This window comes from Odocoileus virginianus, chromosome 30 (genome assembly GCF_023699985.2).
Source record: "Odocoileus virginianus isolate 20LAN1187 ecotype Illinois chromosome 30, Ovbor_1.2, whole genome shotgun sequence".
Lineage (NCBI taxonomy): Eukaryota > Metazoa > Chordata > Mammalia > Artiodactyla > Cervidae > Odocoileus > Odocoileus virginianus.
In genome coordinates, this window is record NC_069703.1 from 41,034,635 (window position 1) to 41,105,190 (window position 70,556).

Sequence of the window (70,556 nt, forward strand, 5' to 3'; positions counted from 1 at the left end):
CTCCAGCACCATCTTCAGAAGCAGTTTCTCAACTCTCCCTGCAAGTTAAGTGTTTGAACCAGCGTGGGTCTCACTGCATCACCCCGAGAGGCAGGTCAGCTGCCTGCACCCGCCCCAGCTCGGGGATGCGACATGGATGTCTGGTCCATGCCCATCCAAGCTGAGGCCTCTTCACAGCCCACCTCACACTCCATCTGAGGGTTTGTAAGAGAAACAGGAGTCCTACTGACAACTGGGAAATCTGGTCCCTTCACCTCCTTGCTTAAAACCCTTCCATGCCTTTGCATCCCACCTCAGATGGAGCCCTTGCCCAGTCTGGTCCTGGGCTCCATCCCTGCTCCTGACTGTCCCCCCACCCCCAGGCAGAGGTGCATCCAGACCCTTGGAGGACCACATGCCTTTCTGCCTCAGGGCCCTTGCACGTGCTGCTCCCTCTTCTCGACATGCTGTTCTCCACCACTCCTTTCACCTTCCTCTTAAACCACCTTCAGATCCATGCTCAAGTCCACGTCATCCAGGACACTTCCCCACCCTTGCATGACTTGACTGGACCCTCCGTTATGAACCCCTACGGCACACCCTTGATCAAAGAAACTTTCACATATCGAGGTCTGGGGAAGTCATTCTGGCTTATCAAACAAGCATTATACATCTGCTTTAATTATTAAAGAAAAGGGTCTGTTGACCAGAAGTAAAGAAAGAAGGTGTTAGTCGCTCAGGCGTGTCAGACTCTTTGCAACCCCATGGACTGTAACCTGCCAGGTTCCTCTGTCCATAGGAGTCTCGAGGCAAGAATACTAGAGTGGGTTGCCATTTCCTCCTCCAGGGGATCTTCCTGACCCAGGGATCAAACCCATGTCTCCTGTGTCTCCTTGCATCGGCAGGTGGATTCCTTTCCACTGAGCCATCTGGGAAGCCCTTTGGCCTCTGGGGATGCTGAGTAAATGTCGAAGGAAGGAGGGAGCAATCAGACCGGAACTGTCCCTGCAACCCCACAACCTGACTCACGGCTCCCTTCCTCCCTCAGCCCTCCACGCCTCCCCCGCAACAAGTCGCTTTTCAGCTCCTCTCTCCCGCCCTACACATCTCACTTTCCAGATTTCCCCTGCAGGGCTTTCCCCTGCAGGTCCAGCCCTCCTACTCCCCTCAAATCCCCCTCTGCTTCCTCCTCCAGGGATCCCTGCAGGGCTGGCCACACCCATACCAAGCCCTCTGTCTGCCTAAGTGATGACCACTGGGAGACGCCTGCTGTTGCCCTGCTTACTGTTGAGGAAGCCAACATCAGAGAAAGTAGGAGTTTGTTCAAGGCAAAGGGGTTGCAGGGGACTCACACCAGGGATGTGTGACTCCAAAGACAACCACCTGCCATCACCTCCCTGTGGGACATTTCCTGGAACCTCGGGGCCCAATGCTTGGTCTCTGTCAGGCCAGAGAGGTACCCCCTGGCTGCTTTGCTATCTTCGTTTCTTTGATTTCATCAAGGAAGTGTTGGCAGCTTTTGGTCTTTAAGTGCACACCACCCACTTCTTTGGTGATTTCTCTTCATTTATTTCATGTTTCTGGATCATCTCTCCATCTAACAGATGAAGAAATAAGGCCCACAGGGAGACAGGGTGACTTGTGCAGGTTCACATAGGCAGAAATAAGTGTGACTGGAATGTCACCCATGAACACAGGGACCTCGGTCTATTTTGTTCTCTCTCTAGTACCCAGACAAGGGCCTGGCATTGGTGTAGTACAAGCATTTGCAACTGACTGTGTGATGGAGTGGCCACTGTTCCCAGAGGCCCCCAGGCTGGCACCCCTCCCTGCCTGGCCTCCTGAGCCTTGGCGCTCAGGCTGTCGCTCACAGCAGAGGGAAGGCTGTCCTCTCCTTGGCTTCCTGCTTGGGCCAGGGTATGGACACCTGCTAACATAACACAGAGGGGCCAAGCTCCCTGCTGAGGAGCAGAACGCTTGCAGGGAGCCACGGTGCACCCTCCGGGGTGGCCTCCCAGCGAGTGGCACAGCCTCTGGAGGCCAAGTGGCCACAGCATCTCAAGGGACAGCAATGCCAGATGGGAGCAAGGGAGGTGTTGAGGAGCTGACAGGTGTGGGTGTGTTCCTGAGGCCAGGAAACCACCCCCAGATGGCATCAGTGGTGCCAGCTCCACTCTGGATGCAAAGTGTGGGTGGGCACCATACTGCATGCCTCCTATTTTTTCCTTAGTCACATCCTGCAACCCCACCATGAGGCAAAGCGAGTAGTTTTCTTCCATGCTTGTAGCCTGTGGGACTCAGGTGAAAGGCTCCGCCAAGTTGGCAGGCCACTGAGGAACTAGAAGCCAGGATGCTCCAGTCACTTCCCAGAATTGAAAGCTGAGAACCAGAAGACCAAGGCCTCACATGGGTTGAGGGGGAGATACAGGTGAGGAGACAGCCAAGTCAGGGCTTTTGTGTTGCATGAAACAGACCCTGCAACCATGTTTATCTTTGCTGAGGTTGACTGGGTGTCTCATGCATGACCAGACAGGGAATGTAGCCAGGCCCAAGGAGGGGGCCAGTGAATGACCCTAGGTGGTAGATTAAAGATAGCCACAAATTCCTTGTCACTCTCCCCCCACATAGAGGAGAGGTGAAGCTTATCTCTCCACCTTTGAACTTGAGCTAGCCTATAACTACTTTGACCAACAAAATGTGGTAGAAATCAGACAGGGCCACTTTGGGCCTCAGAAACTTCTGGAAGCCCTGAGCCGCCATGTAAGAACTCCAGTTTCCCTGCTGAAGAGCCCACATGGAGAAAGTAAGGCCCTGAGACTACATGGAGAGAGAGACAAAGTCAAAGACAGGGACCCAGTCTGACAACTGTCTCCACCAAGGCAGCAGTCAAGTGAGCAGGCCTCACTATATGTTCCAGCCTGGTGGGGACTCATCACTGCAGCTGCTGCCCACACCTGGTGGGGCAGAAGAACCACCCAACTGAGCCTGGTCAATCACAGAATCACACAATAACAGGTGGTTGTTTCAAGCCACTAAGGTGGCTTGCTGACTTTGGGGTGGTCTGTTTTACGGCAACAGGTCACTGAAACAGCCTTAGACTAGAAGGCCATCAGCAACCCAGCAAATGTTACTTTTCTCCCTCCTGAGGATGGCGACCACCAATCTCAGCCATTCAGCACACCTGGAAGAAGAGAGACCTCCCAGCTCCGGCAGCAGCTGCCAGGTAACTAGGGTCCACACTTCCAAATTCCCGGAAGAGAGGCAGCAATTGGCCCAACTTGAGCCATGTGATCCCCTTTGACCAGTTAGCTGAGCCCAGGAGGCAAGGTTATCCTGTATCCCCATGACCCTGCTGCCCCGCCACCGTGGACATGCTGGAGGCGGGTTGTGGGGATAATCTCAGAAGGCAGGAAGTGTGGACTGAGCAATTGCCACAGAGGTTAAGACAAGGAGCCTTTTCAGACAGCAGAAAAAAATCCTTGTCCAGAGACTGGCACAAAAAAGGGGCTGGGTGAAAGCTGTGCAAGATTGGGTGACTTTTACATTGCTCTTAGGAGGTTGTGCTGTTTTACCAACACACAGGTTAGTTCTTGGGTGTTGCTGGTAGTGTTAGTTCTACCTCCTTGATCTTCCTTCTAAGGAAGATCTTTCAGGATGGTCTGAGCTTCTTATAAAAGCCTTTTACAAGCTCTCAAGTATGAATCTAGTACTTATGCTAAAGGTGCTCCATTAAACAAGAATGGGTTCCAAGTTCCCCCAGGGGAGGCGCAGGATTGAGACTCCTGAGGCACCTGTGCCAGGGTCGGGGGGACATGGTGGTCAAAGACCCTCTTGGTACTGTCCCTGAGGTGGAGGCTGCAACTGTCTGTGTTGAGCATGGAGCTGAGGCTGCTGACCAGGAAGCAAGAGAGAGAACTCCTAGTGAGGGTGTGGTGCCGGGCAGAGGGTCAGCCCAGGCTCATCACCTGCTCCTCAGCAACCTCACACACATGCACTCACTCACTCATCCCAGGGTCTCCTGGTACAATCTAAACCTCTCAGCTGGGTAACAGGGCACCCTGTCCAATGGAAGAGACAAGACTGTGTCTTTCCCACAGGCCACCATCTCCCCACTGCCCCACCACCTCCCCACCGCCCCACCACCTCCCCACCGCCCCACCACCTCCCCACCGCCCCACCATCTCCCCACCGCCCCACCACCTCCCCACCGCCCCACCACCTCCCCACCGCCCCACCACCTCCCCACCGCCCCACCATCTCCCCACCGCCCCACCATCTCCCCACCGCCCCACCACCTCCCCACCGCCCCACCACCTCCCCACCGCCCCACCATCTCCCCACCGCCCCACCACCTCCCCACCGCCCCACCATCTCCCCACCGCCCCACCACCTCTCCCACCGCCCCACCATCTCCCCACCGCCCCACCATCTCCCCACCGCCCCACCATCTCCCCACCGCCCCACCATCTCCCCACCGCCGACACAGGACACAGGCTCTTTGTGTGTTGCCTGAATGAATGATGGACGGATGAATGAATGCATGCATGGATGATGGTCCTCTCTGGTGCCACTGCCCTTCTTCTCTGATGCCTTTTTCTCTTGATGTCTCAAAGTCCCAGATTCAAGAGCCTTGTCTCTCCAATGAGCAAGTCATCTCATCACTCAGACACTCAGGTTTCCCATCTGTAAAATGGGGATGACTCAAGTCTGTTCTGGGTAAGGTTGCCGGGAGGATGAGCAGAGATCTCATCATTGAATCAGTAATTGAAACGTCAGGACAGACATGCGTGGGTTTGGGAGCAGTGGCCATCTTCCCTGCTACCACCACTGCTGAGCTCCTGCGAGCAAACTCATCACCTGCCACCCCCACAGTCCTTCCTCCTGCCCCCCAGATGACCACACGGCCGCCAGCCTCATTCAGTGCTTACGTTAAATCACATTTAATGGTTTTTCAAAAGGGAATAGAGAAACCAGAAAAGAAATTCACAGCACTCACAGTCAAGAAAGAGTGAACTGAAAAAAAACAGGAATATATTAAGCTTTTGATTAAAAAAAAATGCAAACGCAGTTCCTCCCACACTCACCCCGTGTTCCTAGTCATGTTCCTCACTCATGTTCCTAGTCACATGCCTACCCTTGGGCGTACACACAGACACACACACACACACACACACTCCCAGACAGGCGCACTCTCCCAGCACACACACTCAAACGCACATTCCCCCCAGGCTCGAAGGGTGAAAGAGGAAGAAGCCCAGTCCCGTCCTGGGCCCCCATCCCTCCCGAACCCCCCTCGCTGAACTGGCAAAGCTAGACTAAACTCGGGCTCCAGGGGACACATGCAGGGCTCCATGCGCTGCGCTGGGGACAGGCGGCCTTAGACGATTCTGTTCTCCAGGATGGCCAGCCGCTTACTCACAGCTTCCAGTGGACTGGGAGTTAAGGAGAGGTGAGGGCTGACCAGAGCAGGGCAGGGACAGGGTGCACCTGCCCTCAGGGCCCTGCTTCCAAGACTTTCTCTCATCCCTCCCCATAGTGGGCGCTCTCACCAGTGTCAAAACTTACCCATCAACGGCCCTCAGGATGGCGCTTTCCAAAAACAAGCCGGCAGTTACGGTGGGTCTGGAAAGCCCAGCCCTGCCCAGGTGCAGGTTTATGCCTGCTGGGTACCCGCCGAGTCCTGCCTGAGCCCGGGGAGCTGTGCGGGGTGCAGCCCCATTTGAGAGGAGTCTGGTGGGTAGGCAGGTCACCCAGCGCCTGAGAAAGCGGAGTCCGCAGGCACCATGTTTTCCTGACTGTGTCCAGGACTCTGTGTGTGCCCAGGTTCTAGCTCTTGGTTTCTGCCTCTCCTCTGTCAGTACCAAAGCCAGGGCCAGCCTCCTGGGCCAGGATCCAGCCCGTCTTCAGCAGGAGCCTGCCCAACCACACCACACAAGGGGCAGGGCTTTCCTCCCCCTGCCCCACAGGGCCCACCTGACTTCTCCCCCTCCTCGCAGAGGCTTCTGGGAAAGGATATGCTTCCGGGTCAGGGCCTGCAGCAGCCCCTCCACTTTGGTCTGGAATTTCATGATGGACTCACAGGCACACGGGTCTTCCTCTGGGGTGGGCAGAAAGTGGGGAAAGGGAAAGGAGATGGTGAGTGACTGCTTGCCGGGGAGACGGGTAGTCACTGCTCAGGGCCAGAACTGGAGTGCCTTGGGGAGTGTGGGACCTGGGATATGCAAGAAGGCAGAGAGACAGGTAGAGGTCTTGAGACAGAGCTCCCAGGAGTGACGGAGGGGGCGATCCCTGCATGTCTTCCTGACCCCTCAAAACCCTGATAAAGAACTCCAAAACAGCCTCCCCAACCCCGGTCACCTACGATGTGCAGGACGCTGTAGTCAGGGGCGCCAAGGTCATCTTGGTGACTCCTCACCCCAACTCTTTGGGTCTGAAGTCATTAATCCCATTTTACAAATGAAGAGCTCGAGAAGGAAAACAACTTGCCCAGAGCCAGCAGCTAGTTAGTGTCAAAGCAAACATGCAAACCCAGGCCTGTCTGACTGGGGAATCTACACTCTTTACCACTGGGAACAAGGAGAGGAAGCAGGGTTCAGATCCTGGCTCCTCCAGTTACTGAGTTGTTCCACCCCTCTGGCCTTGGTTTTCCTGTCTCTAAAATGGGAATAACAATATTCCTACCAAGTAGGGTTAAATGATTTCACATCTGGAGAGCACTGAGAACAGTGCCACTTGTGGAAGAGCAGTCGGTACACGTTTGCTGGTTGTAAAAAATCAGACAGAGGAGAAAAGGAGAGTGAAAAAGCTGGCTTAAAACTCGACATTCAAAAAACGAAGATCATGGCCTCCATTCCCATCACTTCATGGCAAATAGATGGGGAAACAATTGAAACAGTGACAGACTTTATTTTCTTGGGCTCCAAAATCCCTGCAGATGGTGACTGCAGCCATGAAATTAAAAGACACTTGCTCCTTGGAAGAAAAGCTATGACAAACCTAGACAGCATATTAAAAAGCAGACACATTATTTTACTGACAAAGATCCATCTAGTCAAAACTATGGTTTTTCCAGCCATGTATTCATTCCAGTCATATATGGAAGTGAGAGTTGGACTATAAAGAAAGCTGAGCACCGAAGAATTGATGCTTTTGAACTGTGGTGTTAGAGAAAACTCTTGAGAGTCCCTTGGACTGCAAGGAGATCAAACCAGTCAACCTTAAAGGAAATCAGTCCTGAATATTCATTGAAAGGACTGATGCTGAAGCTGAAGCTGCAATATTTTGTCCACTTGATGTGAAGAACTGGCTCACTGGAAAAGACTCTGATGCTGGGAAAGATTGAAGGCAGGAGGAGAAGGGGATGACAGAGGATGAGATGGTTGGATGGCATCACCGACTCAACAGACATGAGTTTGAGCAAACTCCAGGAGATGGTGAAGGACAGGGAAGTCTGGCATGCAGTCCATGGGGTCGCAGAGTCGGACATGACTGAGTGACTAAACTGAAAAGTCAGATTGGTCAGCCCTCCTCCCAGTTCTGCCAGCTCGTGATGCTATCCCAGCTCCTGTTTTCCCCACCCATATCTAGTCCAGGATGGTTACACACACACACGTATCGTCAGAGCCCCACCTGCTCCTCCCAGCAGTGCCCTTTCTGGTCTCACTCACCCACACAGATCCTCTTCTGCAACTTCTTGCCAATCTGGTTGATGGTCTTGAAGTCAGCTGTGTAGAAATAGTGCTCTGCCACGGGCTCTGAGGCGATTTCCCTCAGCTCATCCTCCACGGCATTGCCCACACCCACAGCAAACATTTTAAAGCCTACCAAGAGGAACAAAGTAAGTAATGGTGGCCATGGGGACAGGCAGCTTTCTTGATAGCCCAGTTGGGAAGGAATCTGCCTGCAATGCAGGGAACCCCGGTTAAATTCCTAGGTCAGGAAGATCCTCTGGAGAAGGGATAGGCTACCCACTCCAGTATTGTTGGGCTTCCTTTGTGGCTCAGCTGGTAAAGAATCTGCCTGCAATGCAGGAGACCTGGGTTCGATCCCTGGGTTGGGAAGATCCCCTGGAGAAGGGAAAAGCTACCCTCTCCAGCATTCTGGCCTGTATAGTCTATAGGGTTACAAAGAGACGAAAACAACTGAGTGACTTTCACTTCACTTCACTTTCACATGGGGACAGGCAACCATGGCTAAATCTGGGGAATGCCCAGGCACTCAAAACCAGTCACCTTCTGGTGGCAGATGCTGGCATTTCAGGCACAATGCCTGGGACAAAGACAATGAAGAAATCAACATTTACTGAGATGCTACCATACATCAGACTTGTACTGACTCCTTGTACTGAGAACTTTGTAATCTCATGTAACCCTTATAATATGCATCTACTGGTTGCTATTATTTTCCTTTAATAGGTGATAAAGTTGAGACTCAGGCTTGTCCCAAAGTGGGGTTGCCTGCCAACAGATGGGAATATTGCTCTTGGGAATATTTGACTGGAAAAGTTCCAAGCCTCACTTACCAAAAGACCATCAGAACAAGCCACTTACTCTTCTGGGGCTTCAGTTTTCTCATCAGTATAAGAAAGAGTTGGACAAATCTCATTTATATGGAACCTGGGTTTAGGGCACTCATCAGAACAGACACTAAGCTAAACTGAAACTGAGCTATTCCGTGTGTACCCCTGGCCAGTGGTGGTGTTCAGGGTCCCAGCAGCACCTACCAAGGTCCTTGGCTTTCTTGGCAGCATCATTAATGTAGTCCTGGCTCCGGCCATCAGTGAAGACAATGCCCACCTTCTGGGCACCAGGCCTAGCCCCGCTGGACACAGTGAAGGAATTGTCGATGAGGTACTTGAGGGCCGCCCCAGTCATGGTGCCCTTCTCCATGTAGGACATGTTCCGCACGGCTGCCTTGATGTCCTTCTTGGTGTGGAAGCGGCCCAGCGGGAACTCCTGGCGTACAGAGCTTGAGTACTGTACCAGCCCCACCTGGGCCAACTTGTCCGATACATCCAGTGTGTCCACAATCTGGTTGATGAACTTCTTCACCAGCTCAAAGTTCTCCGGCCGTACACTCTTGGACCCATCAATGAGGAAGACCAGGTCAGTGGCCGAACTGCCCCCGCCACCGTTGCAGACTGGAGAGGGGAGGAAGGCAGGGAGGTGAAGCTTAAGGATACGGTCATTCATCCCAGCCACTGGCTGGGTACCCACCACACCCAAGAGCTGTTCAGAAGATCATCCCATTTGGGCCTCAAAACTCCCTCTGGGGAGCCTAAGCTCCTGGTCCCCTTTGACAGCATTGAAACTTGAATCTCTAAACGCTGTTAAATCACACAGCTCAGAAGTAGTGGCATCAAGATGTGAGCTCAAAACTATATAACTCTATCCACCACACTAAACCCAACATCCACGGTGGCAGAAAGAGGGACAGTGGGAAGAGAACTGCAAACACCAAGCTCTAGACGGCATCTGTTTCTTTTAAACTGGAGGATAATTGCTTTACAACGTCGTGTTAGTTTCTGCTGCACAACAGCATGAATCATGTATACACAAGCCTCTTTAGTCTCCCTCCCACCCACCATCCCACCCCTCGAGGCATCACAGGGCACTGAGCTGACCTCCCTGCGCTCCACGGCAGCTTCCCCTGCCTGCCTGCTAAGTCACTCGGTCGTGTCCAACCTTTTATGACCCCAGGGACTGTGCAGTCCACCAGGCTCCTCTGTCCATGTGATTATCCTGGATAGAATACTAAAGAGGGTTGCCATTTCCCCCTCCAGGGGATCTTCCCCACCCAGGGATCCGAGCTGTATCTCCTGCAGTGCCTGTATTGGCAGGCAGATTCTTTACCACTGAGCCACCTGGGAAGCCACAGAAGCTCCCCACTAGCTATCTGCTTTACACACTGGAGTGCCTATTCGTCCATACTACTCTCTCAGTTCATCCCACGCTCTCCTTCCCTCTCTGCGTCCACAAGTCCATAGAAGAGGTCTATTGCAGATTGGTCCAGAAGTAAGAAGCAGGGAGGCTCGGGTGGGCTTCCTGGGGACTGGCCAAGGCCCCATCCCCTCCCCGCCACCCTCCCCGGGCTGCCTGTGTCGGGCCCACTGACCATTGCATGTCTTGCCGTCACTGTTCAGGGTGAAGCCCTCGCGGCAGGCACAGGTGTAGGAGCCTGGGGAGCTGATACACACCTGCTCACAGTCATGATCGCCCGTGGCACACAGGTCTGACACCACTGCAGGGATGAGAGGAGACAGAATCACAGTCGCTGGGCCTTGGATGTCTCAGCCAGGATGACCCCTCACACGCTCAGGGACACTCAAGTCCTCACCCGGGTGGGGTTCCAGACCCTCAACCCAGGCCAGAATCACTGCAGCTGGGCTGACATCCCTGGAGACGGTGACATTGCTGATAATAAATTAAAGCTTCCTGCTGAAATGGTATAGGCCACAAGGGCAGGGCCTAAATCCCTTTTGTTCACTGTTCTATTCCAAATGACTAGAACAAAACATGCAGCAGTGAACACAGCACACAGAAGACGCTCAACAAATGTTTGTGAAATACCAGATTTGTGGTACTGCGCATTATGGCCTAGAATTCTCACAGTTAGATTCAGGCTCTTCTGAGACTTGTTTTACACGTGGAGAAGAATCCTTGCACTGCCCGCCTCCACTCCACAAAAGGTTCTAAACTTTCTCCACCCCAATGCCCAGGCCCCCTCAGACCTTCCCACATCACAAAAGACTCTGGCACCCCAACGACCACCCCCGCATCACCACCACACACACACATACACACCCCGCAGCCAAATAGCACAGGATTTTTTAGGCCTGTGTTCCCGGCCAGGACTCTCCAAAAAAAAAAAGGAAAAAAAGCTCTTTTGAGAGTCACCTCCTCCCCAAGTCCCTCAACCTCTGACTGGGCGGGGATCAGCCCAGATAAGGCCCTGGCCCCGACCCCAGTGTGGTCTCAGTCTCAGTCCCCGCCCCGTATAGGCCACCGCCTTCCCAGGCTCCGCCCCAAGTGTCCATTCTCAGCCCCGCCCCTACCCTGGCCCCGCCCAGGCACCCGACCGCCTCTCTGCCATCTCTGGTCCCCCAGCACCACCCCCAGCCTGGTCCATCGCCTGCCCCCCGCCGCCCCGCGCACAGCAGAAGGCCTCCTGGAACTTCTTGGACAGCTTCTCGATGACGCTGTAGCTCTCCACGTAGTCGACGTGCTCATCCTGCGGCTCGCTGGCGATCTGCTGCAGCGTGGCCTTGTCCACGCGGCCCACGCCGATGGCGAACAGCTCGATGCCGCTGGCCCGGGCCCGCGCAGACACATCCCGCACGCTGTCCTGGGGCCTCCCGTCCGTCACCACGATGACCACCTGCAACGCAGACGAGGGACGTGCGAGGACCTGGCCTCCCTCCCCACGCTGGGTGGACCACTTGGTCCTCCAATAGCACCCCCCCAAACACCCCAGGACGGTTGACATAAGAGGAGATTGACCCGGAGGGGCGGAGTGGCGAGCCCAGGTCACACAGCTATTCGGTGGCAGGTGGATATGACTGCCACCACCACCAATATCAGGATAGTGGAAGAGGAGAAAGGTTTCCTCTGAGTGAGAGGCCTGGCTAAGGTGCTCTTCCATCTGACTAGGGCTTCTGGGTGTCTCCTCCTCCATCAGACAGCTCTGTGACCTCTGAGGGCAGAGCCACCTCTCCTCTGTCAGCCTGGGGGGCTTGCGAGGGCAGGGCCAAACCTCTGTACTCAACACCGTGCAGTTCTACCTTTTGGCCACCAGAGGGAGGCAGAAGCTATAGAATGGCAGTTTTTCCTCTCTTCTGCCCGTCTGCGCTTGAATACCCTGGGAGAGAGGCGGTACCCGTATAGATGCCCACAGAATGAAGGAAGATGCTGTCTTTTCTCCCTCCATTCCCCAAGACACTAACTTCCCTAGGAGGAAAACACTTCCCCTCCCACAAGTCCGCTGTGTGCTGTATCTGGGAAAGGGCCACAGGAATGGACCCTGGTCCTCAGGCTAGCCCTTATCCACCTCCTGCCCAGTCTGCCCTAAGTCAGGTCCTCCTCACTGCTCTGTAGGAGCCTGGGACTCAGCGTCCCGCCCCCTTGGCTGCTTTTCTGCTTCTGACCTGAGTCTGCTTCTGATTCCTGAGTCTGCTTCTGATTCCTGAGTCTGCTTCTGATTCCTGAGTTTCCTCCCCTGGCCCAGGTGCCCAACCCCTGTCTTGGTGACCTGATGGGCCTGGCTTAGAAATACAGCTCACCTTCCAGAGCCCATGTTTCTTTATCTGGATAAAGGGGGTGTGGTGAGACCCCCTGAGATGATTCTTGATAAGAAGCCAGAGGGGGCAGCACTATTTTTAGTATCCTTACCCTGGGCCCCCTGGGGAGCAGCCTTGTACAATCTCCTTCCCTCCAGAGGCCGAGGCTCCTGCCTCTGAAAACCTAGCTGTATCTCTTCATTGCCGCAGGCTGCCACGCTCCTGTGAGCCCCTACCTTGCTGATGTCGGGGGACCTGGGACGACCGCCCTCTGCATCGCTTAAGGCCTTGGTGATGGCGAAGTGGATGGCCAGACCCGTCATGGTGCCCGTGGACAGTGGCTGGATGCGGCGCACAGCCTGCAGCAGCTCGGCCTTGGAGCTGTGGGCCCGCAGCGGGAACTCCTGCTTCACGGAGCTGGCGTAGTTGACCAGGCCCACGCGGGTGGCATTGGGCCCCACGTCCAGCGACTCGATGACCTGGGACAGGAACACCTTCACCTTCTCAAACTCCACGGGCCGCACGCTGCGTGAGCTGTCGACGACGAACACCAGGTCGGTGGGCCGGGTCCGGCAGAGGTGCCCTGGCAGGGGGCAAAGGTTGGGAGGATGGAGCAGAGTTACTCAAGACAAAGGAACAGAGCACCAGGGGCTCCTTAGGTCTAGACCTGAGGCTTCAGGCAGAGTAGACCAGACATGAATCAGCCTGGCTGGGTCCTACTGTCAGCATGGGGACACTCAGGCCAGCAACTTGCCAGAGGCCCCCAGCTCAGCCCATAGGAAAGACAGAGGTTCAAATGGCGCCTTCTCCTCTCTGAGCCTCAGTTTCCTATCTGTACAATGGGCAGGCGATCCCTTCCTTACAGAATCCTTTGAGGACAAGCAAAAATATGTGTAAGGTGCCAGCTCAGGGCTGGGCATGCCAGGTTCTCAGAGGCAGCAAAGGAGAAGATAGCCTTCACATCTCAGCTTTCAGCCCAGAGTGTAAGCAAGGGATTCTCTTTGCCCTGCCTGGGCAGGAGGGAACTGAGAGTCGGCCCTTCGGTGGGCACAGCCTTGAAAGCTAATGCAGCACCCATCAACGTGGGCTCTTTCATCTGAGCATCAAAGAGAATCAGCAAAGTCACCCAGTTTGCCTCAATCCCACAGAGCCTGCTGGCTGGTATCTAAAACAGGAAAAACAGCAGGAGATCCCCGTGGCCACCGTGGCAGTCTGACCAAGTGGGCCCCCAAGACACACCCCAAAGGAACGATGTCTTTCCAGATAGCCTGGGAGGCAGCACCACGTGCTAAGAGGGACACAGAGCCCAAGCGAGGGAGAGGGATTCCGAATCCCAGCTCGGCCATTCTGTGGCCTTGGGCAGATCACTGCCGCTTTGAAGCTTCACTTTTCTCATCCGCCTGGAGGGGAGGATAGGCTTAATGTTTGATGTTATCACTGGCCTGGCCCTGCAGCCAGTACAGAAGTCTGCACTCTGTCCACACTAAATCTGGGCTGCTCCCAAGCAGGGGTGCAGGAAAAGTCAAGAAAGACAAGGTGTGTGGACAGTCCTATCTCCCAGCCACTGTGCCCCAGGCCCAGACATCAGAGGTCCTCAAGGGACCTCAGAGATTACCTTGCAGCTTGTCTTCCTGGTCCCCACTAGCTGAGGCCCAGAGATGGAGAGGGCATTGGTCACACTGTGGGACAGTGGACCAGGAGCCACAAGGCTCTGAGGCTTTCTTGCTCACTGTGTGGTCTTAGACAGGTTCTCCCCTCTCTGGCCTCAGTTTCCCCATCTGCACAAGAGGAGCTTGGCATCCTAGGACTCTGTCCCCACAGCTGAAACTCAGAGTGGTACAGCTCATGGAGAGCCCAGCCCAGAATATGCTGGAAGGGCTGGTGGAAGGAGGAATGTCATCTTGCCCACCACCCCGCCCCACTCCCCACCCCCAGATCTGCAGTCATCAGAGAGTCATGAGCTCAGCCCTGGGCCTGGTTGCAGCCCTAGGTGTCAGCAGGCTGCGCCCTTGGTGACCCAGAAGACCAAGGTCCCTGCAGGATGCGTGGTCCCTGAGGACAGACCAGGAGCTGCGAAGCCCAGAGACAGGCTCAGAGAAGCCATCTCGTGCCCCCTCAGCACAGAACAGACAGAGTCACCGCACCCTGGTCCTTGCATTTGTCACCATCTCTGTCTGCTCCTGGGTCAGCTCTGTGGGACACCCCTGCCTCCCCCACCCACCTCCATCCTGGATCCCGTTTAGCCTCTGTCTGTCTCAGTGCCCGGTGTCCCCCAGCTCACATGGGACCCCCTCACCTCTGGACAGGGGAGCGAGGCCAGGGGCGCATGGGGCCTGGAACAGCAGCAGCAGCAGGCCGCAGAGCACGAGGCGGGGGCCGCTGAGTGCACTCATGGTTCTGGCACGCGGGCAGTAGCAGCAAAGTCGTGAGGGCCAGTGGGGGCCAGGCCTTATCAACCTCTCTGCCTGCTGGTCCAGCCTCCCAGTCAGGCAGGCCCCCCACTAACGTGGGGTCAGCCCCCTTGGAGGGCGGACCCAGGCTGAATGGAGGTGTGTGTGCCAGGGAGGGAGGGAGGGAGTCACCCCGCCTGGGCTCCAGAGGCCCCTCCGACCACAAGGGCGCCTTTGCCTGCAGAAACTGCAGCTGGAATCCAGGAAATATCAGGTGGGTGGAGGGTGGCTCCTCCAGGGCCCGGAGCCTGCGCTGGCCCGAAGCTGTCAGACTGGGCCCAGGTAAACCTGAGTCCAACAGCCTCACACCCCAGCCCTGCCTGGCGCCCTCATCCCACACCAATACTCTTCTCCCACCTACAACTCCAGCCCCAGTTTCCTGTCTCCAGCCTTGGCTGTCCTGTCCGCTGCCTCTCCACACACACCCTGCCCTCCAGCCAAGCCTGGATCTGAGTGCTCCTCAAGCCTCTGCCCACGTAGGACCATCTGCCCATGATGTCCCCTCCTCCTGATCACTCTCTGCCTAACAATCAGAGTCGTATCGGAGCAAACATGTACATAAGCCCCTTGTAGGAGCGGGGCAGGCTTCTGTGGTGGCTCAGAGAGTAAAGAATCCATTTACAATGCAGAAGACCTGGGTTCGATCCCTGGGTTGGGTAGATGCCTTAGAAAGGGCAGGGCAGCCCACTCCAGTCTTCTTGCCTGGAGAATCCCCATGGACAGAGGAGCCTGGTGGGCTACAGTTCACGGGGTTCGCAAAGAGTCGGAGACAACTGAGCACAGCACGCTAGGAGCAGGGCAGTAGGAAAATGGCTGGGAGCACAGACGCAGGAGCCAGATGACCCGGGTGTGCTCTCTACTTGCTGTGTGACTGTGGGCAGGTTGCTTCACCTCTCTGTGCCTCCTCAAAAAGGTGGCGATGCTAACGGTGCCCACCTCCCAGGGCAAGGAGTCTTATATGAACCATCTCATCGAATTCTCTGGACAACCCTTGGAGGCAACCAATCCTATTACCCCCACTTCCCAGATGAGGAACTGAAAACCAGAGTTTTGAAGTATCTTAAGTGCAGGTGAGTGTCAGTGCCAGAAAAGGACCACAGGCCAGAGCTCTCAGGCACCCTGCTTGCATGGGGGAAGCTTGGTGGAGGGGCCTTCTCCCTGCCCATCTCTCTCCCCACTTTCCTGGGTTAGGACCCCTTCCCTGTGCTTCTGTACCTTGTCCATCTCATCGGTGTGTGGATAAGTGTCTGGTTGATTCATCTGTGCATCCGGGCCCAGTCCAGGGTCTGCACAGATGAGGCAAAACTAAAGGCTTATAAATAAAGAAATATAACCAGGAAGGGCCCCCATCATTGCATCTAGGTCCAGTTCAGTTCAGTCACTCAGTCATGCCTGACTCTTTGGGATCCCATAGTCTGCAGCATGCCAGGCCTCCATGTCCATCACCAACTCCCAGAGCTTTCTCAAACTCATGTCCATTGAGCCTGTGATGCCATCCAACCATCTCATCCTCTGTCATCCCCTTCTCCTCCTGCCTTCAATCTTTCCCAGCATTAGGGTCTTTTCTAAGCAGTCAGTTCTTCGCATCAGGTGGACAAAGTATTGAAGTTTCAGCTTCAGCATCAGTCCTTCCAATGAATATTCAGGACTGATCTCCTTTAAGGATGGACTGGTTGGATCTCCTTGCAGTCCAAGGGACTCTCCACAGCCTTCTTCAACACCACAGTTCAAAAGCATCAGTTCTTTGGCACTCAGCTTTCTTTATGGTCCAACTCTCACATCCATACATGACTACTGTCTGTAAAGTAATGTCTCTGCTTTTTAATATGCTGTATAGGTTTGTCATAGCTTTTCTTCCAAGGAGCAAGCGTCTTTCAATTTCATTATTGCAGTAACCATCTGCAGTGATTTTGGAGCCCAAGAAAGTAAAGTCTGTCACTGTTTCCATTATTTCCCCTTCCATTTGCCATGACGTGATGGGACCAGATGCCCTGATCTTGGTTTTTTGAATGTTGAGCTTTAAGCCAGCTTTTTTGTTCTCCTCTTTGACTTTCATCAAGAGGCTCTTTAGTTCCTCTTCGCTTTCTGCCAAAAGGGTGGTGTCATTTGCAGATCTAGTAGTTGATGAGATAGAGAGAGCATGGGCTTGACCATCTGAGAGACCCAGGTTCAAATTCACTTCTGCTGCTCACCAACTGTGTAACTTGGGGCTGGTGACTTAGCCTCTCTGAGCCTCAGCTTGTTGCCATGCAAGACGACAAGGGAATGGTGGCTCTTGGCTTGCCGGCCTCACTGGAGCCATGTGAGGAGTCAGTGAGAGGATGAAAGTGGAGATTCTAGGGCTGAAGGACCATCATCTTTTGGGAGGTGTAACTACCAATACCTACGACCTGTGATTTCACTGTGTATAAATTACACCTCCATAAAAGGAAATGTAGGGATATTTTTTAAAAAGTGATTGCCAGGCACAGCTGACTCAAGCAACATTGTCACAACCTTCAGGAATAATGAAGGTAACAGTGCCCTGTGCATGTGACGTGGCACAATCACTCACTACATCACTCTATGTCTTTTGTCCCCCAGCAAACCTGTGAGGTCAGCACCCATTTGTCAGATGAGGAAACAGGCGCAGAGAGGTTCTTGACTTGCATGAAGCCACCCAGCCTGTTTAGAGCCAAGCTTAGAAATCAGGTCTCATTCCCCTTTGCCCCTATTTTAGGGAACAAGGAACTTAAAACCTTCTGACTTTTCATTTTAGTTTCACTTTTGCACAATTCACCACCTCCTGCAATCTGCTGAAGCTGACTTCTTGTCTCTCTGCAACTTGTAAGTCTGCTACTGTCCTCCCGAGATGCCACAGGGCATGGTCCCTGTGGCCCCTATCACTTCCCAAAATTGTGTTATGAATATAGGACCTGCTCCCCCACTGCCACCCCCACCCTGCTCCAGAGGATGTCAGCTCCCTCCCTGTGAGGGTCTTATCTGTCTCATCACCAGTGAACTCCCCAGGCCTATCACAGATCTCTGGTGAGCAAATGAAGAAAGGAATTAAAAGAAGAACTGGGGAAGACCTGGGTCCATTTCCATGTTAACCAGCAAAGGTCAGACAGGGGTGGGTGATGGTGACCGATAGCGAGTGTCCCCCACCACTCCCCTCCTGAAGGTGGACGAGCAGAACGTGAGCTGGAGTCTCCTCGCCCACCACCACCCCTCTCGCCACGGACAGGGTACAAAGCCCTCTTGGCCAGGGCCACGGCTGGGCCCGTGAAATAGCTCTTTCAGCTCCATCTCTGAATGGCAGGTCTATGGGCTCCTGGGAGGAACACAAGAGCCTTCTCTGTGTCACTTTGCTCATTAGCGAAGCCACAGAAATATGCTACAGGTAGGTTTTCAGGAACAGAGATGGGTTTCCCCCAAAGGGGCAGCTTTAACATTCCATAGCGGGAGCTTGGGGAAGGGGAGGAGACCTGGATGTTAAATATATACATTGAGGAAAGAAACTAAATATTTGTGTTTTTAAAATGTGAAACGTTTTATGCCAGGAATCAGAATGGGGCACAGCGTGTCTGGTCTTGGCCAAGGAGAAACAGTGCGTTGAGGCGCCTTCACCGAGGCTGCTCATGAAGGGCTCCCCCGTTCCCTCCTCCTTGTTTTCACACTCCTCGGGTTTCCAGAGACTTAAAGCCTTTAGTGTTTTATCCAAGAGAGAGTGTTCATGATCCACCGAGAGGCCTCTGGGCAGAGTGTGGGTCAGGGGGGAAGGCCCGCAGGACTCCCCATCCTGTGCCCCACGCTCCGTTCTTTTCCTGAAGAGCAAACCCGGGATCTCTAGATGCAGCGCAGTCCGCGGGTGCCTGTCCCCTTCCTCCTTCCAAACCATCGTCACCATTTCCTGGATCCACATTTGTTGTGGTTGTTCAGTCACCCAGTCATGTCCAGCTCTTTGCGACCTCACGGACTGCAGCACGCCAGGCTTCCTTGTCCATCACCACCTCCCGGAGCTTGCTCAAATTCATGTCCATTGAATTGGTGATGCCATCCAACCATCTCATCCTCTGTCGTCTCCTTCTCCTCCTGTCTTCATCTTTCCCAGCATCACGATCTTTCCCAATGAGATGGCTCTTCGAATCAGGTGGCCAAAGTATTGGAGTTTCAGCTTCAGCATCAGTCCTTCCAATGAATACTCAGGCTTGATTTCCTTTAGGATTGACTTGTTTGATCTCCTTGATGTCCAAGAGACTCTCAAGAGTCTTCACCAATACCATAGCTCGAAAGCATCAATTCTTTGGCACATGTATCTTTCCTATTTTTTTAAATGAATCGTGCTAACTTTAAAGCAACTCATTTTTGGGCAAAAATTTCTCCTCCTAATTTGAAATGATAGCCATGAAATCACTGGTTTGATGTACAGATTACATGTTTATTCCAATACGCCTTCAAATAAACTCAAAACGAATTAAACCTAACTTTTTCATCTACATGTCACGGAAAATTACCTTGATTTCTGTCACTGGTGCTCATGCCAGATATTAAGGAATCCTATGAAGTGAAAAAACTCTTGGAATCAGACAGAGCTGGGCTTGAGGCTCTGTTCTGTTACCTGTCAGCTGTCTTGAGATCTGTTGAATCCCCCCCACTTTTCTGCCCTTCGTCTATAAAGTTGGGCTCTCAACGCCAGTGTCAGAGGACGGTGGAGAAGGAAAGGTATTGAAGGCCACACCTGTGCTTATGGTTCTCAGAGTGCCTTCTTGTATTAGTCAGCGTAGAACAGGCTAAGTGACAGTAACAAGCAAGCACTCAAATCACAATCAGTTCAGTTCAGTTCAGTCGCTCAGTCCGTGTCTGACTCTTTGCAACCCCTTGGGCTGCAGCACACCAGGCCTCCCTGTCCATCACCAACTCGCGGAGCTTGCTCAAATTCATGTCCATTGAGTCGGTGATGCCATCCATCCATCACATCCTCTGTCAACCCCTTCTCCTCCCGCCTTCAATCTTTCCCCGCATCAGGGTCTTTTCAAATGAGTCGGTTCTTCGCATCAGGTGGTCAAAGTATTGGAGTTTCAGCTTCACTCTTCCAATGAATATTCAGGATTAATTTCCTTTAGGATGGACTGGTTGGATCTCTTTGCTGTCCAAGATGGTCCCTCTGCAAAGCTGCCACCAGCTTGCTAACCCATCATGTCCAAGCCTTTTGTCTCCAGCCACATGGACAAGAGAGAGAAAAGCAGCAGACATCACCGGATTCTGCCTGGAGATGGAGTGACTCCAGGGGTGAGAAGTGAGTATCTAGTGAGCAGGACACTCTCTGTCACTCTCCTCAAGGCAAAATAACTTGTGATGGTCTTGTATCACCTCTAGATGAATATTCAGACCTAGCTGGGCATTTAAGGTCCTTCAAAATCTGTTTCTTGCCTTCTTTTCCAGACAGTTGCCAGTCTCTCTCCCTGCCCCCTGCCTTCCCCATCTCTTCTCTGCTACAGAACGAGTCACTGCCTCCTCTATCTTCTCTCACCACACTTTTTTTTAAAACATTTCCTTTTATTTATTTGACTTCCCCTGGTTTCAGTTGTGGAATTTTTTACTTGCAGCATGGAAACTTTTAGTTGACAGCATTTGGGATCTAGTAACCCTACCAGGGATCGAACCCAGCCCCACTGCATGGGGAGCTCCGAGTCCCAGCCCCTGGACCACCAGAGATGTTCCCTCACTGCACATTTTTATTAGTTTCTATCCCTGTTCTGCCTCCCTGCCACTCTCACTGTACTCCCTGGGATCACCTCCCCAAAAAACAACCTGCACCCAAGTCTATGTCTCAGGATCTGCGTTGTGGGGGGCGGGGAACTTAAGCAAAGTGAAGGCAAAGCTTTGGGCCCTGCCTGGGGGTGGGGAAGAACAGAATCCTCAAGCGGAGGGGCAAGTGAAGGCCAGAGATGGACATGCCCCTACAGGACCCCAAGGGCAGCTGGGATCTGTGGAGTGCTAAACGCAATTCTCATTCAGATGCCCTTGCTAGTCACTCTCTGTTTTGTATTTCCTTCAGTTGCTCCCAAGCTATCCAGACAGTTTGGATAGCATAGTTCAGAAGACGATACAGATTCCCAGGCTCCATCCCAGACCCAGGGAACCTGTATTTCTAAGCTCTCCAGATGGTTCTGCTGTAACTAAAGTACCGATCTCACCCAGCCTCCAATAAGAAACGTAAATTTGCTCTCTGTCCCTGGGAAGCTGATGTCCAGCCTATGGCATTCAGCCTCTTGGACAGGGAGCTTAGACATCCCCCAAAGTATTGTCCATCCAGCTAAGAGAGCAAGTAAGCCAGTCTCCCCCGTGTACCATGTTCAACAACCTGAGAGATCATGGTCACACCCCTACTGAGTCAATTCTTCTCTAATGAAAACTTGATTTCCTACAACCATCCTTTACAACACATGGATTTCAGCACGTGGTGCCAACTCCCATGGCATTTTAATTTGGCTCTTTCCTGCTTAAAAAATCTGAGCTCTGAATTTAATGTAATGCTTTAGCTAGCAGAATGGAATATATTTTCTTCCTCATTTTCTGAGGTATCTAACCTCTCTCTGGTCTGCCTGAAATCCCTGCTGTTTCCCCTCAAAGCAGAGCATCTGAAGACCTGAGAAGAGCATTTGAGGATGTGCAAACAGTGGTTGGCTCACCTGTTCCACCCTTCAGTCTCAAAACTCTGAATATACCCTGACCACGACTTCAGACGTGCAAGATCGTTGGTGCGGCTGCCACTTAAACATTGAAGAGGAAAAATAAAACTTCCTCCAAACTGGGAAGGAGTGCTACATTCTTTTCCCTTTGCTGTGTAACAAAATTACCACAAAATTAGCAGCTTGAGCATAGCAAACAAAGTTCCTTACAGTTCCTAAAGGTCAGAAGTCTGGGTTCCCAGTCCCTCACAAGGCTGAAATCCAGCTGAAGTCAAGACTAGGCCTTGTTCTTCTTTTCTGGATCTCAGGATCCTCTTTCAAGCTCACGCGGTGGCTGGCAGGATTCAGTTCCTTGCGGTTGTCAGACTGAACCTCCTCCCCCCCCGCACCCCTCCCCCGGCCTCTTTCAGGCCGCTATCCAGGAGACACTCAGCTTGCAGGGGCCACCTGCCATTCCTTGTCATGTGGACGCCCCCGAGGCCTCTCACACTTCACATCTCTCCCATGCTGAACCCCCTCTTCCAGCAGAGCCCAGTCGCTTTTAAGGGATCAACTGATCAGGTCTGGCTCACCCAGAGTAATCTCCCTTTCCTAAAGTCAGCTTGCCAGATAACATAACCCAAAGCCAGGAGTGACTGTCTGATCAGAATCCCAGAATCCACCCACACTCGAGGGGAGAGAACTAGACAAGGTCGTAGGTCATTGGAGGCTTCTTAGAATTCTACTCACCTTAGGTGGTATATGTGGGCATAGATCAGGGGGAGAGCGAACTTCCCTTGGTGGTCCAGTGTTTAAGAATCCACCTGCCAGTGGAAAGGACACAGGTCCAATCCCTGGTCTGGGATGATCCCACATGTGGCAAGGCAACTAAGCCTGCAAGCCACAACTACTGAACCCACACGCCGCAACTACTGAAACCTGTGTGCCTAGGGCCCATGATCCACAACATGAGAAGCCACTGCAGTGAGAGGCCTGTGCACCCTAACTAGAGAGTACCCCTGCTTGCCACAGCTAGAGCAAAGCCCGTGCACAGCAATGAAGACCCAATTCAGTTCAGTTCAGTTCAGCCGCTCCGTCGTGTCAGGCTCTTTGAGACCCCATGGACTGCAGCACGCCAGGCCTCCCTGTCCGTCACCAACTCCCGGAGTCCACCCAGACCCATGTCCATTGAGTTGGTGATGCCATCCAACCATCTCATCCTCTGTCGTTCCCTTCTCCTCTCATCTTCAATCTTTCCCAGCATTAGGGTCTTTTCAAATGAGTCAGTTCTTCACATCAGTGGCCAAAGTAATGGAGTTTCAGCTTCAGCATCAGTCCTTCCAATGAACACCCAGGACTGATTTCCTTTAGGATGGACTGGTTGGATCTCCTTGCAGTCTAAGGGACTCTCAAGAGTCTTCTCCAACACCACAGTTCAAAAGCATCAATTCTTCAGCACTCAGCTTTCTTTATAATCCAACTCTCACATCCATATTGACCACTGGAAAAACCATAGCCTTGAGAAGACTGACCTTTGTTGGCACAGTAATGTCTCTGCTTTTTAATATGCTGTCTAGGTTGGTCATAGCTTTTCTTCCAAGGAGTAAGCGTCTTTTAATTTCATGGCTGCAGTTACCATCTGCAGTGATTTTGGAGCCCAAAAAATAAAGCCTGCCACTGTTTCCGCTCCTTCTCCATCTATTTGCCATGAAGTGATGGGACCTGATGCCAAAATCTTTGTTTTCTGAATGTTGAACTTTAAGCTAACTTTTTCACTCTCCTCTTTCACTTTCATCAAGAGGCTCTTTAGTTCTTCTTCACTTTCTGCCATAAGGGTGGTGTCATCTGTATATCTGAGGTTATTGATATTTCTCACAGCAATCTTGATTCCAGCTTGTGCTTCCTCCTGCCCAGCATTTCTCATGATGTACTCTGCATATAAGTTAAATAAGCAGGGTGACAATATACAGCCTTGACGTACTCCTTTTCCTATTTGGAACCAGTCTGTTGTTCCATGTCCAGTTCTAACTGTCACTTCCTGACCTGCATACAGATTTCTCAAGAGGCAGGTCAGGTGGTCTGGTATTCCCATCTCTTTCAGAACTTTCCACAGTTTATTGTGATCCACACAGTCAAAGGCTTTGGCATAGTCAATAAAACAGAAATAGATGTTTTTCTGGAACTCTCTTGCTTTTTCGATGATCCAGCAAATGTTGGCAATTTGATTTCTGGTTCCTCTGCCTTTTCTAAAACCAGCTTGAACATCTGGAAGTTCACAGTTCACGTATTGTTGAAGCCTGGCTTGGAGAATTTTGAGCATTACTTTGCTAGTGTGTGAGATGAGTACAATTGTGCAGTAGTTTAAGAGAAGGGAATGGCAAACCACTTCGGTATTCCTGCCTTGAGAACCCCATGAACAGTATGAAGATCCAGCTTACCTAAAAATATTTTTAATTGATTAATTTTCAAAAAAGAACAAAGAAGGGGCAGGGGATTGACAAGGAAATATGACATTTTTATAATACAAATGAATCTATAAAACAGAAAGAGACTCAGACATAGAAAATAAGCTTATGGTTACCAAAGGGTGGGGAAGGGATTAGGAGTATGGGATTAAAAAATACACACTAGTATATAATGTAGAGAAGTAACAAAGATTTGCTGTATAATAATATTCAATACTTTGTAATAAGCTATAAGGGAAAATCATCTGAAAAAATTAAATGTATAGATCACTTTGCTGTCTACCTGAAGCTAACACAATATTGTAAATCAACTATACTTCAAAAAAATCTGATTCAAAAACAACAGAGGAAGTGAAGACACAATTTTTCAAAGAAGACATCCAAGTGGCCAGCAGATACATAAGAGATGCTCAACATCACTATCAGAGAAATGCAAATCAAACTATAGGGTATCTCCTCACACCTGTTAAAATGATCATCATTAAAAAGACAAGGTAAACCAAACATCTGTGAGAATGTGGAAAAAAGAGGGATCTTTGTTCCCTGTTGGTGGAAGTGTACATTGTTTCAGCCACTATGTAAAGCAGGATGACATTTCCTCAGAAAATTAAAAATTGATTTGGACCGTTATATTCCAGGAATGCCACAATTAGGGCTATATTTAATAAAAATATAAAAGTGAAAGTCGCTCGGTCATGTCCGACTCTCTGCAAATCCATGGACTACACAGTCCATGGAATTTTCCAGGCCAGAATACCGGAGTGGGTAGCCTTTCCCTTCTCCAAAGGATCTTCCCAACCCAGAGATCAAACCCAGGTCTCCCGCATTGCAGCAGATTTTTAACCAGCTGAACCACAAGGGAAGCCCGAAAGCTATAAAAACCAAATCTTAAAAAGAAGGAAAAAATTATAGCACTTTTCAGTTCAGGCAAAGTTGCTTCAGGGTCAGTATGGGGAGGTGAAAATGAAAGTTGAAAAGTTGCTCAGTCTTGTCCAACTCTTTGTGACCCCATGGACTGTACAGTCCATGGAATTCTCTAGGCCAGAATACCGGAGTGGGTAGCCTCCCCTTCTCCAGGGAATCTTCCCAACCCAGAGATCGAACCCAGGTCTCCCTCATTGCAGGTGGATTCTTTACCAGCTGAGCCACAGGAACGGATTAGGTGTTAATTACAGCAAATCTGCACATAGTGCTTCACGCGCTTCCCTCTGCAATGCCTTCAGTGATGAAGTGTTGGGGAAGCAACCTGTGGAATCTGATCACCTGAGAGCAAGGTCTGGCCCTGTTCTTACAGAGTGACCATGGGCAACAGAGGAATGTTACAGTGTCAAGGTTGTTCCACCTACAACCTTTGTGCATGTGTGCATTCTAGTAACTTCTCTGCAACCCTACGGACCATAGCACATCAGGCTCCTCTGTCCATTAGATTCTTCAGGCAAAAATACTGGAGTGGGTTGCCATGCCCTCCTCCTCTAGGTGATCTTCCTGACCCGTCTCCTGCATCTTCTGAATTACAGTTGGATTCTTTACCCATAAGCCACCTGGGAAGCCCACAGCCTCTGTAAGGATGCCCAGTGCCAGGAACGTCTGAACCTTTCCTTCGCATTCTCCACTTAAGACACCTGACATCACTTCTCAGGACAGAGGAGCCAAGAAAGTACACGGTAACATCCTTGTCCCTCCACGGTCCCACATGAAGCCCCTGAGAACACCTTGGCTTTTCTCCACACCCTCAGACTAGAATTCAGCTCAGCCTCCATATAAAGTGTCAGCAACTTGGCCCTGGCAAGAAGGACAAGGCTGAACAACTTGTGGTGTCTGTCGTAAGCTGTGAGTTCTCAGAGGGGAGACTTCCAGACTGGAACCACCCTCTGACCTGTGATCAACATCTCCAAGACTTTGCCTAGGCTGTCCCCCACCCTGGCCTGGCCCCCCAATACATGGGGCAGAGGAAGCTTCAAGGTCAATGTCCTGCTTGATCACCTGGGCCAGGGAAGAGCAGCGAAACTGTTTACCAGATGGACTCTGTTTATTTAAGCCTGCAGCTCCCCTGTGTTGGCCGCTCCCTGCCAAGCCCACTGCCTGTTGAAATGCCCTTGGTGGCTAAGGAGGCCACTTCCTCCTGGAGTCCCAAGGGAGAAGCTGGAATGTGAGTGCTGGCTCCAGAGAGCCCGTCCAGGAGGGCAGGGGCTGCAAAGACCCACAAAAACTGCCTTACACACCCAGAGTAGGTGCTCACACACCACCCAGAAGCCAGCATCCTTGAGCCTGGGAACTGTTCACCTTGCGAGTTAAGACTATTTCATTACAAGCTGGAGATTTCTTTTTTTTTTTTTTCTCTCTCTCTCTCTTTGTTGTTGTTTTGTTTTTGGCCATGCCACATACCATGCAGGATCTTAGTTCCCCAACCAGGAGTTGAACCCATGCTCCCTGCAGTGGAAGTGCAGAGTCTTAACCACTGGACCACCAGGGAAGTCCCTAAATTGAAGATTTCATGGCCAGATTGGGCATAAATTGCTGGTCTCCCACTAGATCTCCCCACAATATGGAGAACTTTCCCATAAGCAGGGCAGTGCTCCTTCATCAGCCATGGGGGCATTGTCCGTTCCCACCACCCCAGGCTGTTCCAGGGTCTCTGTGCTGCCCTTCCAGTTTATGGCCCCTTCAGGCCACAGCCTCTGTGTATGGGAACCACTGTCTCCCAGGTGTCGTCTGACCGTCTGACCAAGTGTTGTCTTGGTCTCAGCCCCTACAAGCAATCAGGAAAGCTGGAAGCCAGAGGCTGGACAGGGCAAGGGGACATGTGCTGTCACGTGAGAGCATGCCCTAGGAGGCCACAGGCCAGCATTACGTCCTGCTGATGGGTTAACACCTCTGTGAACCCTATTGAAAATGGTATACATGAATTTATTTGCAAAGCAGAAAAAGAGACACAGATGCAGAGAATAAGTGATGGATACCAAGGGGGAAAAGGGTTGGGTGGGAGGAATTGGGAGGTTGGGGTTGACACAGATACACTATTGGTGCTATGTATAAAATAGGCATCCATCCTAAAGGAAATCAGTCCTGAATATTCATTGGAAGGACTGATGCTGAAGCTGAAACTCTAGTACTTTAGCCACCTGATGCAAAGAACTGACTCATTTGAAAAGATCCTGATGCTGGGAAAGATTGAAGGCAGGAGGAGAAGGGAACCACAGAGGATGACATGTTTGGATGGCATCACCTACTCAATGGACATGAGTTTGAGCAAGCTCCGGGAATTGGTGATAGACAGGGAAGCCTGGCGTGCTGCAGTCCATGGGGTCACAAAGAATCGGACATGACTGAGTGACTGAACTGAACTGAACTGATAAAATAAACAAATGATGGGAACATACTGTATAACACAGGGAACTCTACTTTATGGTGTCCTAAATGAGAGGGAAATCCAAATGGGAGGGAATATATGGGTAGGTACAGCTGATTCATTTGGCTGTGCAGTAGAAAGGAACACGACACGGTAAAGCAGCTATACTGCGATAAAAAATAATTTAAAAAACAACCCTGATGACTCCCCACCCACGTGACACCCCATCACGTGTCCCCGGGTAGCACACATATTCTAAACTCCTCCTCCTCCATGCTCCTGACTCCAGACCTGTGGATGCAGTTGCCCCTGAGCACTTCCCATCACGTGGCCCCCCCAGGTAGCTCACATGCAAACAAAGCTGACTGCACCCTCTTTTGTCCCCTCTCAGGTGTCCTCGGCTCAGAGCTGGGCAGCACCATCCCAAAGGCTCTCCAAACCTGGGCACCAGTCTCACTGCCCTCCTCTTCCTCACTTCTGCCTGGCAGGTCCTGCTTCCCAAATGTCTCATGAATCTACCCAGCCCCAGAGCGAATCCATGCTTGAGTTTGTGCCCCCAGCGTACATCACCTGGACCACCTCCCCATCACCTTCCATCTGGGTCCTGCACCCACAACAGACCCCCAGCCTCTACCATAAGCAGCTCAGGGGCTCTGGAGCCAGGCCCAGACTCAGTGCCAAGCACACAAGGGTGATTATGCCTCTGTCCCCATCTTCAAAGGACTTTCCAAGGTCATCCTGACGCCATCATTCTGATCACCCAGCTAGGTGGCCGAGGTGGGCCAGGAAGGACCAGAGGGAGAAGCTCAGTCTCCATCAGGCATGTCAGAGTCAAAGCCCAGCTCTAGCCCTCGACTGCTGGCGACTTTGATGGTGCCGTTGGACTTGCCCGCCCTGAGCCTCAGGACGCAGCCTCGTGTGGCACCCACTTGTGAGGCCAGTGGGAGAGTCGCGGAGGCAACACACTAAACAGCCCACTCCGTGACTGTTCCTGCCACCGTCACAGCCCCGAGGAACTGGGGTGTTCCCTCCCTTCAGCCACAAGGGCTTGATTTTGTCAGCCCTCCTTCCTTCCAAGAGACGGCCCATCTGGGCGGCCCTCACCTGCCCAGCCCGCACGCAGACCCTCTTTCCTGGGGCCAGCTCTTTTCCGGGCATCTACTCAAACAGGGCCCTCTCAGTGGGTCACCCAGCCCCGTCAAAGGATCCCTGTGCAAGCCTCAAATGGGGCATTGATGGGGCCGCGGTGAGGGCTGCCTAGTGATGGCGGGCTGGCTTGGCTTGGCCCGGGCCACGTGACTTCCCCAAACCCAGCTATTTCCTGTTCCTCAGGCCAGCCCCCTGCCAGCCGCCTGGCCGCAGGGCACAATGCCACCACACATCTCTGCCAGTTCCTTGGCTTCGGGCCACGGGTGGGAGTGGGAAGGAGGATGGGAGTGTCACCTCAGCGTTTGTCCTCAGGACACACAGCCACTGCCCCTCAACAACTTCTTCATGAAGACGCAAGGCTGGAGGCAAGGCCAGCCCCCTCCTCCTGTGACCTCTGCCCCCAATTTCCCGCTTACTGGGGGTTTCAGGGTGGGGGGCTCTCTTCATATGAATCTTCATAAGAAGCAAGAGCTCACACAGACTGCGTCCCCAACCCCCTAAACCTGCACTTGCAAGTAGAATAAAAAGGCACTTAGTCTAACCCCTGACTGCGGTGTGGCCTCGGGAAAGTCACTTGATGTCTCTGGGCCTCAATTCCCTCATGTGTGAATGAATGGGAGACTGCTGTCCATCTCCATTAGAGCCTCGCCTTATTATTGTTTGGGCATTGGATAAAGAGCGGGTAAAAATCCATGAAGAAATCTGCCAATCTTAAGAAAATCTGACAACTCCAACAGATTGACAGCATGCCTCAAATTCCCTTCTCTCTTTTCCTATAGGGGAACTTCACCAGCCTTTTTATGGGTCCCAGAATTTGGTCTCTTCCTTCCTAAAACCCAAGTCCGATCCTGTAACTCCCCTGCCCAAAACCCCTCAAAGAGTCCCCTATCCCAGGATAGGCCCACACTCCTGGTCATGGCATTCAAGGCTCTGCTAGGTCTCCTTTGGTGCTGGTGACAGAGCCCAACTCAGACGGAAGAAGTCTAGAGGTGGGAAAGGAGAGAAAGAGATTATTGAAGATTTTGATTCCTGGATCCAGCCATGCCTGAAGCTGAAATTCCCTGAATTTTCACTTACATGAGCCAAGAAACATCACAACCACCATTTATTTCTGATTGCTGTTTTCAGTAAACTTGGCTCACTAAATTTTCTGTTACTTGCAACCATCTCCTTCCTATAAGTGCCCTTCTCAGCTGAAGTTAGCCAGGGTGGGCTTGCAGCCAAAGAACCCTGATGTACACAAAGGCTTTTCATGATCCAGGCCCCAAGACACTGCCAACCTCCTCCCCACCCTCCTTACTTGCAGCCACATTGGGCTACGTCCCCCAGTTCCTCTCCCCACCTCCACAAGGCCTATCACACTTTGCCACTTGAGCCCAGAACATCCTTCCCCACTGTGCTCACTGCTGCCCTTTCATCCTTCAGCTCAATGAAACCTCGTCCAAGAAGTCTCCTCTGGTTGACGGGGTCCCTCAGACTTTCCCCATGATGGTGTTATAATCATTACAGGCTATTTACAATCATTTATGCTTCTGCCTCCTCTTACCCAGACTGAAGGGTAACTGGAGGCTACTCAGATCCACTGTGGTCACCCCAGTGCCCAGCATGGGACCTGGCTCCAGGTGGGTGCTGTCCAGGTGAATGCAGTTCACACCTTGCCTGGGAAACCTGAGGATGTTTACAGGGTCCATGATTTGTGATCAGAAACAGTGCCAGGTCATGACACTCCCTACCTGGACATGGGCCCTGTGAGTTTCTGGACCGAAAGAACAGCGTGTGTGTGTGTGTGTGTGTGTGTGCACGTGTGTGTGCTGGAGTGATGAAGGTTGACTAAAGAACAGCGTGTGTGTGTGTGTGTGCTGGAGTGATGAAGGTTGACTTCCCAACCCTGGCCACACACCATATTTTAGGAACCACATGAGCCAAAGAGAAGCGTGTTGCTGCTTTATTAAAACTTCTTCCCCATCACACAAAGCAATGACACAAGGGGTGTTGGTGGGGAGCCCCTTGCACAGCCCTCTCCCTCTGCACCACCCCCCCCACAGACCCCAGAGAACCTGCCTCTGTGGCCTTCTCTCCACCTTTGGATCTGTGCCCTCAGAAATCCTGGCCCCCAGGAAGGCAGACAGAACAGGTGGTACAGGTACCAAAACCTTCCCTATGGCCCCACCAACATAAGCCCCCAGGGCTGGGTCTGTGCCCACAAAGGGTTTGCCTGTTTTGACTGAACTAACCTGTGGATTTAGTCCAACAAATGCATTTGCCTGATTTCAGGGCTGAATTTCTGCTTGACCCAAGTGTCAGGCAGAGCTGGGTAGCCTACGGCTAACTGGCAGTGGACAGGCCGCAGGATGGGCCGATAGTGCGTTACTAGAGATGACCATGGTTGAGGACACCCGTTTCCCAGGACCCATGGCTATGTGACCACACTGGCCGTGAGTGACTGGTTGTTGAGGATGACAACTCTTCAGCAAACCTATTGTGTGTCTGTAGGGGCTGTTTGATGATTAAAACAACTGCTACTTCCTGTTTTGGCAAATGCCTGACTGCATTTTCATTTGAATGAACAATTATTCAGGACTCACAAGGACTGAATTGACCACAGCAGGCAGTTGGGTTATTGGACTAGATTGAATTGAATGGTTTAGGGACTAATTTGAGTTTTTTTTATTATTGGATGTTATCACTAAATTAACTGAGGGTTGGCTGACTTAATCATTGTTTAAGCGACTATTGGAGGAAACTGGACATATGTATTTGGTGGGGAGGACCAACCGATGATTACTTGACTGAACTGCTCTGTGAATTGACAACTATTTACAAACCAATGCAATGGACTTTGTTGTTTGACCACATTATGTTCACCAAACTGACAAGTGTGTTTTTGATTTGTCAGCCCCTTAGTAAAACTGGTCAAGTTGAGAGTTACATAAGCAAACTCACTGACTTTAGAAAGACCAATCATGTAGACCAATGTCAGAGCTGATCAAAAGAAGCCAAGGGCTGTTGGACTGAATTTTTGAGACCAGAGGAATCATTCAGCCTAAAAGGGTTGACCCATTGTGAGCATCTCCCAGGCCCCGCAGGAAAAGCAGGCCAGCGAGGGGGACACAAGCAGATGGTCCTGAAGTCAGCCAGGTGGTTCACCCAGGCCACGGGGGCCACCAAAGCAAAGAAGCGGATTGCGAGGCAGCTCCGCCCCTCCCAGCACCAGGGCTGGGGCCTGGCGAGCGTCACACCTCTGAGTACGGGGGTGGTGCTGGGCCCCCCTCCGGAACCTTGTATGGCAGAGACACGGCTTCCTCGTACGATGGCAGGACCACCTGGGAGAGACAGAGAGATGAGGATTGAGAACTGACCAGATGGGACCACCATCCCAACCCGGGATCAAGCGGCTCAAACCCCCACCTCTGGCAAGATGATGAAAATGATGATGAGGATGACAACTAGCATGCTTTGGGTACTAACTATGTGCTGGCATTACACGAACAAGATAGGTGCAGACGGACTTGCTTCTGCCTGTTCAGCACCAAGCCCCCTTGTTCTGAGAACAGTATACCATTCTCCCTGGGAAAACTTTCTCAGTCCATGCGCTTTCAGAAGAACTGATCATCCTTCTGACCTAAGGGAGTGGATATGAGACCTGGGGTGGTCACTCAAAGTAGAATTTCATCCCCCCTGGGAATCCGTCATTGGTTTGGGGATAGGCTTGTAACCCAGGCTGGCCCAATCAGACATGCTCCTGGAATGTCTTTCTTTCTGTTGGGGTTACTTAGAGGGTGAGATGTCTGTCTAGGGCTATTGGCAGCTATTTTGTCACCATGCAGACAGGGATGTCCAAAAATGAAATCATTTCTCAGCTATACCTGAACTAGACCTACACTGGACTTTCAAATTCTATAAATTAATAAATTCCCTTTTTTTTTTAATGTAAGTAAGATTGAGTTGGGTTTCTGACACTAGCAACCCCAAAAAAAGTCTTAACCAATACAATCCCCATTTTACAGATGAGGAAAGTGAGCCTTCAATAATTTAAACGAGCTGCAATTTTGCATCATTTCTCCAATCAGCTGCTTCTTAGTGCACATCACCCTTCTTCCTGGAAGATCCCTTCCCCTTTCTCAGCTAATTTGTACCAACTGACGGTCTAAGTTTTGGTCAGGTGCCACCTCCTCCAGGAAGCCTTCCCTGAAACTCCAGATAAGGCTAGGTGCCTCCTCTGTGCTCCCATTGCCCTTGAGCTTCACAGCAAGTTGCGACTGAATCTCCATGTCTAGGTTCACTCTGGACTATGCTCTCCTCCAGAACAGGGTGGCATCTTAATTTTCTCTGCATCCCAAGGGTTGGATGTGAGGCCAGGAAAGAGTAAGAGGCAGAAGATGTTTAATGCGTGAATGAATTAACAGAATCCTAGACAATCAGAGTGGAAAGGGATCTTCACACTTCTTCTGCTCCAACTCTCATCTCCCGAGTGGAGAAACTGAGACTGAACCAGACAGAGAGACCTGCCCTCAGTGACACAGTGAGAGGCAGACCTGGGACCTGACTGCCCAGCAGGCTCACCTTTTGCAGCATCTTGGAACCACTCCTCTCCTCAGCCGAGTTCATGTACTTCATGAATCTGTAGCATCTCCACACACACTTGAACATGTAGACCTGGAAAAAAGGCCCAGGTCAGGCTATGCTTCATGATCCCCTTCTCACCGCCCCAGCAGGCCTGGGACAGAGGCTAGGTGCTTCCTGGGGAGCCCCAGTTCACCCCCAAAGCCACATTCAACTGCTGCTGCTCAGACCCCTCTTCTGGCTGGAGGAGGCCTCACCTGCCAGTCTCAGGCATCCAAAGTGCTTCCTTTTTCACTGCCCCACAGACTCAGCATGGGGAGGAGTTTTGGGGAGGCTTCTGGGCTACCCTCCAGCCACCCTGGCAACATTCCTGCAGATCCTGCTTCTTCACCCAGGGGACAGGAAACTCACCACCTCCTAAGGTGGCTCCACCCCTCCTGAGACAGAGCTAACAGCCAGAAAAGTTTTCTACAAAATCACTTATGATATGTTGATTTTTTTTTAAAGCAAATTACCAAACTGTATGCAGCAGTGTTTATCAATGCATAAAAATTATATGTACAGATGCATATATCTATCAGATGACATGAGCAATAGTTTTCTCTTAGCAATTGATGTAAGAATTGGGGAGAAGTTTTAAAGAGTGGGGAGTGAAGTCCCCAGGGGTGCTTTCAAGGAACAAGAGCCAGTAAGTCTCTCTCTGCCCCTAAACTGCCTTCTAAGGAAGGTATCTGGAAGGTCCCCTGCCTTGTGGAGTCCCATGATGGAGACTTAGAGGGAGCCAAAATAAATAAAATGAGCTATGAAAGAATGAAATACGAAGGGCCTGGGCAAAGCAAGCAGGTGGAGGGTGGCCAGTGAGGCACCCTCCCTCACTGGATGAAAATAAAGAATAGGAGAGGGCTGGGGGTGGAGTTTTGTGCTGGCATTTGGGCACCTTTTCTCTAGCAGCGTGTATGATGCAAACCCCCTACTTGGGTTCCCCCAAGCCTTCAGAAATATTCTCACTGAGCATGACTGATGCACTTGTGATAGCTCAGTCCTTTGAGGGAGGGTTAAAAGGAGTGAAGCTGTTTCCAGTTTGGCATTGAGAGCAGAGACTGCTCAGGGCCTCAGATGAAAGGAGGCAGTGATGCCTGGTAACACCATCCGTAAAAAAAGAGGGGGCGGAAATGCACCCAGATATCCGAGGTGCTACTCTCTGAGAGGTGGTGGATGGTGGGCTGATCGTCTTCTCATCGGTAGTTTCTAAATTTCTACAGCGATCATATGTTACTTTCACAATCAGAAAAGAACGCTTTTAAAAGCCCTTCCTTCTCTTGAGTCAACATCAGCCTCCCTGTGGCTTCCGGCCACAGGTCCCCACTGTGGCCTCTAGAATCCCCATGAGAGTCCTTCGGGTACTTGGAGACAGTGATCACATCCCCCTTGAGTCATTTCTTTCTCAAGCTGAATTGCCCTGGTTTCACTGACTCCCTAAGACAGCAGAGTTGTCTAGCCGCTTCATCTTCCTGTTGTGCTGCTATTAACACATTACTGACCAGAGACGTATTAACACATCTTTTGTTACTCAAATGTTACTGACCATTGCAGGCAGGTTCTTTACCTCTGAGCCACCAGGGAAGCCCATTATTGACCAGAGATGTATCAGTATGTTTCTAGAGACTGATACAATTAACACACTCCTGTCTGTCACCATATCTCTGAGAACTGGGACCTGAAATGGAACTCTATCCTCTGGGTCTGACTATTCCCGAGAAAAATAAAACCAATCTCCTTCCTCTTTCTCATCACGAAACTTCTAATAATATGACCTCAGGAACTGTCTACATTTTGGTGCCCGAATCACATAAAACTGTTGACGCGGGCAAAGTAAGACATAGGATGTGCCTTTCACAGGTGAGACCCAAGACCCAGAGAGAAGTGACTTGAAAACCAACCATACAGCTACAGAGGGGAAAGCTGGGATTCAAATCCAGGTCTTTCTGAATCTAATTCCAGACAGAATAGCTCCTCCTTCCTCTAGATCAGACATTAAGTCCCTGACAAACCCAGCTGGGTCTTCACAGATCCACTTGCTCTAAATAGGGGGTCCCTGAGGATCCCATGTGGGGTCAGAGGAGCTGGTGTGGGGAGCACTGTAGTTTGGAGCCAACAGCAGTGAGGGCAGAAGTGGAAGACACGCTTCCCTGCCTCCTAACAGCCTGGAATGGGAGGGCCCAGAGCAGCACGAGCTCATCACTCCTCCCTGAGCCATGGGGCAAGGACCACTCACCTTCAGGATAAGGACAGTGATGAAGGCGATGGAGAAGATGATCATCATCTTGATGAACTGGTGGTGAGTCATACCGTCCTGGCTGGGGAGGTAATTCTGCAACAGATTTGGGGGCCATTTCAGTGCCTCTGCCCTAAGGAACTCTAACAGGAATAAAAGCCAGCTCTCTACGCACATAGGAACACATTATCTCAGATGATCCTTGCAAGGGCCCTGGGAGGCCAGTGCAACCTACCATCAGCCCTGTCTGGCAGGGGAGCAAACCCAGAGAGGCAAATGCAGCTGTTGCCCATCCAGATGACCCTTATCTGGCTGGTGCTCCTGTTCCCCACCCTACCCCCAAGCCATGTCCTTCTCCGGAGGGTAGTCTTGGCTGACAGATCCACCCAATCCTGAAATACCTGGGGGGCATGTCCCCTCCCCTAGCGGCAGCTCACAGCAGGACTGGTTGATGGAAGGTCCTGCTCTGGGGGGACAACCCCTGTGGCATATGCAAATATGTGCACACATCCTTTGACACTCCTCCCTTGAGTGTGAGCTCGACTTAGGGACTCACTTCTCACAAACAATAGGATGTGCCACATGTGACCTCGGAGACCACATGGCTGTTTCTTCCTTGCTCTCACTCGGCTACTCGGCTACTCGCTGGGGGAAAGCTGGCAACCATGACATGAGGATGCGCAAGCAGCCTTCTCAAAGGTGCACATAGTTGGGAACCGAGGCAAAGAGCCCCAGAGCCACGCCAGTAAGCCAGCCTGGGGCTGCCTCCTCCAGACCTAGAAAAGCCCTTGGAGTCCACAGTCACATGCCCTCAAGGCAACCTCAAGAGACCCTGAATCTGACCAACCCAGCTAAGCCACTCCCAAATTCCCGATCCTCAGAAACTACTGAGATATCAATTGCTTATCGTTTTAAGTCACTATGTTTGCAGATCATTTGTTATAGAGCAATGAAAAACTATCACCATCTCTGCACTGCAGTTCACACTGCAGGGCGCCCTCTGGGATCCCGCTGGGGTACACCTAAAGCCACATATCTGCCTGGCTTCTTCCTTTTGTCTAACCTCTTCCCTGGCTCCTTTCAGATTTCTTCCTGAGAACTCTCCTTCAGGAAATCACTCGCACAAGAATCTCCCCACCCAGCTCCACTTTCAGAGAACCCAGCCTAAGCACTGAGGCACAGAGAGGGGAAGCAACTCACTCAAGGCCACCCCATCAGTGATGGCAGTGAGCCCTCAGCCCAGACTCACCATGTGGTTCATGGACTTGAAGTTGAGATAGGTGGGCACCTCCATGTAGGAGCTGCAGAGGGTCAGGATGCTCAGGCAGAAGTCCAACAGCTGTAGGGTCATCAGTGGGACCTTGGAAGGGCTCTTTGGAGGAAGAAGACAGACCAGCAAGTCAGCCCCAACCCAAAAGCCTGGGTACCATGGGGCACAGAGTGGATCCTCAGTTTGAGAGACTGCCAGCCAGAAACACCAACAATTCTCTGATCCATGGTACCCAGAAAGAAACAGAAGCTCATTCCTCAGACATTGCCACCACAGGCTGGTGCACACCCAGGAAATGAGCCAGGGTGTCCTGACTCCCAACCCAGGGTCATCTGCAATATAGCTTATTAGTCTCCTCAAAGGCCACAGATAGGAGAAGTGTGAAAGCAACTCTGCGAAGCAGTCAGTGATTGGCACCAGGTGTCATGGGCATTCCCACCAAGGATGCTCACCATCTTTCCCTTCCTTTCTTCAACGTGGTTACAAAGGAGGGACAAAGCAGGAGCTGGGGACAGAAATGGGGCATCCCCTTTCCTATGGTGTAAATTCACCTCTGTTCCATGCTTACTTACCACATGCCGCGCGCCCTGTGCACGCATTCCCCAATTAATACTTAGACGTATGGATGAGACATGATCTCAGACACATTTTACAGGAAGAAACGTGGGGTGATTTGAAGGGGCTCTGGGACTTGCTCGAGCTTACCAACTACAAAGGGGCCTTGTGGGCTCCCGCCCTCACCGGGCTGAGCTCCTCTGTCCCCACCACTGGAGGTTGGGAGGCAGGGGACGGGGACACGGGACATACTCACCGCCCGCCTGCTGCTCCGGGAGGCGAACTTGAGGTAGGCGGGCAGTTCGATGTAAGAGCCCAGCAGAGTGAGCAGGCACAGGAGGAAGTCCATGATTTGCAGGGACAGGAAGGGCAGCAAGCACTTCTCCCGGTTCTGAAAGGCAAGTCCAGCATGCTTGGGGTCCCTTGCACAAGCTGTCCCATGCAGCCTGAGGGTCCCTGGCGCCCCCTACCTGGCCTACAACGTCCTTCCCTCCCTGGGAACTCTAAGCTCTCCCAAATCATCTGTGCCGCTCAGCTGAGGTTACCCCGTGGGGATCCACATGCCTTCCTCTGAGCGAGACTCTGGACACGGGGAGAAGGCAAGACCTAGGCCCTGAGTCTCGGTGTCCTGGGAGACAGCAGGAACACCAGGAACAGTCCTCATCTACAGAGATAAGTGCGCAGGCTCTAGGACCTGGGTCTGCCTCAACTCACTCTTAAGAACCCAGGAAGGAAAGATTTTGTGTCCATTTGGCAGATGAAAAGGAATCTGAGAAGACTTCCTGAAAGTGGAGGCACTGGGACTAGAGCTGGAAAGAAGCAGGGGGGGAAGGCGTGGGCACTGGAGGCAGCAGGGCTGGCAGGAGCTACGGCCTGAAGGTGTGAAAAAGAAAGCCTGTACTGCTTTAACTGGGTCTGGCCTCTGTGCAGCGTGCCTTCCGAGACGTTCAGCCACAGTGAGAGGCCCTGGGAGGCCGAGGCTGACATCCCTCTCCTTCAACTGAAAGCAAGTGACCACTGTGACCAGTATGAATTCATAGGAACCCACAGTTGGGGACAAAATCAGAGAAAAGGTGGTTTCGTGGTTTCTCATGTGGTTATCCAAAATCGCTCAGGAGGCAGCTGAATCAGCCCAGGCTAAAGCTCAGAAGCTTCAGGGATGATCTGATCCATTTTCCTAGCTGGACCATTTGTGTCTCAGCACGACACCCCAGGAACCACCGGGAACCAAGGCGAAAGCCCTCCCTGCAATGCAGGGCTCCCGAGAGAGTGATCTTAGCTACGGAGTGAACAGTGGTGTTTGGAGCAAGGTGAAGACGTTCCAAACCAGCACCATTTCACCACCCAACCCTGCTGGTCCTGGGATGCCCGGTCCACCATCTGCCCAGGAAGGACTCTCTTTCTGGGGCCCGCTCCCATGAGTGTGTGACCTGGGCCCTGGCTTCCTGCCCACTCCCAGGGGTGCCAAGGGACAGACAGGTTCCTCTTTGCAGGAGGCTGAGCCGCAGCCCGTCTCTCTCATCCGCTAGCTGGACGGCACTGAGCTAGATGCATCTACACCCTCTCCTCTGCTTGGGATCTTCTCACTGATTACAAAATCCACTGCTTTCCTCCCCTCTACCTAGGCCTCAAAATGCCCCTTCCTTTTCTCTCTACCAAATTCCCTGCCACCACCTGCAGTTCAAAAGGATGTGGTTCGGCAGCTAGTTCAGCCAAAGTGTCAGTGATGAGCAGTGGCCACAGCTGGCTGAGCACACCCTCACCCGTGGAGGACATATTTTCATAGGAAACCGGGGCCTCCAGCCCGAGGGGTCTGGTGTGGAAAAAGGGGAGGGTTTCCAAAAGCTAAGTGTGAAGATCTCAGGGTGCAAGTTGGATCTCCGCCAAATACCTGCCTCCCACCTCTCAGAATCCAGGGCTGCCCATGTAATGGGTGTGAATAGGAGAGGGCAGGAGGGCAGCGAGCATTCCATGCCCACCCCCCAGGTCCCAACTCCCCTGCCCCTCCCCAACCAGGCCCTCACCTTGACCACGCCAACCAGCAGGCTCAAGCTGATGATGAAGAGCATGGTGATAAGCAGGAAGCTGGAGACCAGTTCGGCTGCAAGGCAAAGAGAGCGGTAAGAGGCCCAGAAGTGCCTCCTAGGGAGGCATTCCAGGTTCCAAGGACCACACTTTGGGAACCTCTGGTGTGGGCACTATGCCCATGAGCAAGAACGCCCAGGGCCCACCGTCCTGCAGTTCTCAGTCTTGAGGGGCTACCAAGTTGCAAACAGAACATTTCAGGTAACAAGGATGGTGCAAGAGAGGGAGCGGGGTGGCAGGGGCCTGGGAAGGCCTCTGAGGAGGTGGCCCGTGAGCCAGGAGGCCAGGCAGGGACCCCGAGACAGGGCCCAGCTTGATGTGGTTGGCGCAGCAGGGGGAGGGTGGCGTGGTGGGAGCAGAAAGAGATGAGAGATAGACCAGACAGGTGAGCAGGGGCTGAGCCCACAGTGAGGAGCTGAGGGACAGGTGGCTGTCTGGGGTAGGCAGGGGAGAGTCCTGCTTCCCCTGCCACTAGTGCAGCCTAGAAAGGCTGGTTAGGTTTGCAAAGTGGGTCAGTAGCTCAGTCATGGCCGACTCTTTGCAACCCCATAGACTGTAGCCCGCCAGGCTCCCCTGTCCATGGGATTCTCCAGGCAAGAATACTGGAATGGGTTGCCATTCCCTTTCTCCTGGGGATCATCATGAGTCAGGGATCAAACCCGGCTCTCCCGCACTGTGGGCAGATTCTTTACTGTCTGAGCCACCAGCACACTCCTATTTGCTCTCACACCCGAAGACTCCATACAGACACATGGGAATTTCTCCACTTGCAGACGTCATAAAGGACAAGTGGCAGGGCCTCAACCCCAGCTGGCCCACCCTTGGCCAGCACCTCTCCCCTCACCCCTCCCCACCCTTCAGCTTCCCCTAGACCTACCGATCCTGAGGTAGCCCGTCTTTGAGAACTTGCAGGAGGACTTGCCGTGGGCCACCTCCACCGCGTGCTCAATGAACAGCAACACACTCATGATCTGGGGGCAGAACAGAGCATCAGTGAGCCGGGGTCTGCACAGCCCCACCACCAGCCGCTTACACCCCAACAGCGTGCAGTCGGGGCCTGTAAAGAGAAGTCCTGGAGGTGGAATGCTGGGCAGTGAGGCATCCTGGATACAGCGTGGCCTAGACAGAGAGGCAGCTCAAGCTCTTAACCTTCCTCTTCCCAGCTATATGAACTTCGGCAAATTATTTGACCTCTCTGTGCCTCAGTTTCCCCATCTGTAAAATGAGGATAATCCTGAGAGCTACCTAAGGAGGCTAATGGGGGAAGCAAAGGAGAACATCGCAGGACAGCACTAAGAACCACACCCAGTTCTTAGCAAAGCAGTAACTGTGACTACTGAAGGTCAGGCTTGAGGAAGTGGAGGAAACGGAAGACTCTCACCAGGGACTGGGCCCCTGCTGTGTACCCCTTTTTATAACGACAGGCTCTGGACATCACAAGATCTTAGTCACAGCATCTGAGCATAACAGAAATTCAAGTTCTTGGAATCATCAACTCAGACCTGGGAGTCTTTGATCTATGAATGCCAGTCCTCCTGGTTTCTCAGCCCTCATATGCAAATGGAGATAATATTAATATTTGTCTCATAAGGTTGTAGGAGGGCCAGATGGCATGATTCACTTAAAGTACCTGACAAATAATAAGCACAGTCTGTGCTATTATTGCTATTGTTATTATTCTCTCTGGATTATAGAAGATGCTTGCTCCTTGGAAAAAAAGTTATGCTCAATCTAGACAGCATTTTAAAAGCAGAGACATTACTTTGCCAACAAGTGTCCATTTAGTCAAAGCTATGGTTTTTCCAGTAGTCATGTATGGATGTGAGAGTTGGACTATAAAGAAAGCTGAGTGCCAAATAATTGATGCTTTTGAACCGTGGTGTTGGAGAAGACTCTTGAGAGTCCCTTGGACATCAAGGAGATCCAACCAGTCCATCCTAAAGGAAACCAGTTCTGGGTGTTCATTGGAAGGACTGATGCTGAAGCTGAAACTTCAATACTTTGGCCACCTGATGGGAAGAGCTGACTCATTTGAAAAGACCCTGATGCTGGGAAAGATTGAAGGCAGGAGGAGAAGGGGACGACAGAGGATGAGATGGTTGGATGGCATCAGCGCCTCAATGGACACGAGTTTGAGTAAGCTCCGGGAGTTGGTGATGGACAGGGAGGCCTGGTGTGCTGCAGTCCATGGGGTCACAAAGAGTCAGACACGACTGAGCGACTGAATTGAACTGAGGAAAGGACTGTGTCTCTCTTGTTCACTGCTCTAGCTGCTGTAGATGAATGAACAAGTGGATGGATGGATGAACAGATAAACCCTATTCCCTCGGGGACCCTTGCTAAGAATGACAGAGAAGGGGCAAAACTGATGGACATTTCTGTGGTCCTGGCAATAGCTGTGGTTCAGCCACAACGCTGCAGATTCAAAGGACCTCAGAGGTCACCTTATCCCTGCCCTCCCTCTTCTAAGGTAGGAATCCTGTGCCATGCAGCCTCTTCTTGAATGCTTCCATCCACAGAAAACTTAATCTTCATTGAGCTCATGTCCTTACAGCAAGCCTTCTCCCCATCATACACACACACTTCTCCAGGTGCCATCTGACCACACTGTGAAAAAGACTGTCTCCTCCCTTGCAGTGGATGGCCTACCTCTATTAATATGGCCCAAGTTTGCATGGGCTTTCTAGGCGGCCCTGCACTAGTAACTGATGCTCAGCTGACAAACAACTAGACACCCACCATCTGTTTCCCCCTGGCTGACTTGTGATGGGTTTTTTTTAGCTCAGACATAGGTTTCAATTTGTCTTCCTGCCATATTACATCCTGTTCAAGGGGCAGAAAGGAACAGCAAAGAAGACTGATGAGGAGCTAGGCTCCAGAGTCAGGCAGAGATGGATACAAATCCAGGTCATTATGTGACCTTGAGCAAGTCACTTTATTTCTCCGCATTCCCTCATCTGGAAACTGGCAAGCATTGGATTTAATGGGAAATAAACTGTGTTTGCAAAGCAGGGAGCTTCAAGCCCTGCAGCGGGTGCTCACCAAGCATAAGCTGCTTTTGGCTGGTGTGAGTTGACACGGGGCCCCCTCTACCTGGTGAAAAAGGTTTTGTTTCAACAGGAGAAAGGCAGCTCAGAGCAGAAGGCAGATATGGTGGGGGCTATGGTTGGTACCCACAGGAAACAGCTCGGAGAGAGAAAGGCTGCTTCCTCGCCTCCTGAAGGCTGGCGCTCCAGCCCCTCTTCCCCCAGTTTCCACTGTAAAGAGGGAAAGAGAAAGGGAGGCATGTGACGGCTCAGTTCAGGACAGAACAGGGCACCTTGAAAGATGGTAAGCTCTGGGGCTCCCTGGGGTGTGCGGGCAGAGCACAGATGACTCGCCACAGCTGGGCTTAGAAATGCACAAGTATCTATCAGCCATGATACAGGAAGCCTTTGAAGTCCGAAAAGTCCAGGATTGTCTGAGTCTAGGACGGAACTCAGAATCAGACAGTCTCGACCTCTAGCTGCTAGAAAGAGTCTGTCCGCTTCTTTTATAAACTCCTTCTGCTCATTTTCTAGGCTCAGAGAGGTTAGGTGGCTGGACCAGGACACACAGCAAGCTGGGGACAATGAGGAGACTGGAGTCCCAGTGTCCAGGGCTGTCCTGATGCCTTCCCACACACCCCGCTCCCCAAGTCACCTCGGACCCTGCTTTTCCTGACTCCAGAGGGCTCAGATACTCTGACCGTGTACCTATGTCAGTAAAACCATTTCCACACACTACTCTCTGTTTCTTGATTCCCAAATTATACGCATGTGCTACCATCCTGGTTTAGAGTGAACATCATAAAACCTATACACAACATACTCAGAAATGAACAGAGAACATGATTGAACAATTCAGAAATTGTAATATTGTCACTCTGAGGCCCCAGTGGTCACCTTGGGTATCACCCCACTTTGGAAGCCGGTGCCAACCCACAAATCATTCCCGAGATTCTCAATTCTGGCCCTAACACTCTCCCACAGCCCTGCTGCCGTGTCTGCAATCCTGCCACTAGCGTCCTAACTACCCCTCTCCAACCACCCCCTCCTGAATATCCTGGGATCCCAGGAAGGAGAAGGAAGAGGCGGGACATTTATACAGCCTGATTCCATGCCTGGCTCACCACCCACACCATCCCCGTAATCCTCCCAAACCCAGCAAAGGGACTGTTCTTAATGCTCCCACCCCCATTTCACAGACGGGAAAAGTGAGGCGTAAAGAGGTCCGGTAACTTGTCCAAAGCCTTTCAGCTGGTCATTTGTGGGACTCCAGACCAATGGGCGCTAGATCTGATTCTCCTCCCCCCTCCAGTGTCCTCCCAGCATCTCCCCACCTCCTGGCTCTGCCTGAGGTCTGCCCTCCTCCCCCACTCCCATGTGAGAGCCCAGCAGAGCCAGCAGGGCCCCGCCTCCCCTTCCCTCGGCCGCCTCCTCCACCTCCCACAGCTTGTGTGAGAAGCAGCAGCAGACACTAGAAGCATTTCCACTTTTGTAAAAGACCACCTGTGCTTAAAACCAAGCTCCTCCTTTACCCCGTTTCACCTTCTCACCCGACCATCCTGTAGGAGAGAGATAATCCTATCCCCATTTGCCAGATAAGAACCCGGAGGCTCACAGAGGCAGGAACCAACCCCAGAGCAACCTCAGAGTCTGACTCAGACCCCCTGCTGGCCTCTAACCGTCAATGGAAGACACCAGTCCCTGACCAAGGAGGAAGACAGGCATCTCAGTTCCACAGGAGATGAAGCAGAGAGGAACTGACATTCCCTGAGCACCCGCTCTATGCTCAGACCTGTATCCACAGGCTTGTACCGCCATGTCCCAAAACCCTGCAAGAAAGCCTACATCTTCCCCATGTTAGAGATGAGGAACGGAGACGCAGAGAGGAAAATTCACGTGCCCTGAGTCACGTGGCCTGGCTGGGATATGAACCCTGTTGCCTGGGCTCCCAGAGTCCAGGCTCCACTCCAGGCTGAGTGGTTGATCTGGGGCCCAGCCCTGGTCTCACCAACCATCCACCAGCCCTCCCCAGGCCACCGACCCTACGCCCACAGTTCAAGGGACAACAGCTGGGGTAGAAGAGGCCTCTCCCACTGTCTCACAGCTAGATAACCCTGGCCGAGTCCTGGCTCCTGCATCCCCTCCAGCCAAGAGAGTCACCCCTATTCTCACTGGAATGGCTCAACTCCTGCCGCCCAAGGCATGTCACACCCAGGTGCCCAGGGTCTCCCACCCCGGAATGTACCCCACTCATCAGAAAGTCCTCACTGCTCCACCCAAGTCCCCAACCAAGAGCTGTTTGTAGTTCCAGAAAGTACCTGACTTACCTATAGCATACGCTGGGAGAGGCCAGAAAACCCCAAGAGTCCAGACTGCCCAGGCCACCTGGCCCTCCCCTTCCCCTCACCTCCCTGCTCCCACCAGAGCAGAGCTGTCCTCTCCCTGAGTCTGAGCGCCTGCCTGGGCCGTGACTCATGCCTTCCTGGGACAGGAATGGAGCTTCTCTCCTCCCACAAAGCCCGGGCACACGGCATTCACTTGCCCACCTGTTCCTCCATCATAGCATCTTTGGTCAGTTACAGCTAAGAGCCAGGGTGCTGGACTCAAGTGACCCTGCCCCAACCCCAGCTCTGTGCCCTTGAGCAAGCTCCTAACCTCTCTGATCCTCAGTCTCCTTCTCTGGGAAATGGGATAATAATTGGACCTGCCTGGCAGGGCTGCTATCAGGTCAAATGGCACTCCAGCCCCGAGCCTGGCATATAGCAAATGCCCCATCAGTACACACTGTTGGGCAGGTATACACCTGCTCCCTTGTTTGTTCATCCAGTAAACACTCTCTGAGCACACACCACCTCCAGGCCCTTTCTGGAAAGGCCTCTGACCCTGGCCTGCAGGTGTCAACAGTCCCCAGAGGGACCCAACAGGTAACCAGAGTGATCACCGCCATGTCATGGGACATGCAGGAGGCTGAGAGTCCCTGATGAGGGACTGATCATAGCTGTCTGGAAGGCTCCGGGAAGGTTTCACAAACAGGAAAAGCTTGACCGTGGCTTTGAAGGAGAAGTAGGAGTTTTCCAGCAGAGAGGAGAGAAAAGCATTCCAGGAAGAGACCTGGAGCGTGGCAGTACAGATCCAAGGAAACTCAGGGGCAGGAATGACTCTTCCCTGAAAGAGGGGACGTCACCGTGGGCATGTGGAGCCCGGAGAGAGGCAGTGACCAGCCCAAGGCCACACAGCGAACACACTGCAGAGTCAATCAGCTCGAGTCCTCCGGACACCGCACCACGGCTCAGGCTACGCGACCGACCGACCGCACGACTTCTGACCACGCTCAGCCCGCCCACTGCCGCCTTCACTCTCCATTCCCCTTTCTCACCTCTTCCCTCGCCTTCTCCCTGGTTTCAGTTCCCACTTTCATCCCCACCCCAGCTCTTCTTTCTCAAAAACAAACACACAACTTCCCTAAGCCGTTGTGATGGGGGAAGTGGCTGGGAGGCCAGGAGAATTTCTACTTGTTTTCCTGGCGGTTCTGAGGAGCAACCAACAGCCTGAGCTAAAATAAAAGGGCAGCTGAAGGAAAGGTACACAGTTCAAAATAGCCTGGAGTTAAAACTCCCCTCCAGGTCCTCCCCACCATTCTATGCAAAACAAAGAACTCTCTCACCCGAAGAAAAAAAATGGACGTTAAGGTTGATTACCCCCAGCTCCTAGATAGTCCCAGCTTCTGGCCAGTCCAGAATTCCTTGCCCCAGCCATTTAAGAGATAACTACTCTGAACGACCTTGGAGAAGAACAGGACCCCTTAAGACAGTAGATTTCCACATACATGCCTATATACACTTACTCATTTCTTGGGTTAGTGCAGCAGCTCACTCATCTGACTGCTGCCCCTTCCTGCCTCGTTAAAGGTGATCTGTTCCTGTAAAGGTTGTAGGAGGAGAGGAGGAAGAGGGAGAACAGGGGGATAGGAGCGCTACTGAACATGGCCGTGGCCGTAACGGTGGTGATGCCGCCGCTGAATGGAGTAGAGGGTCAGGTCAGGGCTTGACAATGGTGAGGGAGCTGGGAGGCGGGGACCGGCTGCCCTGTGGCTGGGTTATGATCCTACGGGCAGTGATGATAGAGGTGACGGTGGAGGTGGCAGGGTGGTGGTGACGGAGCTAGCCACAGGCCTGCTGGGAGTTGTAATTAACTAACTGCAAAGACTGTTAGACCATGCTGTTGCTGCTGATGTCCACGGCACGCCTGACAGCATGATGTGATGATGGTGGTGATGAAGGTCATGGCGAAGGTGGTGATGGCACCAGATCCCCTGACTCTGGGGATCAAGCACCATTTCCCAGTCCGAGAATGGGGGCCCATGCTTCTCAGACCTCCTAAAGGGGCTTAGGACCCACCCTTTCATAAGCAGGCAGGCAGAGACCTATCCTCTGAGCTTCCAGGGGGTAAAATTTACAGAGAGATCTAACACTCAGTGAGCATCTACTATGTGACAGCCAGTATGTTGGCCATTTCCTGTCTTTTAACTCCACTGACTCCTCCTCACAAGCCAGTGAGGTCAGAACTGCTGAACCACTTCCAATCGGAGGAGAACGGGGCCTGTGGGTGCCTCAGCGAAGGTTGCACAAGGAGTCAGGCCCCGGCTTGTCCTCCGCCCTTGCCAACAAAGATGAAGCGGTTCACACAATGGGAAACCAGTCCCAAGCACACAGTTCTTCCAGCCTTCTCCAACCTGACCCCACATCCTCCGGCTCTGGGGGCCAAGGAACTCATGGACTCCTGCACATTCAGGCTGTCATTATTGTTGTTATCTTCCTCCTTCCCATCATCATCATCATCGCCCCCCTCCCTGAAGCTAAGTCCCCTCCACCTCACCCACCCACCCTGTTTTCCCTGGGACCGTGGGGGCGGTGGGTGCCTGGGGCTGTCTAGCCAGAGGATGGGAGAAAAGAACCAGATGCTTCAGTGTCAGGAGGAAGCTCCCCTCCCCCAACCCCACCCCATACTTCCTGTCGCAGCTTATCAGGGGCAACTGGGTGGGGGCCATTCCCCCCTCCCGCCTCTGCAGTGCTATCTCCCCAGACACCTCCCCAGCCGGCCTAGATACCATCACTGATGCGCCTTCCCAGAGCCACAGCTCAGCGGCTGCCCCAGCCAGGTCGCCCTCACTTCCCTGGGAGCCCAGCTGCACGGTCCCCCCTCCCATCCCCGCCCCCTCCTCCTATCAACCGCCCTTCCTTCACCCCACCTGGCCCCTTGACGCCTCTGCACCTTGGTTTCCTCGTCTGTAAAACAGAGAGAAGGCCCCACCCACTAGCAGGGCTGTTGTGCGGAGCAGATGAGGTTGACAGACGTCTGCCACCAAAGACGCGATCTTCAGAAAGACCAAGTGACCGTGCCTGGGGTGGACAACAAGCCAGCGGTCCCCGTGGCCATGGTAAGGGCCCCTCGCTGGAAACAACCCGTGCCTACCCCCTCCCTACAAGAGGCAAACATATTCTGATATATTTATGCAGTGAAATAGTATACAGCAAGGGGGAAACAAAGTGGATACACACAGTCATGCAGAGAAAGGTCACAAACACAGTGATGAGAGAAAAGAAGAGCCCGTGATGTGTCAACTCATCCCTGGGTGCTTCTAGAACTATAAGGGTTGAAAGCAGTCAGTGAGGGCCGCGTAGTGACGAGGGCTACCAGGGGCCCTTGGGGGCTGGTCCCGTCCTATTTCTCAATCTGGAGGTTACCTGGGTCTTGCATCCTGAAAAAGATCATCAAGACATGTACTTATAGAAATTATGCGTCAATAAAAGGTCTGCAAAAGTAAAATATAATTGAGATTGGCAGCCACCTACTCCGTGTCAGGCCCTGGGGATGACGAAGATGAATCAGGCAGGGCCAAGCCCTGGATGAGCCTTCAGGCCTCCAGGCCAGACCATAGGACCCCCAGGGCCCCCATAGGTGGAGGTGGGAGCCAGCCTGGGCTAGGGGGAAACGCTGAGAACTCAGGGTCTAGGAGTCAGGGCTCTAGGAAGGCTTCTGAGAGGTGGTGAGAATTAAAGATTTCTCCCAAAGGGCAGTAGGAAGGGTATTCCAGGCAGAGGGAACAGCAAAAGCAAAAAAGGATGAGGCGATTTTGGAAACTGCAAGAAGCTTCTCTTGGGGAACTGTGACCTGGGGCTCAGCACATGCCCAGCACACAGGAGGCCCCCAGGAAATGGTAGCTGCCGCTGGGTGGCTGGGCTGGTGAAGGGATGCAGGAGATGCTAAGGGGACACGTGGTTTTCCAGGGATGTGACTATGAGGTTGGCGGGAAAGGGAGAAAGAACACTCCAGGGAGAAGGAACAGCTCGTGCAGGCCGGGAGCTGGCAGAGAACACGGTTGGGATTGCACACCCCACGGTTCATCACCCTGCAGTGAAAAGTGGAGAATGCCGGCGTGGGAGCAGCTCGCTCTGGGCCCACGTTGGGGAAAACCAGTGCATCATCCTCTGAGCCCCATCCCTTGCCTGTGCTTCGAGTGCAACAGCCCAGCAAGGCCTGCCCTCTGCCCTCTGCCCTTTGACCTTTCAGACCTGCCCCTGTGAAAGAAGACAGGAGGGCAAGCCTGCCCATGAAGGAACAGGCACTGAGGGCGAACTTTCTGACCCAGTGAATCCCAGGGGGTCTCTGCTATTCTTGGAGGATGGGGGGCTGGTCATCCTTTATGGGCACCCATTTGGGGGCTCCGAGTGACCTCCAAGCTGAGTCCATGCTCCCATCCTCCTCCACTTCCTGCACATCCCCAAACTATCCCCACAAGCATCAGTTCCTTATTTACCTTCAGGGCAAACGCCCCCCCGCCCCCCCGCCCCTGTGATAATAAGTGTTACTATGACATTTAGGAGAGGTCATTTCCCCCTCATTTTACAGGTGAAATAGAGACCGCATCTTTGCCCACAGGCTCAGTGTTTCTAAGAACAAGGCTCACCGGATATTTCTGTCGAATCCCACTCCACGGCTGCCAAGAAACCCGCCCTTCCCCCACCACGGCCTGGAGCAACAGCGGCAAAGCCTGGGCCTCGAGCAGGACTCTTGGGCTCTTGTTTTGGATCTACGCCAGGCTGCAAAGTCGCTTGGCCTGGCCAAGCCTCAGTTTCCTCTTCTGTCAAATGGGGGCTCCAGGGGTAGCTCCCATTTGTGAGGCACTTGCTGGGTCTCCCACCTGGTTCTCTTTGAGTCTCTGACTGTGCCGGTCATGGTTATTGGCCCCCCATTGACAGGGGAGGAAACCGAAGCTCAGAGGAGGAGAGGGACCCACTGGGCCTGCAGCAGGCAGGGCTGAGGGCTGGAAGGCGGGGAGCCAGCCCCTTCACTCTGCAAGCTCCCTGCTCAGCTTCCTGCCTCATGAAAGGCTCTGGGCCCCCGGTGGGGTGGGGTCCCCTGGGAGACCAATGCAGGCCTCAGTAAGCTCAGATAGAAGTCCTGGTTCTGAGCCACTGCCCTGGGCTCAAAATAAAAGCCTCCCTTCCGGGGCAGGGGGGGTGGCAGCTCTGGACTAGGGTGCTGACCGAGAACCTTGGCCCCCGCAGGCCCTGCCCTCCAGCCACAGGGCCAGGTCTGAGTGAGGCCCCAGCCCCTGTACCAGGGAGGACCCTCCGCGGGGCTGGTATGGCTCTCTGACAGCAGTGGGTCCCTCCAGCCAAGGTGACCCTCCAATGGCTGGAACCACCATTCACCACCTTCCATTTCCAGAAGCCCTTTCTTTCTCTTTCCTTGGGCTTGAGAGCCAGGAAGTGGGGATGGGATGAGGCTCAGTCTGGGGTCTGGCCCATTCGGGCCCACCTCACACAGATGAATGGCCACCATCACTCAGCCCACCAGGCCTGGGGTAGCAAGAAGAGCCCAACTAATTTTACTCCCCAGAAGGCCCTGCCTGCCACCCCACATTGGGCCCAGTGGGTCCAGGGGTCCCCTTGAAGGCCTCTGACATTTTATAAGCTAGAAGGCAGGGTGCACATCCCAGAGATGGGGAGCACAGCTGAGTTCCCACCAGGGTGCCTTGGCCATGGCTCTGGAGAGCCATCTGGCCATGATTCCCACCCTACCCCCACTGCCCCCCCATTCAGGCAGCATACAGAGCAAGTTCTTTCTGCCCCACATGGGGCCACTGGGCGTGAAGGCAGAGGTTCTAACAGATGGACCTAACAGTTAGGACCTATTTTTAGACTCTGAACAGATGAGCTCTAGAAATGGGAGTGGCCTCTGGTCACGTCCCACAGCCTACACTGGGCACTTGCCTGCCAGCCCCCTCTCTCGTAGGGCCATATCAGCTCAATATTTCAAAACCATCACCCTTGAGACAGGGACCACTGGCCCCATTTAATAGATAGGAAACTGAGGCCCAGACAGCAAAGGCAACTGCCTGCTCAGTCACAGCATCAGTGAGTGATGGAGAAGAGTCCACGATCTTCTCAGGCCCCAAAGTGGAGCGGAGAGAGAGGAGCCACTGCAGTTCTCAGGAGGACCAACAAGAGGGCTTCCTGGAGGAAGAAGCTTCTTCCTATGAGCTGGACCATGAAGAGGAAACGAGCGCTGGGTGGGAGAAGGGTCTCTCGGAAGACGGACCACCCCTGGGCCATGGACCAGGTAAGGAGTTCATTTGTGCACCCGTGGAGCTCATCCCGCACACCGGGTGTGTGCTGGTAGCTGAGGTCTGGAGCACCCATCTCCCGTGTAACCTGGAGCAAGTCAGGGACCCTCTGGAGCCTGTTCGCTCCTCTATGAAATGAGAGAACTAGGGCAAGCAGAGACCCGTGAAAGAAGCCAGAGATGTGTTCTAGTTTCTTACCCCTGCTGACCTCTGCAACCTCCCTTACCACACCTCACAAACATTGCTCCCTCCATCCCAGCTCCATGAGCTTCTCAGGGCTTCCAAAGCTTCACCTGCTGCTTCCTCGGCCAGCATGCCCTTTCTTCCTCTAGGTTCTCAAGCAAAGTCCTGCTCACACTTAGCACTCAGGCTTCCTCCCAAAAGCCTTTCCTGAATCCCCAGCCTCCACCTGGTGTATGCTCAGTAGAACCCAACTCTAACTCCAGCTCCATGGACTATAGCCCACCAGGCTCCTCTCTGTCCATGGGGTTTTCCAGGCAAAAATACCGGAGTGGGTTCCAGGGGATTTTTCCTGACTCAGGGATCGAACCCATGTCTCCTGTGTGACTCAGGGATGGAACCCGTGTCTCCTGCATTGCAGGCAGATTTTTTACCTCTGAGCAACCAGAGAAGCCCATATCTTCTATGCCAGGGCTGAGCTAAGGCGGCTTGTCTGTACCCCCATCCAAGCCAGCACTCTTATCCTTCAGCACCGTTATCACAGTTTTTCCTTGGTAGGCTGGAAGCCCTAGAGGACAGAGGCCATGGAAGAGTCAGGCCTGTGTGCTGGCCTGGGGCTGGGCACAGAAAAGAAAGACATGTTGAGAGCGAATCCACATTGACAAGAGGGTCCTTTAAATAATAGAGGTTGAGTGATTTCTTATTAGCAGTGCCTCAGACATGAAGCCTGCTGCCAGCAGACCTGTAAGTCAAGCAGAACACTGGTGGAGAAGCAGTCTCTTTACAGTGGAGAAACACAACAGACAGGACCTCAGCCAGGTGATCAAGGTCAACATCAACAGTGATAAGACATGTGGAAGTGTATACCCTCGACCCGCAGTGCAGAGAAGGGTACTTTATCTCTGCAATCTCCCTCCCAAAACACATTGTCCAAGTCTAACCAGGAGAAGTCCCATTTGTTGAATATCTGACAAAATGCGTGACTAATATTCCTCAAAACTGTGAAGGTCATCAAAAATGAGGAAAATCCGAAAAACTATCATAGCCCAGGGAAGCCTAAGGAGGCGTGATGACTATATACAACTTGGGATCCTGGGAGAGAAAAAGGATCTTAGGGAAAAGCTGAAGAAATCCGAATAAAGTATGGGCTATGGTTAATAATAGTGTATCAATACTGACTCATCAGTTGTGACAAATGCACCATGTTAATGTAAAAGGCTATCAATCCGGGAGCCCAGGAAGGGGGTATACAGGAACTCTATTCACAGTTCTTCTATAAATCCAAAACTGTTCAAAAATAAAACATTTATTTTTAAAAGTAATACATGTTCATTGTAGCAAATACTGAGAATACAGAAAAGTAGAAAAAAAAAATAGAGCTTTCACAACCTGTAACCCAGAGACAAGCCAAGGCCAGCATCAGTCTCATTTCCTACTGGCCTTGTTTCAGTGTATCCTCTTGCTACAGGGTTGAAATCACTGTGGGTGTAAGCTTTTTATCAGACAATGAATTTCTAATGAAAGTCCAGGCACCTTGGGAGGGAGATATATCTGGGCAAAAGGATCTCCTGGGGTCCTTATCTCCTGCCATTAACTTGGGACAGACATGCTTTGGGCTGCCAGATAAACCAGAACCAAAGAGATCAGTTTATGAAAGTTCTCTCACTCCTCTAGGTGTGCCACTTTGGGTCAGAAATCATTTGTGACCCAGGGAATCCTCTACACAAACCCAGTGAAGTGGGGAAGAAGGTCCTCCGGCCGCTGGACGTGGAGGTCCTGCAGTAATAACGCCCCAATGACTCAGTAAACGGTGGCACTGTCTCAGGATGCCAAGAGCCCGATTTAACCCTCCCTAGAGGGGCCCAGTCCACGAATAGCTCTCCGTGTGCAGGGCTGTCACCCACGACTGGCTCCAGATGACACCACTCTAGGTGATCAATACATCTGGAGGGCAGCTTCTACTTTTCTATCCATATGTTCAAGGCCCTGACAGTACACCTGCTGCTTGACTGCCAGGCCACAGAGAAAGCCCTGCCCTTTCTGGGAAGGAGCAAGACCCCTCACAGCGCGAGGGCAGGAGGACCATCCTCCACTGGAATCAAACAAGCATCCCAGCTCAGAGAATACTGCCCAGGCCGGCTTCTAGACTTTTCTTCCCTTCTCCTGCCTTCTGCTCTAGGACATCCCATGGCTCCCCATGACCCACATGAAAGACGGTGGTTCTCAGCTGGGTGTGATTTCACCCCCAGGAGACATTCACAGTGTCTGGAGATATTTTGGGTCATCACAGCTGGTGGGGCGTTATTGGTATCTTGTAAATAAAGGCCAGAGGATGCGGCTAAACATCTGACAGTGTACCGTTCACTCTCCACAACAAAGAATGCACCAGTCCCAAATATCAATAATGCCCTGTCGTGAAGGTCCAACATCTAGCTTATCAATCCAATCCCCTGCCACCTCCTACTCCCCAACCTAAAGCCTCCGGTTGGTCTGTGTAGGGTCCCAAGTGCAAGCCACGGTCCTCAGCCTCCACAACTTTGCACACCTATCCCTCCCAGATCCACCGTCCTCAGAACCAAACTACACCTCTGCCAGTGGCACTCCTCCAAGAAGGCTCCCTGATCACCCACCCACACATCCTCCAGCTCTATGGGCAGGGGCTGATGTCCCATCACTGTATACAGGTGAGGATCTCGGATGGCATGAGCAAAAGGAAACCTCAAGAGTCACAAAGTCAGGGGTTTGCAGGGCAGACTCCGGGCCCCGCAGCCTGCAAGTAGATTTGACTCGGTCTGCCCAGGGATTTGTCTTTTGTTTTTTCTCAAATCAGTCACCAACACGGAGACAGCAGAATTTGTGACATAAAAGCCCATGTTTCCTGTTTCTGCAAATGTCACAAGAGTGGCGGCTGGGGCCACAGAGCAACAATCGGCGGAAACAGAAAGCAGCTGCCAGAACAGACGCAGAACAGGCTTCCCAGGTCACGGCGAGGTCCGCAGGCCCCAGGGCGCTCACTTACAGGAGCTGCCTGGCCCTGGACGCATCGGCATTTGAGGCCTCTGAGTCAGTCCACACCCCTCATCCATTATCTTGTAAGGGAAAAGCTAAGGCCCCAGGAAGCAGCCTGTCCAGGGTTGCATGGCCAGTTAGGGGCAGAACAAGGGTACAGACCCAGGGGCCTGCTTCCCACAGGGACACCCCTGCTTAGGACACTGTGTTTCCAAGAACATGATACAATCTCAGAGTTTGAAAAGGCCTTAAGGACTTGGTCTGGGGACAATCAAGTGCCTTTCACTTCTCTCAGAATCACTCTCACATTGGCAGGAGCCTGGCAGAGCAACCTCTGAGCTCCGCCCAAAACCAGTGTTCTGGGGATCTGACCGCTTGACTTATGGGTGTGCCAGCCTCAGGCTCTGTGTCTGAGGCCCTGCTAATAATAGTTTCAACTACCTGTCAGGCCCCACTACGTGCCTCGTAGATATCTATACCCTTGATCCTCGCGACAACCCCATCAGAGGGATATTATTTATTATTCTCAAGCTCATTTGTTTTTTAGACCTAGAAACAGACATTCAGAGAGGTTAAGTAAGTGGCCCAAGGCTGCACAGCTAGGAAGTGATGAGGCCAGGGCTGGCGCACGAGAGTCAGGATCCAGAGACTGTGCGCTGAACCCTGAGCGGCACCAGCGCTCTGAAGGCTGGGCTCTGGCCACGGCCCTGCCGGCTCTGCCTGCTACAGGAAGCAGATGCAACCAGGTCTGAACAGTTTACAGCAGCCTGCCGTTGCCGGATTTAGGCTAATTTTAAGGAAGCCCTTCCAGGCTCATAAAAGAACTGTTAACCACAGGCCCTGAGTCACCCTGGGCGGGAGGCACTGGGTCTGGTGAGCTGCGTGTGTCTCAGAGCTGTGGGCTGGGGGGATGGGTCTGGACAGGGCCCGAAAAGAGAACCCCAACCTTCAGCCACCTAGACAGAGGGAGAGCCTCTGGCCCGCGGGGGCTATGACTCACCCAGAGTCACTCTGAGTTTATAAGAGACAAAACTCAATGCCTGGCTCTGCGCACCAGCCTCCGAAGGGGATCCAGGGGGCCTGTTCCTCCTCAACCGGCCCCAGTCTCCAGGGCCAGGCCAGTCCCGCCACTCACATGTAAGTCAAGTCAAGAGGACTCTGGCCCCTCTGGCCTCTCTGGAAGCACAAAAGGGAGATTCCCGCTTCCCATCCCTTCCAGTGGCCCAGGCCCCAGGGAGAGAGTCGGTGCAGCCGGGCCTGTGACCTGACCCCATTTCCTGACAACACTCCCTGCTCACGTTCCTCCCGAGATTCCGGGTTTCCAAAGCACTTTCACATCTGGGGCTGTGTGCACCTGAATGAGCTTGTGGGGTTGAAGGTCCCATTTCACAGAGGCAGAAACTGAGCCTCAGAGGGAATGGGAGCTATATTCGCTTAGAACAAGGACCCCCTCCTTCCACTCCTGCCACTGCCGCAGAGGTCCCCCCACCCCCAAACCCCACTCCCGGCCCGCACTTTGGACAGAGAGGGACCCCAAGGCCCAGAGCAGGGAGGGGACCGGGCCGGGGTTCTAAGAAGAGGGGGTGAGCAACGGTCCTCCCGTTCAAGGGGGTTCAGTAGTTGGGGGGTGGGGCTCTTTCTCTCTCCGTCTCTCTCTCACACACACACACACACACACACACACACACACACACACACACACTCACCACATGGTAGATGGCCAGGGCGGTGGTAGCGATGCGGGCGTTGAAGCAGCAGCAGGTCTGGCGGATGGCGGCCGCGCGGGGCGCCATGATGCTGCCTCCCCTCCTCTGAGGCACTGGCGGGGAAGGAACTAGGAGCCTGGAGCAGGGGCAGAAAAGGGGAAGCTGCCGGCTGCCCTCCTCACTTCCTTCCTGCCCCTCAGACAGGCAGGGGTGTGGGCGTCACAGCTGGGGCGGGGCGGCAGGGGAAGGACAGCGGGGCGGCCCCTGCCACTCCCGGAGGGGCACCCCTTACATCTCCGCTGCCTGCCGTCTGCCAGGGCTCAGGGCTGGGGTTGAAACAGTTCCACTCACAGAACCCCGCTGACAGGATGCTCACCACCACCCTTGGACGCAGGGACTGTGACCAATCCCATTTCCAGACGGAAGTTAGACCCTCAGAGAGGTCAAGGCACCCCTCCAACGTCACACAGCACTTAGAACTGGTGGCAGGATTCAAACCCAGGTCTGCCCAGCTACAAAAACTGCTCTTGCTTAGTGTTTCCTAAGCATGTTCCTGGATCCACGCCTTTAATCCTCTAAAGCCAAGTCACTCAGTCGTGTCCGACTCTTTGCGACCCCATGGACCATAACCTACCAGGCTTCTCTGTCCATGGGATTTTCCAGCCAAGAATACTGGAGTGGGTTGCTACTTCCTTCTCCAGGGAATCTTCCCGACCCAGGGATCGAATCTGGGTCTCCTGCATTGCAGGCAGACGTTTTACCTTCTGAGCCACAGGGAGGCTAACCACTCCTCTAATCTTCTCCTCAGCCCTTTCAGGGAGGTACTATTATCCCTGTTTTACAGAAGAAAAAACTGAGGCACAGAGAGGGGAAGTGATTTGCCCGAGGTTACACATTTTACCCGTGGAGGAATGGAGATGTAAACCAAGGCTTGACTGGTTCTAGAAACCGGTGTCTTCACTCTGCCCTGAGCCTCAGAGAGAAGCCCAAACCAGGACAAGAATAATTACTAAAAAAAAAAATCCACCAACTGTATCAGGTCCTGGGCTAGGCTTTTCCTACAGCTGGGTCATCAATGCGTCCTAGCAATCTGGGGAACCCACCATCAAGTCCCCCTTTGTGAGCCACAAGTCCCCCGATGCTCCCATGTAATCAGGGATTTTTCTGCCTCACTCTTAGGAAAAGCTGGAATGAATCTACTGTGACTATTAAACAAGTTACACTGGGATCTATACTTCCTTTGTGTTGCAATAAAGGGAGGGAATAGGAAGCACTTGCAGAATTCCTGCAAGAAGTCTGCTCAGTCCAGACATTGAGAGTTCACTTGCTATGTGAAGCTTCCTCCAGTGTAGAAACTTAGCAGGACCTGCCATGAAGTCCCACCCTCTTATGAGACCACAGAGTTAGAATTGGTCACTACAGCTGCCCATCATTTATACACCAGGAAAGGTTATTAAAGAGCTCTAGCTCCTCCCCCTCAGCCCGAGCTGCTCTATTAGACCTACAAAACTTGGCTGGGGGTCTTGATCAAACCTTTCTCTTTGCCAATGAGACCAATGAGAGTTCTACAACTTGGGGTTCCTGGGAGGCCCAGCCAAGCCCTTCCCTACTTCATTTTCAAGCCTGTCTTTGTTGTTACAGGCCTTGCTGAGACCAGGTATCATAGAAAGGTGGTACAGAGTGGTGTTTCACAGCTTAGCTCAAGAGGCTCATGCCTTGGGTTCAAATCCCGGCCCCTCCCAGCTGGGTAGCCAATCAGTTCAGTCAGTCCAGTCGCTCAGTCGTGTCCAACTCTTTGCAACCCCATGGACTGCATCACACCAAGCTTATCTGTCCAACACCAACTCCCAGAGCTTACTCAAACTCATGTCCATTGAGTTAGTGATGCCATCCAACCATCTCATCCTCTGTCATCCCCTTCTCCTCCCACCTTCAGTCTTTCCCAGCATCAGGGTCTTTTCAAATGAGTCAGTTCTTTGCATCAGGTGGCCAAAGTATTGGAGTTTCAGCTTCAGCATCAGTCCTTCCAATGAATATTCAGGACTGATTTCCTATAGGATCAGGATCTCCTTGCAGTCCAGTAAAACTGGGTAGCCAGTGCAGCAGAAAAACCCTTCTTTCCCCAAGAGTAGCAAGTCCAGACTGACCGGAGATGAGGACAGCAGGGGCCTGAGGCCAGGATGACAAGTCTGGATTTAATGGTGCCGGGAAGACATTTGAAAATTTAATACTGTAATAAATGATAGCCATGAATAACGTTATGATTTGGTGAAACCAGAGCAGGTATGGCATCAATTCCCAAAGAGTGGGCCAGATGTACTAATGGAGGCGAGAGTTCATTGTACATGGTATAGGGATGAATACTTTTCATTTTTATGGTGATAAATTCATTTTCATGTGCATTATAAAAATATACATAACTAGCCCATGGATTCTGTGATTTTCCATTTATGGGAGTAATATAAAGTCTCAATTTAAAACAGAAGCATTTAAATTTTTAAAAAAGCAATAAGTTGATTTAAAGAAAATTATCAAGGAGCCATAGCCCATGAGGCAGGCAGATGCGGCCAACTGCCTTGGAGGGGGTGAGGGCGTCGCCGGTTTGGGAATCCTGGTGCATGGGAAATCCCACAGTGGTTATGTGATCTCAAACAAGGCGCCTAATCTCTCTGTCTGAGCTGTTGTTTCCACATCTGCAAAACGGTGGCAGAAGCTCCTCCTCAGTGGAGATGAAATGAGGTCACGTGCACACACGTCTTATTTGTTTCTCCCTTTCCGGCCTACCCTACTCCCCCACCTCAACCACACCCAGGCTTCTGGGAGAGGGCAGATCTGGAATTTGATCTGTCTGATGCCGAGTCCTGGGACACACCTCCAGGAGGGTCCAGTGACTGTAAGGGACACGTGCTTCGTGAGAAGGTGGCATTTCCCAAGCAGTGTCTCCCTTCCAGAAACATCAGAGTTCTGATGGATCTTCTGTCCCTCACTGGATGGCCAGCCTCCAGCACATGCTGGTCCCTGGATGGGGCTTCAGTAACTTCCTGGGGGCTGGAAATCTGATCCTCTTTATTTTCACTCCTTCCAACTTCCTAGGGAAGGGATAGCTGCTATCGCAAATACTAGGTCCCTTGGCCAAGACCACTGTGGTACGCAGAATAAAGGCCCTCAAAGGGTACCCACATCCTAATGCCCAAAACTGGCAGATACATGTTACCTAACATGGCAAAGGGAATTTGCACATGTGATTAAGTTAGGAATCTTGAGATTGTCTTGAATTATACAGGTGAACCCAATGTAATCAGAAGAGTCCCCATAAGTGAAAGAGGGAGGTGGGAATATCAGAGTCAGAAATTAGAAGATGCTACACTTCTGGCTGTTAAGATAGAGAAGAGGCCACAAGCCAAGGAATGCAGGCAGCTTCAAGGGCTGCAAAAAGCAATGGAACAGATTTTCTCTGTCTAAAAGAATTGCAACACTGCTGACACTTTGCTTTTAGCCTAGTGACCCCCATTTTGGAATTCTGGCCTCCATAAGGTCAGAAAGATAATATACCATAATAAATATCATATATTTATTTACTATAAGATAATAAATGTGTGTTGTTTTAAGCCACTGCATTTATGGTAATTTGTTACAGCAGCCACAGGTAACTCACACAGCTACTCAGCAGAGTCCACAATGGAACCCAGGAGTCTCTGACTTTGGAATCACAGTACACTCCATCTCCATGGAAGCCCCAGTCCCCATCTTCACAAGTGCAGCCCTTGACCTCCTCACTGTGTAATCTTGGCCAAGACATGGATGTCTCCGAGTCTCAGTTTCCTCCTGCACAGGGTGGAGATAATGATAACACCCATCTCACCATCTGTGATGATTAAATAAGAAAATCACATAGGGACTTCCCTGGTGGTCCAGTGGTTGGGACTCTGTGCCTCCAGGGCAGGGGGTATGTTTCTGATCCCCAGTGGGGGCACTAGGACCCCACATGCCATGTGGCCAAAAAAAAAAGAGAGAGAAGAAGAAACCACACATGCAGCTGACAATGCTGCAGATGCTCTGACTCCAATTCTGTCCTCTTCCATTACCAAGTTTTGAGCTCCTCCAGGCTACTCTTTAAACTCCCTTTGTTAACAGGTAGAACCCTTGAAAATTTCACACCTTCCAAACTCCTCAAAATAAGGAGGAAGAAATGCTCCACATCTCTGCAGATATGAATCTGCTTATGAAACTGTCCTCCTAAAGAGTCTTCTAAGACTCCCTGACTTCAAGGATGATTCACATATCCTAGAAAGTCACCTTTCATCCAGAAAAAGTCTATAATTCTGGTTGGCTGCCTTGCTTAATTATTTACTGCCATGGTATATTAATATTACAATGGACATCTCTGTTTCCTCAAAGGCAGAGTTACTTGCGGGTTTTCTTTGTGAAGCCAGAAGAACATCTTTGGAACTTCCCTCTTCACACACATGCCTGGAGGTAAAAATAAAACCCATGACTCTATCAGGTTTCATATTTAAACAAAGAACTGGGGAGTCTTGTGTCCTTTCAATGAACCAGGTAAAGCACTTTGGAGGGTCTGGCTTATAGTAAAGCCATAATACAGGGAGCTATTTTGATTGTGATTGTTTTTATGATCATTTCTATTATTAGCTAAGCTCTTTCCCAGCTCATTGCTCAGCTGAGCATCCCCCAGACCCCGCCTGGAGAGGAAGGCAGCCTGAAGTTGCTGGTATGGACTTGGCAGGCCTGAGGGGAGACTGGCCTGCCACAAGACACGCAGCCAGGCAGCAACAGAACCATAAGTGGGGTCCCACTTTGGGAAAGCGGCTTGGGAAGCATGTGAGTGGTGCAACCACGGGTAACTCACCAGAACTCTCCTCCCCAGGGGGCTCCTGGGTACCCTCTGCAGCTCGCCCCAGCCAAGGGTCAAACTTCCTGCCAGACCACTGGTTTTTAATTCCTTCCTGGCAGCCCACACCACCTCACTCCTGCCTTTGAGATTTGGAGCTGGGACCTGCAGGGCCAAGGCCAGTGGTCTGGAAAATATGAGAAACCACATAGCCCATCTTCCCCTTCTCCTGCTCCCAACTGAGCAGACTCACCAGCACCCACAGCCTGAATATGCAACCTGGGTGTCCCTCCCCTGCTCCCCTGTCCTGTAAAAGGGGGTCAGGCCTTGACCTCAGAGGATCAGCCTGGCTATCACAGCCCAAAGGCCTGGACTTGGGGAGAGCAGGCCCTCCAATGACCAGCAAGTCAGTCCCCAAGGTAGGCAGAGGTCCTGAGGCTGTCTGTCTAACATTCCATCAAAGAGTATACCTCTTGGCCAGCAATCCCACGGTCACTGGCTGCATCCAGGGGCACAGTCACACCATATACAGATCTGTCAGTACTGCCAGGGTCTTTGTGGGCAGAAGGCTCCTAAATAGGAGGCTCTAGGGTGATGGCACCACATTCAGAAAGGCTGGAAATGGCAGGAAGAGCCATGTCATTGCCCTCTTTCAGAAATTTAGCTCTGGGCATTCCCCAAAGTCTAGCATCCTGGACCAGGGGTACCACTGATGCTGTCTATGAGGATAAGATCACTGATCCCGGAGCTAGGAACCCAACTCTTCTCCTCACTCTGGTTTCCAATCTGCCTCTTTCTTACTCTGAGTCTATAGAGTGGGAATTGTCATACTATATCCAGGGCTGCTGTAAGGACTGGAGGGTAATCTCTGTGAAGCATCAGTCTCTGGCAGCATCTCCCTTCTCCTAGCTGTCAACCCCACCCTTGGAAAGAACCTCAAAGATCCAGGTCCCTGAAAAGTTTCACACCTGCCATTAACCCCACAATAAGAATGACCTCATTAGGGCATTTCCCCAAGTTAGGGGATTCTTCCTTAATCAAATAAAAACAACAACAACCAAACAACAAAAGTGATAGGCCCTGCTAAGAGCTAAGTCACTACAAGAGATTTTTTAAAAAAAAGGATAACTGAAAACTAGTATTTATGGTTCTGGCCAATGCACTATTAATGGACTTATAGGAAAACTATGGTTATGCTGATCAAAAAGGGACAAACTTGATAAGTATGCACTCTCTACCCTTTGTCCTAACTCCCCTGTTCCTGCCAGGAATGCAGGCTTAGTGGTTGGAGGAGCAGCAGCAATTTTGGAGGCATGAGGACAAAAGTCATACCCTAAGAATACTTGAGGAGAAAGATGGAAAGAGCCTGGGGCACTGATGGCATCATGGAGCCTCTGTATCAGCCCTGAACTCCCTTTCTCTGGCCATCTTCAACTGTAAGAAAAAGAAACCTACCCAGGAATTCTGACTTAATTCATGTGTTCAGCTAGAAGCTTGGAACACAACAGTAGACAAGACAGACAAGGTCCCTGGTCTCGTGGGGTGAACACTCTAATAGGGGAGACAGGAAGTAAACAAGGACCCACAAAACAAGGTCACTTCAGTAAGAAATAATTCTCAGTCACTGCTCTGCTGCTAACCTGGCTTCTGGTCTCAACGAATGAATAGATTTTCTGTGGGGCTTTGGGACAATCACTTACCCACTCTAACCTCTGTATCACTGTCTGTAACATCAGGGAGGGGTCCAAAGTCATCCTCCCTAAGGCCTGGCCCTCCTCACCCAATGCCGGCAGGTTACTTACTCTAAGAGACTGCTCCCAGAGCCTGGATACCCTCCAGGCTGGCTGGGCTGTTGCTGCCCTCGAATTTCTCGGCATTGGGTAAACAGCTGGGAGGCCCCGGCCCAGACCTCCTGACTGCAGCCCTTTCAGAGCCACCAGTAAATCTCAAGCAACTGCTGAAAGATCTGTGCCCAGACAGCCTGAGGCTGAAGGGCCTGATTGTGGTCGAGGCCTCTCCCTGCCAGCGGTGGACACGACCCTGGGCAGGTCGGGAAGCCGGCCCAGCAGAAGCCAGGCTGTACTCTCAGCAGCCACCACGGCTGCTGTCCCAGGCCACCGTCCCTGTTCTGGGGACCCCAGCTGCTGCTAACTTCCTGCCCAGGTCCCCCTCTGTGCCTCAGCCCCCCACGCACCCCAAAAACAGGGCCCTCTGGGAGTGAACCCCACCCCCACAGCCTCCCCTTCACCCAACACCCCTTCACCTCCCCCTCACCTTCACTTCCTCCCAGTCACCAAGCCCTGTGGATTCAGCCTCCCTTTCCTCTGCCTTTCTCCATCCCCACATACAGGGCCCAAGGACCACCTCCCACCAGACTTACCTGTGGAGAGAGGCTGGGGCAGAAGGAAAAGGGCCCTCCTCCCAGCCCCTGTGGCTGAGCAGACTCTGAGGGCTGATGCCTTGGTCCAGCTCCCACACTCTCCCAGGAGGGAAGGTGTTTCTTTGGCCTGAGGCCTTTCAGAGGGCTGGGTCTGCTGTCAGACCTGCACTTCGGGGCCCTCTGTCCTCCTACAAGTGTCTGAAGAGGAGGTGGTCCTGGCCACAAATTCAGAATCAATGGATAGATAGATAGCATAACAGGGACAGGTAATAATACCCCTTCCTAGCAAAAAGGATAACTGAAATATATTCAAAAAATATATATTTCAATTATCCCTTTTGCTCAGAGGTGGTATAATTACCTGTCCCTACTATGCTATCTATCCATTGATTCTGAATTACATTAAACACCATTAGAAATACTGGACAAATGGCAAGCAGCCCACCTGGGACATGTGACTGACGTGAAGGCCACACCTCCTCCCACAGAGTCTGCCCAAGCGCCTGAAGTCCAGCACTGTGCTTATGAGGACGCCCTTTTCAGAGTCTGCGGGCCCATCCACGCTGGCCTTATGGTCCAGGGAACCTCAGTCTGTCCTGGTGCCTCCTCCAGGGGGACAGTGGGGAAGTGCTAATCTGACAGGTCCGATCTGTGAGTTCATTTGACGAGCACTTACTGCATGCCTACTGTGTGCCAGGCACCGTGCTAGGCCTCAGGGATCAAGCAGTGAGCAAGACAAAGGCCCAGCCTGCAAGGGGCTGCCGATGGAGGGTGCCAGCTAGGTCCCAACCCCCCACTTGTAAAAATTGGAGTGGAGGCCTCCTGCCGATCGGAGCTGCCTCGAGCCTGCGGTCACAGGTGGTAGCCCAAGTGATTCCAGCCAAAACCCAACCGGGGAAAGCAGAGGCCAGTAATAGTCACGACATTATTAATAGCACCAAAAGGACAGGTGACGATACCACCTCTTAGTAAAAGGCATAATCGAGATGACACCGGTGGTCTAAAAATAGCTGGACCCTTAGTTTGAGAGGCATCAGGCTTAGGGGAAATCCACAGACCTTGGAGGGGGACCAGCCTGGGTTCATACCCCCTCTTTGTCCCTGGTAAGCTGTGTAACCTAGGTCTAGTCTAACAGCCTGTCTCAGTTTTCTCATCTGTAAAATGGGTATAACAATAGGCCGACTTTTCCGGCAAAACTGCCATGATGATTAAGGTAATGATTAGGATGTTGAACTGTACAGGCGGCCTCTGAAGCATCTATACCTGCCCCAACTCATCACGTTTACCCTTGCCAACCACACTTCCTGAGGCTGATTCTGAACCATTCCTGTGTGGCTCAAGAACTTACAGTGACTTCCTACAGCCTGCAAAATCCATTCTTCGGCAGCCGCTAATCAGGGGCTCTGTCTATAGCTCCCCAGGGACGCTAAGACTTTCTCCGAGGCAGAGCTCTTCTGGATCTCACAGAGCAGGGCAGCCGTGAGGCCCGCACGCTCCACCCCTACCCCAGGGATATCTTGGTACGAGGTCTGGGGGGTACAAGGCCTGAAGCTGTCACTTGTATCACCAGCCTCAGCCCCACCCCATTCCCCCAAAACCCCCTTACACTGGAGGGAAATGTGGGGGTGTTTGTGGTTGGAGAAGCGTGCTATTTCCCATCAGGGCTAATCTGATGTTGACATTTTCCACCCCACCCCCAAGCTGCTTTGCTAAGTAACACAGCCCTGTGCTCCTGCCTCGGAAGGGTAGGGGGCCAAGTCCTACCCCACTCCGGGGGTTCCCAGGGATGACAAAAGGTACTGATAAGGTCCAGGGAAACTGGAGGGGCAGCGTCACAGGGCACCTCTAGAGGGCTGGCCTTTCACACGCATCATTTCATTTTCACTCTGGGAAGGTGCTGTTCTTGTCTCCACTTTACAGACAAAAATACTGAGGATTCCAGGGGAGAATGGGTTTTCTGGGAGTACATTCTCCCTATGGGTAAAGTAAAACTCTTTTTTTAAGTTTATTTTTGGATAGATAACATGCATAAACTTTTAAATATACAAAAAGATACACAGTGAAAGGTTAAGTATCACCCTGTCCAGTTCGGTTCAGTCCCTCAGTCATGTCTGACTCTTAGCAACCTCATGGACTGCAGCAGGGCTTCCCTGTCCATCACCAACTCCCGGAACTTGCTCAAACTCATGTTCATTGAGTCAGTGATGCCATTCAACCGTCTCATCCTCTGTCCCCTTGTCCTCCTGCCTTCAATCTTTTCCAGCATTAGGGTCTTTTTCAATGAGTCAGTTCTTCACATCAGGTGGCCAAAGTACTGGTGCTGAGTGCAAATTAACTGAGTTAATATTCAGGACTGATTTCCTTTAGGATTGACTGCTTTGATCTCCTTGCTGTCAAGGGACTCAAGAGTCTTCTCCAACACCACAGTTCAAAAACATCAGTTCTCCAGTGCTCAGCTTTCTTTATGGTCCAACTCTCACATCCATACATGGCTACTGGAAAAAACATAGCTTTGACTATACAGAGCTTTGTAAAGTTCCTGACTATAAGCAGAGTAATATCTCTGCTTTTTAATATGCTGTCTAGGTTGGTCATAGCTTTTCTTCCAAGGAATAAGCGTCTTTTCATTTCATGGTTGCAGTCACCATATGCAGTGATTTTAGAGCCCAAGAAAATAGTCTCTCACTGTTTCCATTGTTTCCTCATCCATTTACCGTGAAGTGATGGGACTGGATGCTATGATCTTAGTTTTCTGAACGTTGAGTTTTAAGCCAACTTTTTCACTCTCCTCTTTCACTTTGATCAAGAAACTCTTTAGTTCCTCTTTGCTTTCTGCCATAATGATAGTGTAATCTGCATATCTGAGGTTATTGATATTTCTCCAGGCAACCTTGATCCCAGCCTGTGACTCATCCAGCCCAGCATTTTGCATGATGTACTGTGCATTTAGGTTAAAGAAACAAGGGGACAATATACAGCCTTGACATATTCCTTTCCCAATTTGGAACTAGTCTGTTGTTCAATGTCCGGTTCTAACTGTAGCTTCTTGACCTCCATACAGATTTCTCAGGAGCCAGGTAAGGTGGCCTGGTATTCCCATCTCTTGAAGAATTTTCCAGTTTGTTGTGATTCACACAGTCAAAGGCTTTAGCCTATTCAAGTCACGTCAACCATGAAGCAGAAGTAGATGTTTTTCTGGAATTCTCTTGCTTTTTCTATGATCCAACAGATGTTGGCAATTTGATCTCTGGTTCCTCTGCCTTTTCTCAATCCAACTTGAACATCTGAGAGTTCTCGATTCATGTATTGTTGAAGCCTGGCTTGAATAATTTTGAGCATTACTTTGCTAGCATATGAAATTAGTGGAATTGTGTGGCAGTTTGAACATTCTTTGGCATTGCTCTTCTTTGGCATTAGAATGAAAACTGATCTTTTCCAGTCCTGTGACCACTGCTGAGTTTTCCAAATTTGCTGGCATATTGAGTGTAGCACTTTCACAGCATCATCTTTCAGGATTTGAAATAGCTCAACTGGAATTCCATCACCTCCACTAGCTTTGTTTGTAGTGATGCTTCCTAAGGCCCATTTGACTTCATGCTGTAGGACATCCAGCTCTAGGTGAGTGATCACACCATGTGATTATCGGGACATTAAGAATTTTTTGTGTAGTTCTGTGTATTCTTGCCACTTCTTCATAATATCTTCTGCTTCTGTTAGGTCCATACCATTTCTGTCCTTTATTGTGCCCATCTTTGCATGAAATGGTCCCTTGGTATCTCTAATTTTCTTGAAGAGACCTCTAGTCTTTCCCATTCTATTGTTTTCCTATATTTCTTTGCATTGGTCACTTAGGAAGGCTTTTTTAATCTCTCTTTGCTATTCTTTGGAACTCTGCATTCAGATGGGTATAACTTTCCTTTCCTCCTTTGTGTTTCACTTTTCTTTTCTCAGCTGTTTGTAAGGTGTCCTCAGACAGCCATTTGCCGCTTTGCAAATTCTTATTCTTGGGGATAGTTCTGATCACTGCCTCGTATACAATGTCACGAACCTCTGTCCATAATTCTTCAGGCACTCTATCGATCAGATCTAATCTTTTGAATCTATTTGTGATGAATCTACTTCCACTGTATAATCGAAAGGGATTTGATTTAGGTCATACCTGAATGATCTAGTGGTTTTCCCTACTTTCTTCAATTTAAGTCTGAATTTTGCAATAAGGAGTTCATGATCTGAGCCACAGTCAGCTCCTGTTCTTGTTTTTGCTGACTGTATAGAGCTTCTCCATCTTCAGCTACAAAAAATATAATCAATCTGATTTTGGTATTGACCATCTGGTGATGTCCATGTGTAGAGACATCTCTTGTGTTGTTGGAAGGAGGGTGTTTGCTATGACCAGTGCATTCTCTTGGCAAAACTCTGTTAGACTTTGCCATGCTTCATTTTGTACTCCAAGGCCAAATTTGCCTGTTACTCCAGGTATCTCTTGACTTCCTGCTTTTGCATTCCTGTTCCCTATAATGAAAAGAGCATCTTTTTTGTTGTTGTTAGCTCTAGAAGGTCTTGTAGTTCTTCATGGAACCATTTAACTTCAGCTTCTTCAGCATTAGTGGTCGGGGCATAGGCTGGGATTACTGTGATATTGAATGGTTTACCTTGGAAATGAACAGAGATCATTCTGTCATTTTTGAGATTGCACCCAAGTACTGCATTTCAGACTCTTTTGTTGACTATGAAGGCTACTCCATTTCTTCTGAGGGATTCTTGCCCACAGTAGTAGATATAATGGTCATCTAAACTAAATTCGCCCATTCCAGTCCATTTTAGGTCACTGATATCTGAAATGTATACGTTCACTCTTGCCATCTCCTATTTGACCACTTCAACTTAACTTGATTCATGGACCTAACATTCCAGGTTCCTGTACAACATGGTTCTTTACAGCATCAGACTTTACTTCCATCACCAGTCACATCCACCACTGGGGGTTGTTTTTGCATTGGCTCCGTCTCTTCATTCTTTCTGGAGTTAATTCTCCACTGATCTCCAGTAGCATATTGGGCACCTACCAACCTGCGGAGCTCTTCTTTCAGTGTCATATCTTTTTGCCTTTTCATCCTGTTCATGGGGTTCTCAAGGCAGGAATACTGAAGTGGTTTGCCATTCCCTTCTCCAGTGGGCCATCTTTAGTCAGAACTCTCCACCATGACCCGTCTGTCTTGGGTGGCCCTACATGGCAAGGCTCATAGTTTCATTGAGTTAGACAAGGCTGTGGTCCATGTGATCAATTTGGTTAGATTTTCTGTGATTGTGGTTTTCATTCTGTCTTCTGATGGATAAGGATAAGAGGCTTGAGGAAGCTTCCTGATGGAAATGACTGGCTATGGGGGAATCTGGGTCTTGCTCTGATGGGTGGTAAATGCTCAGTAAATCTTTAATCCAATTTTCTGTGGATAGGTAGGGCTGTGTTCCCTCCCTGTAGTTTGGCCTGAGGTCAACTATTATAGGGGTAATGGAGGTAATGGTGATCTCCTTCAAAGGGACTTATGCCACCATGCCACAGCTCCCAGACTGTTGTATTCGGTGCCCCTGACCCCATGGCAGGCCACTGCTGACCTATGCCTCCGCCAGAGACTCCTGGACACACACAAGTCTGGTTCAGTCTCTTGTGAGGTCACTGCTCCTTTCCCCTGGGTCCTAGTGTGCACATGGTTTTGTTTGCACCCTCCAAGAGTCTGTTTCCTCAGTCCTGTGGAAGTTCTGTAATCAAATCCCACTAACCTTCAAAGTCCAATTCCCTGGGGCTTCTCAGTCCCTTTCCCAGGTGGGGAAATCTGGTGTGGGCCCTAGAACTTTTGCAACAGTGCGAGAACTTCTTGGTACAATTGTTCTCCAGTTTGCGGGTCGTCTGCTTGGTGGCTCTATGGTGGGGCTAGTGGCGAGCTCCTCCAAGAGGACTTCTGCCACATGCCGCGCCTCCCAAGTCTGCTGCAGCCAGAGACCCTGTGCCCACAGCAGGTCACTGCTGCCCCATGGCTCTGCAGGAGACACTCAAACACACAAAGGCAGGTCTGGTTCAGTCTCTTGTGGGGTCCCTGGGTCCTGGTGCACACAAGGTTTTGTTTGAGCCCTCTGAGCATCTCTGGTGGGTATGGGGTTTGATTCTAAGGTCAATTTCATCCCTCCTACCATCTTGTTGGGGCTTCTCCTTTTCCCTTGGACGTGGGGTATATTTTTTCAGTGGGACCCCTGTCCAACAGCTGCCCCATTACCCTCCCCTGGGGAACAAGGTGACCTGGTTTGTAGTGTTTCCTTCCAGAGTTTTCTACACATGTACAAGCACAGCCACTTACATTCCAATATCAAAAACAGTAGCTTATCTTGTGTTCTGCATCATGTGGTCCCTGAAGGGTAGGTTTGGAGCCTGTTGCATTTAAGTACATAAAGAGAGTTCCCATTCTTTGTTATGGCTGCATAGCACTCCTTTGAGTGACTATCTCATAACTAAATAAACTTTAACCAATGGATATTAGATGGCTTTGAATCTTTTGCTATTATAAACACTGCAGCAATAGGTATCATTCAAATGCATCATTTTCACATATTTGAGGACACATGTAAGATAAATTTCAAAAGATGGAATTATTAGATTAAAGGGTACAAACATACCAGTTTTGATCCATATTGACAAATCACTTTTCATACAGTTTGTACCAATATAAACTCCCACCAGCAATGTGCCTATTACTTACATTCTCACCAACACAGTGAGTTACCAAACTTTTTGATCTTTACCAACATGATAGGTGAAAAATGGCTTGCAAATACAGTTCAATTCATTTTATAAGTAAGGTTAAGGTTTACTTGTGGTTCATAAATAACCTTTTACCCTTTTATATGTTTAGGAGCCAAGTATTTCCTTTTCTAATGAACTGTCCGAATCCTTTGCCCAATTTTTCTGTTGGTTGCCAATCCATTTCTTATTGATTTAGAGTTGCTCTTTATATGTTAAGGAACTTAATCTTTTGTCAGCAATATAAGTCTAAGTATTTTCACAAAGTGTATTTTTTGATTTGCTGGCGGATTTTTTTCACTGTTGTTAAAGGATACTTGAATTTGCTGATATTTTGGGTTATAGCTATTTAAGTGTCTGATTATAAAAATATTCCTCCATTTTTTCTAGTACTTTTAGGCTCTTGTTTCTGCATCATTCCCTCTTCTGACTGATTTTCTTTGCCTTGATTTACCCACTCACCAAGTAAGAGAGTCTTCCCTCATGGTGGCTCAGAGGGTAAAGAGTCTGCCTGCAGTGCAGGAGACCCCGGTTGGATCCCTGGGTCGGGAAGATCCCCTGGAGAAGGAAATGGCAACCTACTCCAGTATTCTTGCCTGGAAAATCCCATGGATGGAGGAGCCCGGCAGGCCACAATCCATGGGGTAGCAAAGAGTTGGACACAACTGAGCAACCTCACTTTCACTTTCAATTTTCCCTCGTGGATATTCAGTGGTTATATCACTGGGAAGGACATTAAACAGAAAAAGTAGTGAGATTACAGAAGGAGGAATGGTGGGGATTTCCAGATCCATTTCTGTCACTGTGTGAGCTTAGCCAAGTCCCTTCTCTTCTCGGAGCTTCAGAACAAGGAAGTTGTCCTGGAGGGTCACAAAGGCCCCTTTCTTCTCCCTGTCTCTCTCACTGTTGAGCTATTTATT

General features: G+C 51.5%; 2 protein-coding genes across 2 annotated transcripts; both read right to left on the reverse strand.

The window, feature by feature from the left end:
* Positions 1–5,289: 5,289 nt before the first annotated feature.
* MATN1 (matrilin 1) lies at positions 5,290–14,646 on the reverse strand. The gene is made up of 8 exons (XM_020882781.2): positions 14,550–14,646; positions 12,490–12,836; positions 11,133–11,355; positions 10,093–10,218; positions 8,702–9,118; positions 7,647–7,799; positions 5,996–6,076; positions 5,290–5,406 (listed from the first exon to the last, which is right to left on the reverse strand). The coding sequence occupies exons 1-8, from the start codon at positions 14,644–14,646 to the stop codon at positions 5,357–5,359; spliced, it is 1,494 nt and encodes a 497-aa protein (XP_020738440.1). The 3' UTR covers positions 5,290–5,356.
* Positions 14,647–30,248: 15,602 nt separating this feature from the next.
* On the reverse strand, positions 30,249–55,779 carry LAPTM5 (lysosomal protein transmembrane 5). The gene is made up of 8 exons (XM_020882778.2): positions 55,618–55,779; positions 39,945–40,038; positions 39,007–39,083; positions 37,239–37,373; positions 36,407–36,529; positions 35,158–35,253; positions 32,883–32,975; positions 30,249–31,642 (listed from the first exon to the last, which is right to left on the reverse strand). Exons 1-8 carry the CDS (start codon positions 55,702–55,704, stop codon positions 31,553–31,555), a joined length of 795 nt encoding a protein of 264 aa, XP_020738437.2. The 5' UTR covers positions 55,705–55,779; the 3' UTR covers positions 30,249–31,552.
* Between the last annotated feature and the right edge of the window lie 14,777 nt (positions 55,780–70,556).

Coding starts and splice junctions, on each gene's coding strand:
- MATN1 (XM_020882781.2), bottom strand. CDS start 14,646: ATGAGTGCACTCAGCGGCCCCCGCCTCGTGCTCTGCGGCCTGCTGCTG. Junction 12,837..14,549: donor CCTCGCTCCCCTGTCCAGAG/GTGAGGGGGTCC, acceptor GCCCCCTGCCAG/GGCACCTCTGCCGGACCCGG. Junction 6,077..7,646: donor GCAGAAGAGGATCTGTGTGG/GTGAGTGAGACC, acceptor TGCCCACCCCAG/AGGAAGACCCGTGTGCCTGT.
- LAPTM5 (XM_020882778.2), bottom strand. CDS start 55,704: ATGGCGCCCCGCGCGGCCGCCATCCGCCAGACCTGCTGCTGCTTCAAC. Junction 32,976..35,157: donor TCACTGTCCTTATCCTGAAG/GTGAGTGGTCCT, acceptor CCTTTTTTCCAG/GTCTACATGTTCAAGTGTGT. Junction 31,643..32,882: donor GTTCCAAGATGCTGCAAAAG/GTGAGCCTGCTG, acceptor TGTCTCTCCCAG/GTGGTCCTGCCATCGTACGA.